At 37.7% G+C, this 72,089-nt stretch overlaps 1 protein-coding gene across 1 annotated transcript; it reads left to right on the top strand.

The window, feature by feature from the left end:
- Positions 1-17,491: 17,491 nt before the first annotated feature.
- Positions 17,492-44,286, top strand: LOC139706362 (broad substrate specificity ATP-binding cassette transporter ABCG2-like). Its single transcript, XM_071614013.1, has 9 exons — positions 17,492-17,688; positions 20,538-20,543; positions 20,681-20,740; positions 21,287-21,400; positions 22,416-22,569; positions 25,444-25,580; positions 31,266-31,417; positions 43,183-43,291; positions 44,034-44,286. Exons 1-9 carry the CDS (start codon positions 17,492-17,494, stop codon positions 44,284-44,286), a joined length of 1,182 nt encoding a protein of 393 aa, XP_071470114.1.
- Positions 44,287-72,089: the final 27,803 nt, after the last annotated feature.

The raw sequence follows: 72,089 nt of genomic DNA, 5'->3' as shown, positions 1-72,089 counted from the left end.
ACAATACTAGGCCTCCTACTGGTCCTACAGTGTATGATATGTTAACTTTCACCAGTCCAATCCAACACAGACACCTACAGACCCAGAGATCCCCTCAGCATTCACTCTTGGGAGGTTCCAGTTGTCATGGGTCTTGGTTTTCCCTGGATGGAAGGGCACCATGCCAGAGTTAGCTGTGAGGTTTCAAGCTCAAGCTTCCCATAACCCACCAAGCAGCCCTGCATGCTCCTCCATGCTCAGCTATCAAGAGCTGTCCCCACTCCTCACTGGTGGAGTTCTGGGCTGGTTTCTGAACTGGGCAAAATATCAGTGAGTGGGGACCTGGAGGAGTGAGGTGGGAGGGAGCTTCACCTGGGACTGTTGTCCAAAGTGGGTGCTCCGGGGCCCCTTCCACTGCCCATGGGCTTTCCTGGGTCCACTGGACTGCAGTAATCACAGTGCAGGCTGCTGGGTGGGGTTGTGGCAGTGTTCATCTCTCCTGGTGGGACAACTCCTGGAATTGCATCCTCCTGAACCCAGTAGGTGGTGCTGCCCGGTAGGCTGCAGTGGGAATCAGAGCCCTGGAAGCAATGGGATCACCAGATATCTAGTGCAGCCACAGAATTCCAGTGGATGACAAAGTTGGGGTCGGGTTGCCAAGAACATGGTCCTGGGGCTCAGTGTCTAGGTCCTTCTTCATGTCACACAGCTGAACTGGAACTTATCTTGAACCTTCCTCTGGAGTGGCCAAGACCAGAAACTCCTCCACTTCCCGAGTGTCTTGAAATCATAGTGCTTTTGAGAAAATGACTGGAAGATGGGTTTATGTCCCCCACTATAAGCCTCCCCACACTTTCAGGCTGGGAAAATTTCAGGACGATTTCAGGCTGGGAAATTCTCACTGTGCTCTTTCAGTCACTATTTCCTCCTGCATAGGGAGGAAAAATGAACACCCTCCTAGATCATGCCTGCCTCTGGAGTCAGGGTATTGACTGCCTGGATGGAGGGGGTGACAGAACGTGGGCCACACCTGAGTGGTCGTGGAGCCTGAGGTTGGCCAAGCTCTTCATTTTCTAATAACCAAGGTAAACACAGTCTTTATTGCTTGTTTTATTTCTTATTAAATCAGCAATTCATGCTTGGGGGTAGATCAGATAAAAAGTACAGATCATCAGGATTCCTTGGAATGTGGCCTGTGTTTGAGTCTGGATAGTGTTGTGTACAAGTGCTGTTCAGTCATTTAAAAGGAATATACATGGTGGTGGTCACAAGCATACACCTGTAGGATGAACTTGCAAATACATTAAGCCACATGAAGGCCTCCCTGTGGTTTGTCAAGATCATCCTGATTCACAAGGACCTGTCTTTCCCTCTCCTTAGAGGGAACAGAACCTGAGTCCTTGAAACTGTATTTAAGACTCCAAATTTGTTTCAGAGAGGGAAAAAAAAAAAAAAAAACACCAAAGTTGGAGAGGATTAAGATGAATTTTAGTTAAAAATTGATTTCTAAATGTGGAAGCAGAATGAAGTAATACATGTATAATATAAACATAAAGCAAGTTAAATTTCATAAATATGTATTACATCTCCTTAAACGTTGATATCATCAAGACAAACCCCCATTTTTATCCTCTTGCTGGGAAATATTTTTTATTCCCACACTGAAATGTTTTCTTAAACCTGGTTTCAGATTTTATTTTGACACTTGTGTTTTTTATATTCAGTTTTTTTTTTTTTTGTTTGTTTGTTTTTTAGATCTAGGGTCACTTGCACGAATCATCTAATCACCTGTTTTTAATTCAATGTAATCATACACACATAAACACACACACACACACACACACACACACACACACACACATGCACATTGATCAGGTGTTATTACTGTCCTTTTTCTGTATGAGGCAGCAGAAGCACAGAGAAGATACAGAATATGCCCAGGACCCCACAGTGGCATTCCCTACTGAATGTTTGTGTTTCCTCCAAATTTATATGTTGAAGCCCTAATGCCAGTGTGATGGCATGAGAAGCAGGGCCATTGGGAGGTAATTAGAGTTATATAGGCCAGGGGGGCGTGGCTCCCAAGATGAGATTAGTGTTCTCAGAAGATGAAAAAGAGACCAGAGCTCACTGGCTCTCTGCCAAGTGAGGACACAGTGAGAAGGCAGCCAGCTATGAGCAAAAAGAGGGCTCTTTCCAAGAACTCAACCTATCAGTACCTTGACTGTGAACTTCCCACCCTCCCAAATGGGGAGAAATAAATGTTTTTAAGCTTAGAGTATTTTGTTGTAGAAGCTGGAACTGACTAGAACAGTCAGTGAAAGGACTTTGTGAATATTCAATGAAATAATGTATGCAAAGTGGTCTATGAGTATTTGCTATTGCATTATCACCTTCATCATCATTACCATTTTTCATAACCAAGTGGCACAGGAGCTATTTTTCACACCTACTTCAATTCCAAAAGAAGCCACTGATATTGCTCCAGCAGAAAGAGACTATGGACTGCTCCAGATGAGGAAGTACCCAGATTTGCAGGTGGCTTGTGGCCATTTTATGGATCTACATAGACCTTTGGCTGCTCTGTAAATGAGTTTTCTGGTCCATCATGAGATTTATACCCCTGTGACATCAATACCATCCCCTTTTAGGGTGTCCAAGTCAATCATGACCAGTCATTTACATCTTGACCCATTTCTGAAATCCATGTGGATATTCTCTTCCTCAGAGTTCTGTAAAAACATGAATGACAGGTGGTGTCACTGAATAACTGACATGGGAATTGAGAGCTTGAAGAGCCTGGAAAGGAGCCAGGTAATCAGAGAAAAAATAACACTAACGATGGAGGAGGCCAACCTCTGTCCAGCTCTGGGAAGAGTCAGCCCCATTTCCTTCTGGGACCTGCTCAGTATGGATTATGGGTAAGATATGGGTAATACAAGGTCAGCCATGAACTCTGAAGAAGTAGGATGCATTGCGGGTGCTGATGGAACTAGATTTGTATTTCAGGTTTACAGATTTCACTAAGAAACTCTGAAGAATTAGGTTAAATTCCCTAAGATTCAGTTTTCACATCCAAAAAATGGGCCTAGTAAATGCACCTTCTTCACGATGATAAGGTGAAGATGTCATGAGGTTACATTTGCAAAGCAATTACAAATTCTGGAACCAAACTAGATGCTGTTCAAGAGATGAATTAATAAAGATAATGTGGTACATATACATAATGGAATATTACTCATCCTTGAAGAATGAAATTATGACATTTATCAGTAAATGGATGAAGCTAGAGAATATTATGCTAAGCAAAATAAGCCAATCCCAAAGAACAAAATGACTAATGTTTTCTCTGATATGTGGAGGATAATTCACAATAAGGAAGTGGGGTAGGGAATAATAGAGATACTTTGGATTAGACAAAGGGAAGTGAAAGGGGAGAGGGTATGGGGGGAGGAAGGAGAGTAGAATGAATTGGACATTATTACCCTATATGTATATATTGTAAAGGAGAAAAAAAAATCAAATTTTGGCTTCCTCATGATTCTACTTCAGATAAGCCAACTCTTCAGTCAGGTTCTCAGTCTGCATCTCCAGGTCAGCTCTGGCTAGGGTCAGCTCATCTGACACCTTTTGCAGGCCATTGATGTCAGCTTACACAGTCTGGCATAGAGCCAGGTCATTCTCCTACTTGAAAATAGTTTAGGATTGCAACACACTAATTTGGACAAGGTCACTGTCATCTTCAGGGCTATCTGATGCACAAATCTATGCAACTGTTTTAAAGTAGCAGTACTGGAGTGTGTGATGTTGTTCTGGCTTTTGTAACTCCCTTCTTTCTCTCCTGCCTTTCTTTTTTCCGTATCATGATTATTTTTTCAGTTGGAAGGAAGGAAAGGGAAAAATCATGAGGTGGTGCTTTTCTACCAGCAATGAACCCCACCAGCACTGTGCATCCCCGGAAGGGATTCCCCTTTGCCTAGGTGTTGCGGCTATAAAAAAAAAAATAGCAGCCCCTATCTTTTTATGAAGTTTCTAATGGCGTCCTAAGAGCAACAGAAAATTAAATAATAGTTATTATTTTGCTCAATTTTCTTCAAGATTTATTCAAACATTGGTACTTCTTCATTATATTTTGCCAAGATTTTATAGGTTCAGGACCATCACCCTTGCAACTTCCTATGTGAAAATTTTGTAATCCAAAAAGTTTGTATTCCTTATGTCAGGAAGTATGGGATATGAAGAAGGAGATGAAGATATAAAAACAAGTGGATGGATAATGTTTCAGTTGCATGTGCATCAGGAAAACAATTGTTTAACCCCTTGTCAAATACATTATTAGTTCATTTAATGCTTTGAAAATTCAAGTTTAGGACATAGTAGAGTTATGTTGAATTATAAGTCATTAAAACTATGGTGATCCATAGCCTTAAGAGAAACCAATTTATTTTAACAATGTGTAATGTGAATTGTGTTTGATTCTAAATACTTTTTGGGATGAGCATCCTATTTTCATTTGCCTAAGCACCAAATATGTGGAGAATGTGAACTTCAGAAGATTCAAAATATCTGCTATCAATGGAGGCAGGAAAACAGGGAATAAGAGGACATGGTGGGAAAGGTCACTTATCATCCGTCTATTCCACTCACTTCATTCTGAAGACCCAGGCAGCCTATTTTACATTGCCAATCTGCAAGATGAGCTAGGCATTGCCAATCTTGGCAGAAATGATCTGGCAAAATAAAGGAAAATGTAAAGCAGACAAAAACTAATGCATAGATGTCAGCACAGTGGTAACCTCCATAAAGGATAATGGCTAGGATGGAGTGTAAGAGAAGCTTCTGAGGTGTTGTTAAGGCCCTTTTTGAAAATTGGCATAGCAGATATACAGATATACACATTGAAAATATACATTAAGCTGTCTACTGAGATTTTCTGTACTTTATTTTATAGGCACACTTTACTTGCATAAAACTATACTTAAATATTGAAATTTTAGTATGTTGAACTCTCAACATTTAACATTTCAGCCTATGAAGTAGAGACTATTGTTATATCTGCTGCTGTATTATCTGACTCTCCAAGTTAATTACTAACATCAGTATTTGTTTTTCTCAATATATTCACAGGATGTAGCTATCTGTTAACCTTATAACAAAATGAATTATTATTATTTTTTATTTAGCACTGCTAGGGATTGAATCCAGGTCCTGGCACATACTAGGAAACCATTTTATTACTGAGTTACAGCCCATTTCATTTTATTTCATATTTTCATGTAGGATCTCCTAACTTCTCCTGGCTCACCTCATATTTGAAAGGCAAATTTGAAAGCCTCCTCTGTAGCTGGGATTACTGGCCTGCACCACCACGTCAAGCTCAAATGAGTTATTTCTTAGTTGTTCACTAAGAAATAAAAAGCATATTATATGAACCAAGGTGGCCCTAGCCTGGCATCCTTGGGTGTGTGTATTACAATTTCCTCCATTACAACATAGACACACTTTGTGTCCATCTCTATTTTAATCATATACCCATTTTCTGTTTGTACAAAGGAGGAGAAGGAGGAGGGGGCAGGAGGAGGGGGAGGAGGAGGGGGAGGGGGAGGGGAGAAGGGAAAGGGGGGGGAGTGGGGAAAGGGGAGGAGGAAAGAAAAGAAAAAGAAAACCGAGTTTTGGGTTGGGCACTCTTTTTGAATCTGGCTGTCAGGTCCCTGGATGTTTATTGCTGTCTGGCAGGGGGTGCTGTGCCTTCCTCCTTCTGTCCCTTGGCCAAGCAGAGAGAGGCCACCCACGCCCTGGCCTGGGACCCATGCCCCATGTGGCAAAGCCGCATCCACGCCTGTCCAGCGGCCTCCTTGCAGCCTCCACGCCACTACCTAGCCCCTTGCAGTCCTGAATGGGGAAGCTTCTCATCTTCCCAGGTGGCCGCTGGAGGTGAGTGTCTGGCCCCCAGGCCAGGACCCTGGTGGAGTCATCTGGTCCTTGATCTGGAAGGGTCTCTGCTGCAGCTGCAGGCTGTATTCCTGGGTCGACAGACTGCATGGTGTTCCCAGAACTCAGGAAGGAAGGGCAGCCCCCCCGAAGGCCACCACTAAGGGATTGTGAGACAGGAATTTCTGTCTTTTGTTGGCAAAAAGTGCATCTAGTGATACACGGGAAGCTCTATTGGACTTCTTCTGTAGCCAGAAGGGAGGCCCAGCTCTGACCCTGTTAGGCTGGCTGGTTGCTTGAAAAAGAAAGGGACTGGTTCTTTTTCACATGTACATGTTGTAGGCATGGGCTAGAGTGCAGGAATTTTCATCTGTTGGGTGTACATTTTCAAAGCATGAGTGCTGTTTTTGTATGCAAACACTTCTGCCTGGACTAGTAGACTGTCAGTTTGGAGCCCAGGAGCATGTTAGCTCCTTGTATTGGTGCTACCTTGTAAGAAATCCTTGCCTTGTGATAGGAGGAGTCCTGGCAGTTGTTAAGAAAACACAAAGATGGGGAAAGTACAAATCATGTACAGTAACAAGTTAAAGGGCCTGGGAATTTGCCTTTACCCTTTGCAGAGATCCCCCAACAGTTTCATTCTTTATCTAGTTTATCCTCAGAGATATTATGGAGAAGGCATCCAGGCTTTAATGATGTATCTGGGTTTTGAGGTCCATAAGATTGCTTGAGAGGGTGAGCAGCAGGGAGGAACACACACCATACTTTTAATGGCAGACGGGCTATAAGTTAAGGTCCTGGGAGTGCCTTTCCTCTAGCTGGGGTGGAGGGCTGGGGTTGGGTCTGACTGTTTCATTTCCCCTCTCATAGTTCCTACTCTCTTAGTCTTAAGGGGGTGTGTTTTTCATGGGGATTTCCAACTGTCTCTGGGACACACTGGAAGGGAGCAGGCCTGGAAGGGAGCCAATGGTATTTGGGGAAAGCCCTTCAGGAATTGCACAACACAGATGCTTGACATCATTGCTGACAGGAAACTACTTCTTTGGGTCTGTTTGGAAGGTCCAGCTTGCTCCTTTGAAAGTTTATTTAAAGACTGTTGATGCTCTGCTTCTGAGCACACCCATCCTGAGACCTAAGCTCTTGGTTACTTGAACCACTATTAAGTCAAGAGAGCAAATTTGTGTGGCAGGAAAGGAAGATGGGTATTATGTGCCCTTTTGTGAGAAAATAGCACACAGCTAGAATGAGATGACTGAGTTCGTATTACTAGAGTCCTAGAGCAGAGTTTCAACTCTGGGAGTCCCAACAAATGAGGTGTGATCACTTGCCCCCAAAATCAAATGGACAAGTTAATGATTAAAAGCAGGAAAGGAACTTTAATCAGTGCAGCTACATGAGAAAGACAAAGGGGACCAGTGTCTCCAGCATTGTCTTCGGGATATTGACAGGAACTTCTAGGATCTACAAACAAGTGGATCAGAAAAAAGCATAGTCCATCTGTCTTGATCCAAATGTGGCCTGAATGATCATTAGGTCAGGACTGATTGGGTGGAGTCTTGTTGGAGATAGTAAAGTTGCTGTTGCCTGGGTGGCAGTTCTTATTCTCCACAAGATGTTTATCCATCAGACATGTTGGTCCTAGAATCCAAGTTGACTCAGAACAAAGGAGAAAGATGAAAAAAGGAGGCAGAGAATCCATTTTAAAAAAAATCCCATGTTTAGTTACCCATTGGGTATTTTTAGGGTCCAGTGAAGTCTGGGTCCTTGTTACATTTGTAACCCCTACCAGTTTCAGTTGAAAGTGAGCATGAAGTACAAACTGACAATTAAAGAAGGTTTGTGGGATGCCTTTTCAGAAAATGATGTGGTGGTGCGACTGACTCTGGGTCTTGTCGTGTGTTAGTTGTGTCTTGATTCAGGTAAAACCTTACCTGTGTCCAAACATAGGGTTGATATTGGATGGACAAAACCTTACTGAGCATGGGTGTTACTATGGATGGAAGAGAAATTTGTTAACATTATTTGAAAAGTATTGACAAATGTATTCTGTCTTTTACTTATTCCCAAGACACAAAGTTTGTCCACAAGTTTGGATGTTTTGCTCCTGTTTGTAATTTTTCTGTGAATAGTTGTGAATAGTTGAGTTTTAATAACTAACTTTAAAAATTAACCAGCTTATTACAATGCACATTTAAAGTAGTACTAAAAAACACAAATAATACAGAAAAATATAAGACCAAAACTTCAGATTCCAAATTTCTAAAAGTATAAATAAGCATCCCCAATTTTCTAATCTGACAAAAGACTTCCCCCTGATAAATTCTGACATAATGATCCCCCAGACCGCAGCTTTCCCAGGACTCCTGGTCCCCCTTTGTATACTTGTTATCTGAAAGCTCATAGTTAATACACCCAAAGACAATGCTAAAATGTGGTCTCCTTTGTTTCCTGGTATAGCTATACTGATTGAGGTATAACTTTAATCAGTGTAGTCCAGTTGAGGTCCAAGATCTTCATGTCCTGAGCAAAGAACTGAGCAACACACACAGGAGTAGCAGGCAAAGCACAGATTTGTTAAGGTGAAGGTGGAAATGGCACTCTGTAAGGTAGAGTGGAGTGGGCACAGCAAAAGAGGGAAGCTCAAGACTCGACTGAGTAAAAATTAGTGTCTTACATACTGAGCTGTGGGGCATTATTTTCCTTTCCCCATTTGCTTCTATTGGTTATTTTATAACCCCTGATTAGAATAGTGTTCAATATTACTTTAGAAAACCTAATTAGAACACTGTCCACCTTACTCCCATTGGTTGTTGTAGAAGACCAATCCTGTGACAGAAGTTTTCATGGCCATAAGACCTCCGTGGTGGGAGATGGCACGATAATTGGACTTATAAATAGGGACAAGATGCCTCATATCCCTGTATTGTCCTCCAGTGGCATTTTTCTTATACTCTGCCTCCATAATCTTGGTGTCCCTGAATTCCTGCCTAATAGCTGCTATTCACCATTACTTTTTCTGTTTGGTTTTTGAGGCAAGCGCCCAGACCTGATTGATTGGGACACAAAGTCAGTCAGTTGTCAGACTTAGGATTCTGGTAACAACACTTAGGGCAAGAAAAATTGCAACTACAATAAACCATCTTAAGAAGCTCACTTAGATCATTCACTGTTTTATGCATTATAGGATAGCACCAAGGATGTTCCCATTATAGTTACTCAGTCTCCTCTATGTTCCCATGTGACACACACAAGATGTTTTCAAAAGTTAATGCCAGAAGTGTCTATAAAGTTAATAAGGCTTTGAATCTCCCTCTGGGTCCATTGGAAGTGAGTGGCTTACAAAGAAAGAGAAAGGACTACCCAGGCCTGGTGGTGCATACTGGTAATCCTAGCTACTCAAGATAGAAGCAACCAGATTTCAAGTTCAAGGACAGCCTGAGCAATTTAGTAAGACTCTGTCTCAAAATAAAAACAAATCGCGGAAGAGCCTAGTATTTGTGAGTCCTTGGTTTCAATTTCCAGTAGAAAAAAATGAGGAAATATAGGAAGACAGTCTGAGAGGTACCCAAACTTATCATATCTTCAGCTAGAGGTCAATTCCTTCTGCTTCCCTTTTCCAACAGCACTACCTCAATCATGCCCACTTTGCTTGTACTTTAGGGTGGGGAGAAGGGACAGCAGAATACTGAGAAGGAAGAAGAAAACATTATACTTTACTTCACCCTTTCCATGAGATTGAGATGGCTTAAGATCTTTAGATCTTATATTAGCCAAATAATATTGTTATATTGTTTTCATGTATGGATACCTAACAAAACCCCACCATTATGTATTAGTATAATGTACAATAAAAATGTGGAAAATTTTTCAAAAACATTCTTTAAGTCTTTTGAATAATAGAAGGAAGTGGCCATTAATGAGCAACAGAATGCTACTGTGAGCATTTGTTTTTCATAATCATTCCCATGTTCACTCTTGGCTTCCAGGTATGAATTTTAGTCATCACATATGTATAGGAGGAATGTGAGAATCCCTAGGGTCACTCAAAGCTGGGACAAGTTAGGAGATAAAGGCAGAGCTCATTGGTAGAACACATGCTCAGTATATACGATGCCCTGGTTCTGCCCTGGTTCTGTCCCTACCTTGCGTGTGTTCATGTGTGTGTGTGTGTGTACCCCCCCACCACACACACACACATAGAGCTTGGGCAAAGCTTTTCCAGGTAGGTGTTATGGTGCAGTATTAATAGATAAGGAAGGTGAGAGTTCATTGGTAACAAAATACTACTGAACTTTGTTAATGTGCACCATGTCTGTCTGTCCATCTCTCCATCTTTTATTCCTCCATGTCTCACTTTGTTCCTATCACCCTCTTTTATTTTCTTCCTTCCTTCTCTTCTTTCCTTGCCCTAACCTGGTAGTGAGTTTATATCTCTCCTAGTTGTTCATAGAGCAGCTCATGTTGAAGGCCAACAAGGAGGAGGAAACTATAAGCTTCCTGCTCTGTGTCTTTTCTCAGTGTGCCAGAGACATCTCCACAAGCCTGATTTCTAGAGGAGTCTCATTGTTCATGTCATTTGAATATCAGTTAATTACAAATATGCCATATTAACCAGGATAGGAGATTTTTGCTATGTCATTCTTCACAAAGCAATACTTCATAGAATAAGCTTTGACTGGGCTGTATAGATTTTGATAAGAAAAACTTCAGGAACAATGATGGTAAATTAAGTCCAGCACTACACTTCTAATACAAATATTGAAAAATGTTGCTTGTTTTATATTTAATTTTATTTTATTAAGGAGGTGGTACCAGAGATTGAACCCAGGAAAGCTAATCACTGAGCCACATCCCAGCCCATTTTATTTACTTTAAAAAAAATTATATATGACAGCAGAATGCATTACAATTCTTATTACACATATAGAGCACAATTTTTCACATCTCTGGTTGTATACACAGTATATTCACACCAATTTGTGTCTTCATACCTGTACTTTGGATAATAATGATTATCACATTCCACCATCATTAATAACTCCATGCCCCATCCCTTCCCCTCCAACTCCTCTACCCTATCTAGAGTTCCTCTATTCCTCCCATGCTTCTTCTCCCTATCCCACTATAAATCAGCTCCTATACCAAAGAAAACATTCAGCATTTGTTTTTTTGTTTGTTTGTTTGTGTTTTTTTTTTAATTGGCTTACTTCACTTAGCATTACTTCTCTAACTCTATCCATTTACCTGCAAAAACCATGATTTTATTCTTTTTTATTGCTGAGTAATATTCCATTGTGTATATAAGCCACATATTTTTATCCACTCATCTGTTGAAGGGCATCTAAGTTGGTTCCATAGTTTAGCTATTGTGAATTGTGCTGCTATAAACATTGATGTAACTGTGTCCCTATAGCATGCTGTTTTTAAAGACTTTGGGGGTATAGATCAAGGAGAGGGATAGCTTGGTCAGCCATTTTATTTACTTTTTTAAAAACAGAGTCTCACTAAGTTATTCAGAGCCTCACTATGTGGCCAAATTTATTTAATTTTGAAATAATTTTTGACTTAATGAAAAGTTTAAAAAAGTGGAAAATCTGCATAACATCTTGCATAATTAGATTACAATCATCAAAACTAATAAATATCCATTGCAGACTACTATAGTATTATTAATTAGATTCATATTACTAATTAAATTATTTGTAATACATTAGTTACATACTTTATTCCAAGATTTATTGTCCCTCTACTACCCTTTTTCTCTTCAGGATCCAATCCAGTTTTTCACATTATAGTTCACTGCTATAGATCTAGTTTTCTCCTCCCTATAATAATTTTCCAGCCTTTTGTTCCCCTAAGATCTTGATGCTATTGAAGATACCAATTAGTTTATGGGTAGAATTCACCACATTTTATTTGTTTGATGTTTTCTCATGATCACCTTGAGGTCCTGCCTTCTGAGAAAAACACCGCAGCAGTACCGGGCCTTCACAGGCATCATATCAGGGGTGTGTGATGTTGGTGCCTCTCATTGCTAATGATGTCAGCCTTGGTGGAGGTGATGCTTGCCAGGAGTGATCATCTTCCCCTTGTAATGAAGACATATCTTGGGAGAAACACTTGTGATGTGTCAATATCCTGTTTGTTCTTAAACTTCCACTGATGAATTTTGGCATCTAGTTTTGGAACATGTTGTAAATGATATTATGTCAATCTCAGGATGGGTTTTTAAAAAATGGTTCATTTCTTCTACACTTTTATATTTTCCTGTAAGGAAGAATTTCCCCTTTCCTTCTTTTATTCAAATTTATATTAGTATTGACTCATGGGTGTTTATTTTGTTATATGGGTTGCAATGTATTATTACCTTTATTTGATTTGCTGTTCACATTGCATCAGCTTTTGCCACCAATACCTCTTCTTTCAGACTTGCCCTGTGACATTTGTGTGTAATAGATTTGTGACTACTAAGTACATCACCCTTCTCTGCTGTTGGTCATCTTGTTACAGTGCCAGATTGGTGAGGCCAACCTTGGGAAAGGAAAAGAGAAAGGGTGATGATGATGTATAACAGATGTGAGTGGTAGAAACATGGGGTTCAGGGGGCAATTCTATAAACTGTGCTGACCCCCACATGCTTTTGTTTTAAAAGCAATTTACATGAAGCTCTGGCTGGTATTACCTTAAATTTTACACACTACTTATGTCCTGATTGTAGTTGGCAATTTGGATTCAGCCTTTTAAGGGTAAGGAGATCAATTTTCTAGCTCTTAGGAATTTTTAAAATTTCCCAGCTTATCTCAAATGATGACTTGTAAGAACAATCAGTGTACACATGAGCTGTTTATTTGTCACTGGTAAGAAGCCCAGAACATTTTAGTAGCTTATTAGCTTGATTAAACTTCATCCTGACTAATAATTGACTGTATGTGAAGGGAAGATATAAAAAAACATCCTGTTCTTGAGATGTTTAAAATATTCTCAAATGAATTATGATATCTACTCCCTCTCTGACATGTTGGGGCAAGTCTGTGAGTCTGCATCCTCATTCCAGAAATAAAGGTTTTAGGCAATAGTTTTTGGCTTTCACGCTTTTCTTGCATGCTCAAAATACCCCTTAATATCCAAAACATTTGGGATACTACCTCTATTTTAGTTTTAATTTCAGTATCTGCTGACTGAATACACACTGATAAATGAACTCAGTTAAAATTTAAATCCATATTTATTTTAGTCCTAAGAGCAGTGATGTTTTTGATACTAGCAATTCTAGTCCTGCATACATAATGATACACACATAATCCTTGCAGATCAGATTAGGCTGCTTACTCTTTTATAAAAGGCAAGTGATGTAAAAAGAAAAAAATGTATTTTATGCACTTTGATCAAACTGTGAAGAAGTAGCTATATTGCTTTTCTGCTGGTGCCAAAAAGAGGTTAACAGTTATAGAAAAGATAGGTAAACAATATAAGTATAACTAGGCTGTGTTTAACCAGAGAATATGTCAGTTTTAATTTTCTTGACATCTATCTTCAGCCTGTGTGACTTTTTATTCTCATGTGAAACCAGGAGCTCTCTATTTCAGAAAGACTGGGTTTTAGATCCAGTGATGTAAAGCTTCTGGTAAATTCTAATTCAAGTATTCAGCTTGATCTTAGCCTATTCCTCTTGTTTTCCCCTTGGATCTCCTGATTCTACAAATTTCTAATCACCAATCACCCCTCTCTGCTGTTGGTCATCTTGTTACAGTGCCAGATTGGTGAGGCCAACCTTGGGAAAGGAAAAGAGAAAGGGTGATGATGACGGATAACAGATATGAGTGGTGGAAACATGGGTTTCAGGGGGCAAGTCTATAAACTGTGCTGACCCCCACGTGCTTTCTTTTTAAAAGCATTTTATCTGAAGCTCTGTCTGGCCTAAGATTCATCAGTAAACAACATTTTATCTGCTGGAGAAATGCAGGGCCAAAGACTCCTTCCTGCTAATAAAAAGAACACAAGTTCTCTGAAGGAGGGATGTTGTGACTTTTATACAGGGCAGATTCCAGGACTCAATGAGACAGAATAATGGAATATTACACAGCCATAAAGCAGAATGAAATTTTGGCATTTGCAGGTAAGTGGATGGAACTGGAGAATATCATACTAAGTTAAATAAGCCAATCTCCCCAAACCCAAGGCCAAATGTTTTCTCTGATATGTGGATGCTAATCCACAACAAGGGAGAATGGGGAAGGGAAGAATTGAAATCCATTGATTAGACAATGGAGAATGAAGGGAAGGGAGTAGGGAGGGAAATATCAAGGACAGTAGAATTAATGAGACCTAGTTTCTTAGCCTTTTATTTGAATACACGACGAGGGTAACTCCACATCATGTTCAACCTCAAGCATAGGATCCTAATTAGAATAAGTTATAGTCCCTGGATGTATAATATGCCAAAGTACATTCTTTGCTATGTTTATATAAAAAGAATAAATAAATTAAAAAAAAAATAAAATGTGATCTTAAATGACACTTCTTAAAGAAAAAGAAAGAGAGAGAGACAGAGAAATTAAAAGCAAAGCACACTATCAATAAAATTTGTAAGAACAAGTTCTAATTAAAACTGGTCAGCATGGGCCAAAGTAACTCAGAGTTGCTTTGAATTTTTAACATATTGTTATAATATTAAAATGTCCCCTCATGGCAAAAGACCATTTGCAGTGGTGACTTGATAGTCTAATGCAATCCTTCTATCAGTAAGAAGTCAAGAGGTGGACCTGGTGTAACTCTGGAAACTTCCCTGGATCCCCAATAAAACTAGAGGTCAGGAGGGCTGCACCTTCCCTCTCTTCTTTGAGAAGATCCATTGTCTCCTTTTTTCCTGTCTCTTCTAATAAACTCATGCCTGAGCTACTCTGAGCAACTCCTCTGAAATCTTTCCAGCATGATCACAAAGAACAAGTAACCAAAGACATCTAGAGGAATTTTGGCTCCACAGATGGCCTTGATCTCTAACAATGACTTTCCCTGGGGGTTTCATAAAAAGAGTGAAAAGAGGTGGGATTTGAGTTTGTTGAAGATCTTTCCTATTCCCAGAAAATATATGGATATTCCTCGTTTTTAGTAACCTGTCCCCCTTCCTCATTATTTTTATCCTATATTTGTAACCTCTAGAGTCGAGAAACTGTTTTGTGAGTAAATATTCCCCTTCTTCATTTTTTGAACTCTGAATAAAACCATCTCTTAAACATTGATTTTCCATGGGATGAGCTTCCATACCTAGGAAGAAAAACACTACAATAATCTATCATCCCTAGAGAAGTTCATCTAATTCTTAAGGAGATTGCTCCTGACTTCTTGCTAGTGACTCTAGTAGTTGTGGTTCATTGTGTTCATAGTAGTTGTGGTTCATTAGACTTTTATTCTATATGGATCTTTGAGGATTAGGGTGTGAGGAGATCCAAAGGGCTGAAATAACTAGATATTATGATATTAAGTGAAAATTCAATTTTCAAATGCAGTTAATTTTCAAATACAAACATAATTTTTAGAAATTGTGGTTTTGCAATAAAAAGCTAAAGGAGATATTTCTGTTAATATTATTCTTTTATTTACTTTAAACAGAGGAGACAGGCAAGAGCAAAGAGAAAGATAGGGCAAAAGTTCGTACTCTATGACTGAACTTGAAGACCATTTTAATGCTAAATGGAATCATAATCTAAATACTGGCATACATGCTTAGGAATCTTTGGGACTTTTCTAGGAAAGGCCTAAGGGTGGGAATTCCTGGAAAGGTTATAGGTATTGAAATTGTTCTTGTTTTGTCTTCTTTTTTTCTTTATCTACCATTGCTATTGGAAATTTGGAATACAAAAAAATGAAACTCACTTCAGGAATGAAGATGTTATGTTTTGATTAAAAATAATGTTAATTATCTTTAGAGATCAGATTTAATCCTTTGGATGAATGTCTTTTGTTTTGCTTCAAGAAATGGATTAATTTAGCTAATAGAAAGCATTAGGAGCATTTTCTTTTAGATTTTTCCCACACTTTCTAATTTTGCACATTTAATATTTTCAAACTGAAGTACACACCATTTTTGTTACCAGTACTGCAGGTTCCTGTGTTCCCCCAAAGTAAAATCAGGCAGGAATACTATTTGGCAGGAACAAGGCTTTGATTCTTAAGCTCTAATATGGGGAAGGCAGCAGGAGGGAATGGGATTAACAGTCATTCAATAAGAAAGAGAAATACACAGTTTGTTGTTGTTGTTGTTGTTGTTTGTGTGTGTGTGTGTGTGTTTAATTGCATATACAGGCAGGCAGAAACTCAGTGATGTCATTTCATATAGAGATGCAGTCTTAGAGCCCACCTGGGCTCTTTTCATCATAGAAGAAGTAGTCTTCATGGGCTACCTGTCTCATTATCATATTAGGTCTCTGTTCTGTGATATAATTTTAATATGCTAGTAAAGAAAGGGTTATTGTGGTTTATTCCAGTGACTAGTTTCCACATGCCTTTCTCCTCTATAATTTGGGAAAGCCCTTAGCACTGTGTTAGAGGAAAGTACAATATTGATATGTATGCCTGTGCATCACTGATAGTTAGCTTTATAACTTTGCTTTTCTCAGTCTTCTGTTTCCTGATGTTTGCTGACCCCATAGTCTTAAGGACTGAGTGTGCTAACTCACTTTCCTACTCATTTCTTTTTTAGAATTTTGTTATTTTTGAAAAAATTAGGGGCAGAGAGAAATTTCTTCATGGATGACATTGGCTTTTCAAAAACAAAGCTAGGTTTGTTGCAGGTAACATTTCAAAACTCTTGCACAAGACCAGTTCACATTAATGTCTTACTCTAATTAAATATTTTAATGGGCCTTTGCAAGTTATTTAGTGAAATGTTTTAAATCTACTTTATGAATGTAATATTCAGTTTTTGCTTTAAAGTATGGAGCTTCTTAACTATTGGCTTGGTTTACTTAATAATTTTCATAGTTAATTTAAAATTTTGCGAGAATTTAAATGACCATTAAGGAAATGATTTGCCATTGTGAAAAATTATGATGAAGTTTACTTTCTCAGATGATTGAAGTTGCATAACAACCAGATATATATAAAGTCTAGAATTATAAATTCAGAGAGGTTTCTCCTGTGCTTGACTGCTTGACTAAGCTTTTATTAATAATAACAATGTTATAAGTTAAAAAAAATGTGGCACATGATGATGGTGTAGGCTATCCCTCAATGTACGTTGTGTCATACTATGTTTTCAAGTACTATGCCAGGCACATAAAATGCTCACCTGTCTTTTCCCTCCATTATGAGTTTTGGGTACTCTTTAATTATCTGGAAATTATTTGGCATCTAATTTTGAGTGTTTCATCTAATTGAGGATTCAAAGTTGTTTTTCCTCCCATTATGGATTCAAAGATTGTTCTCATCATAGTGATGTGGGCTGACTATTAGAAAGTAATCTAGTGCAGCACACTTTAAAACAGAATTGATTTAAATATATTAGCAAGGGTTTAAAATCACATTTATATGGACTATCAACTTCCATTGTTTCCCCCTCTACAGAAAGGCAGAATATGTCAAGATGTCTTCCAGTAATGACCAGGATTATATCCCATTTTTACAAAGAAACAACAATGACCTCCCTGAGATGACCTCCAGTGACCTGAAGACATTTTCTGAAGGGGCTGTGTTAAGTTTCCATAACATCTGCTATTGGGAAAAAGTGAAGAGTGGCTTTCTATTTTGTAGGAAATCAGTTGAGAAAAAAATTATTATAAAATATCAATTATGTATAAGTACTTTTTAAAAGACCACTTTAATGACATATCACAGGCTTCACAGGCTTTGCCTAATACCAATAAGTTACTGTGAGCATTTGTGTTTCAGTCTTTGTGCTGGTGTATAGACACATGCTTTCATCCCTTTTGACTAAACTTGGAGTAAAATGATTCCATTTAATGAATTAAAATTGACTCATGAAAATTGACTCATTAAAATTGACTTGTGAAATGCTGACAAGATTTTTTGTAGAAAGTAATGTGATTGACCACATGCAATTTGAATAGATGTTCAAACATACTGTGGGAATGTATATTTACCTTGCCCTTCACTTTAGCCCTCCCACCCTTTTTTTTTTTTATTTGTTGGAGCATGGAGGAGTGTGGATTACAGACTTTACCCAGGGCTTTGTGCTCCCTGGGTCATCATTCTTCCCCTGAGCTACACTCCCAATTCATCTTGCTTATCTTTTTTTTTTACCTGGTAGACTACTGACTCAATATACTAAGGGTCTCCTCTATTCAAGAGTTCACACTGAGTTTATGGCTTAGTGGTGTGCATCTCTACAAAGGAGGAGGCCTTTGTTTTGTGCTTTGTTAGGCTTATAAAATGTAGTAAGTCTTGAAGTTTTTATTTTTTTTTTTACTGTTACAAACATAGCAAACATTGGTTTTCATGCTTATTCACATTTCTGGTTTTTTATTCATGAGAAGGTCATATTTTTCTGGCTGCAGTGTTTCCAAACTTTCTCTTATCTGCTGGACTCAAATAGTCTCTGGTGTGTGAAGGGTCACTCTCATTATCTTATTTTTTGTTTGTTTGTGTTGGATAGCACTATCATTATTGAAAATGATGACAATATTTCAAGAAAAGTCATGAGAATCTTGGTTTTTCTTTGCATTTTTGCTTTTCTGTTCATTGTTTAAGAAGGCAATAAGGCAAAAATTGATCATGAGAATTCCTTAATTTTCCCTACTTTCTTAGAATTTTATTTTGCTTAGTTTTTATCCATATCTAGCATTTGAGCTTTCTCTTTCCAATGCTAAAATTATTTTTAAAAAGGGCTGAGTATATAGCTCAATGTTAGAGTGCTTGCCTTGCATGCATGAGGCACTGGGATCAATTCTCAGCACTAAATATAAATCAGTAAAGAATAAAGGTCCATTGACAACTAAAAATATTATGAAAAAAATTCTCCATTCCAGCAGATGTGTGGATATCCTATAATTGTGAGGAAAATTCTTCACCCTGTTTGGTAGATTGGTCTGGTTATCTATTTTGAGATAATTTGAGACGTAAAGCTGCATGTGCATAACCCTTTCACCAGATTTCTTAACTGTCCACACTGCACTGTTTGCTTGCATCACTGTGTCTCATTTGTGTCCATAGTTACTACAGGTTTTTGTGAATCACTTGAGAGCACACTATCCACATGATACACCTTTATCACTACTAAAAGAAGTAGTTCTTTTAGTACTACTTTTAGAAAGATGATTCCTGTCCTGTATAATCACTCAATTGTTTTCTGGAAGCTACCAAGAAATGATATATCCTCAGAGTGAAGGCAGGAGAGGTCCTGAGGATCACTCTTCACTGTGTTCCTCACATAATTGACTAACTACCATATCCTGTCTTGTCCAACCTGGTACTTTCTAGTCCCATCCCACTCCAGGTGATGTTAAAACTGAACACCTGGTTATGTTACTGTCCATCAAACTTCACCATCAGATCACCATTTTCCTCTTTGTACTTGATTAATATGAATGGTGATACTCTGATATTACTCCAGAATCTTGTTCTTCATTAAACTTGAGTTTCATTCCTCTGTGGTGACTCCTGTGTGGATCAGCAACCACTATGATAGTTGATAAAGGGTGAGTTTCTATTTTCATTGTCTCATAATTTGCATTCCAGTAATAGAAAAATCTTCATTCATCATTTCTCCTTTCAGTTACTGTATAGACTCATGGATTGTATTTTTTTAAATTTCCTTTACTGGGGACTGAACTAAGAGTTACTATACCAATAAGCTACTTCCCCAGTCCTTTTATATTTTGATTTGAGACAGTATCTTGCTAAGTTTTCAAGGCTGGCTTCAAACTTGCAATCCTCCTGCATCTGCATAAGGAGTCTTTAGATTACAGGAGTGCATCACAGTGTCTAGTATGGATTTGTACTCTATACAATAACACTTAATTGTAATGCTTCATTAGTATTATTTATCTTCATACTCCTATTGCTGCTGATTTAGTCAGTAGGAAATTTTTCAAGACAGGTTCCTTTTTTTTATTTTTTAACTCATCCCACCACTCTTAATTCTTTGGAAAAGCAAGAAGTTCCAAATTTATTGTATACTTGCCTTCCCAGTCCTGGAATCCTCCAGTGTTTATTTTTGTGAAGAATGGTATAGAGAAAACACCATCTGGGTGATTTGAATACTCATTGCTATTCTTGTGTCATTGCTCTGTGCCTTCTAAATGGACAGACCTAGGGAATATATGTATGCAGGTACCTACACATATTGAATATGTCTATTGCATTTGGTAGTATAGCCATTTGGACAATATTAATTCTGCCTATCCAAGAATATGGGATGTCTTTCTATTTTGTAAGTTCTTCAGTTTCTTTATTCAACATTCTGTAGTTATCATTGTAGAGGTCTTTCCCCTCCTTGGTTAATTTAATTCCAAGTACTTTATTTTATTTTTGAGGTTATTGTAAATGGAATAGTTATCCAAAAATGATCATGGCTTAAAGAATAATTGAAAGGAATTTAGAGGGACCTGATCCATCTTTCTTATAAATATTGACTAATAATAACATCCTTCGTAGACTAGACTTCTGTTAACCATTAAGTTTAGTTTCTTTGATTTGGTGCTTGTTTTCTGTCTGCAATTTTTTCAGTCTTCCTTGAGTGTATCATTGCAGAGTCTAAGTAAATAGTACTGCATCTAAAGTAGAACAATAAATCTTCATGCTTTTGTGTTTACAGTGGAATCATGAAACCTGGTCTCAATGCTATTCTGGCACACCAAAGTCGAGGGAAATCTTTGTGAGTATAACAGAAAATATGTCTCAACCACTCCTGTGTAGTTGTTATGTGATTTTTAAAGATGACTTTTTAAAGCTTTACTAGGGCATAACTAAATAATTGATATGGTGATGTTGGCCATATTAGAAGTGAATGGAGAGGGGAGAAAGGGAATAATGATAAAAGTGGGAAGATGGAGCTGAAGGAATAATTGAAGACAAGAATTTTTTTTTTTTTTTTTTTTTTTTTTTTTTTTTTTTTTTTTTTGGTAAAGAAGCACGTTGCCTGAGCTGGATCCACCAAATTCAGACAGCTAGAAGGTCATTTGGGAAGATTGTGCTGGATCAGCCAATATGGCTTTGCTTATATAGTTTTGGGTTTTCTTGTAACAACGACAACAGTAACAACAAAAAATATGATGAGAATTTAAACATACACATGCACATATAAATAATTTTAGTTAAACCTCAGATTTCTGGAGTAGTAAATTTTCTAACTTTAGCAGAATATGAGAGATATGGCCTATAATGGAGGAGAGAAATCTGTAACATACATGTCCTTTTATAGGTTGCTAAATATCTTAGCTGCAAGGAAAGATGCATCTGGATTATCTGGAGATGTTTTGATCAATGGAGCACCTCAATCTGATAATTTCAAATGTAATTTGGGTTATGTAGTTCAGGTAAGAATTCGTATATTTGCCTTTTTTGTTTCATCTGTATGAGAATACTCTTTACTTACAGCTTATTGTGCTTCTAGTTGTTTATGTGACATGCTCACATAACCAATATTCATTCCACCAGCTTTCATAATCTTCCATCTCAGAGTTAAATGGAAAAGCAATGAGGACTTGGAAAATGACCCTGTTGGACAATGGTATCAATTCTGGCTTGTGTATAATTTACAAAAGGGTCCACAGTTATCCTTTTTACCCTTCTAGCATTTTTTCCTTCCCCTAGAAGATGTGTTTGCAAATCCTTGTACAAAGCAACCTGGCTATATCTGGCTCTAGTGGGCATGATTACCTGGGCTCAAACCCGGTGTGCAGATTGAGAATGAAAATGACTTCCTTGGACTCTGCAGCTATCTTTATGTGGGTCACTGCAATTGGTATAGTTGAAAGTTTACTATTAGCTTGAACTTTACCTTGGTTATGTTATTTTTATAGATAATGGATTAAGTTACATATACTGAAATATAACTGAGGAGATTAAAATGAGACAGAAGAAGACACATGTACAGGGAAAATTACACTCAACTTAGAAGATTAGTGAAACAAAGTCCCAGAGAGGAGTCAGTCCAGCCTGGAGCAGATTTATGATTAAGCATTTAAAATCATTACAGAGTAAAGAAACAAGTATGAAATAGGGAAAACTGAATGGAAATCAAATGATATTAAATATTATCACTAACAAATTTTAGGTATGATAATCATATTGTGGTTACATTTTATATACATATAGAACTATGAACTATGATGTCTGGAATTTGCTTCAAATTATAGATGAGACAACACTGATCATGAGTTTATAATTACTGAAATTGAATTTTGAAGATGTGGAGTTTATTATATTATTCTGTCTATTTTTGAATATGTTTGGCAATTTCCTAATGGAAAGTGAAAATAAAACATTTTTTGGTAAAAGGAAAATGTTGATTTCTAACTTCAAAAAATAACAAAAAAAAATTGTGTTTTGGATGATATTGTGATGGCCACCCTGACAGTGAAAGAAAACTTACAGTTCTCAGTGGCTCCTCGGCTTCTAACAGCTATGACAAATCATGAAAAAAATGATAAGATCAACAAAGTCATTGAAGATTTAAACCTGGATAAAGTAGCAGATTCCAAGGTAGTGTGAAAAAAACCTGATAGTATCATAACCATGAAAGATGACCTCCTGTGTAGATGCTGTGACCTAAATGTGTGTTCCCCAAAATGTGTGGGGTCAAAAGTGGCTGCTTTCTCTAATGATGAGAACAATGACTACTTACATACTATGACGGTGGAAATTAAGTGAAAAAATACTCTTAATAATGGTTGTATCCTAGGAATGGAGTGTGGTCTGGTGTGGGGACTGTTCCTCACAGGACCCTTTCCACCCTCATTGTTAAGTCATGGCTCATTTGATGTCTTTGAACTAACCCTTCTTCTTCCTGTTTCTCTTCCTGCTATTAACTTCTGTTTTTCTCTTCCTCCTGGGGCCTTTGTTCCATGACTTTTTTGAGGTATATTTCTGGAATCGATAAATGACAAGAATCCAAGGATTATTGCTTTGTATGTTTAACTTTCCTATAATTTGTCTTTCAAAATTGTATTTTGTCAAATTACAATTTACTTTTTTTAAGAGAGAGAGAGAGAGAGAGAGAGAGAGAGAGAGAGAGAGAGAGAGAGTTTTTTAATATTTATTTTTCAGTTTTCAGCGGACACAACATCTTTGTTTTGTATGTGGTGCTGAGGATCGAACACGGGCCACACGCATGCCAGGTGAGCGCGCTACCGCTTGAGCCACATCCCCAACCCTATAATTTACTTTTAATTCATATAGTCACCAAGATATCTTGGAGCCTTTCTTTGTCAGTTTTCTTATCCCCACCTCACTCTCTCCTTTCTTTCCTTTCCTTTGCCAGTCCTTATTTCCTGATCTATATTCCAGGCTTCTTTAGGTTTGAGAGGTACAGTTGTGAACAAGTGTGACAAAGAGTGAAGTGTGACAAAGAGTTAATGCCTACTTAGGGATCAGAGAAAAAAATTGAGTGGAATGCATCAACTTAACACTCACTATTGAACAGTTGAACAGTCTGTAGGCAGGGATTGCTGAGCAGACATTTCAAGCTGTGTGTGATAATGAACTACTTAGACTGTAAATGGTTCACCTCCTTAAGAACTCCCAGACTTAGAAGCAATGAAAGTTGGGGTTCTACTGGCTGATGTTTCCTATAGTACTTGTGGATATTCTTGCATGTGAAATATATTTGTTATGGAAGAGTAACCCTAGGATGCCACTATTTATCTTTTATTTTTTGTGTACGGTGTGATAGAGTTGTCTTTGCTTTTTGTATGTTTATTGATTTGACTTTGAGTTTCTTCTGTGGGATTCTATTCTATTCTTTAACAATAAGCAATCACTACCCTAAATTTCTTGCTTATATTTGCTGGAAAAATATACAGAGGCAGTCACTGACTGCCTATATTCAAATAATCTAATTGAATTCAATAATTCATTTTTTTTTTTACTTTTGGCATTTTCAGGTAAATAGATGGAGTTAGAGAAGATAATGCTATGTGAAGTTAGTCAATCCCCAAAAACCAAAAGCCAAATGTTTTATCTGATATAAGGAGGCTGATTCATAGTGGGGTAGGGAGGGGAAGCATGGGAGGAATAGAAAAACTCTAGATAGGGCAGAGGGGTGCGAGGGGAAGGGAGGGGGCATGAGGTTTGAAATGATGGTGGAATGTGATGGACATTATTATCTAAAGTACATTATGAAGACACAAATTGGTGTGAATATACTTTGTATATAACCAGAGATATGAAAAATTGTGCTCTATATGTGTAATAAGAATTGTAATGCATTCTGGTATCATATATAAATTTAAAAAGTTAATTAAGAAAAGAAAAGATAGTTTGATTACTATAATGTGATTGTTGAGTCATTAATAGAAGAGTAAATTCATAATTCTATTAGATTTCTCAGTTGTTAATATCTTCTTCCTTACTATAGCGATCTCTTACTGAAGTATTTTATAGAAATATACATATATATATATATATATATATATATATATATATATATATATATATATATTTTACCTATGAATACTTGTTATGCACCTAGAACAAACAACAACATTGCCTTCCTTTTTTAATACCATTATCGACTAACACAATGAGTAATGTATTTACACCATCATCTATATAGAGTTCATATTAATTTGGACTCATTTTCCAATTTGTGTCCAAATGTCTTTTATATTTCAATTGTCAATAGGACCTTTGTTTGAATCCTGTTAAGGGAGTCTTTGGGAACTCTGAATTTCATAATTGCTTCTAAATTTCTGCCTACCTAAAACCTTCTTTCTCTTCTCACACACAGAATGACATTGACTCATTCAAATGAATGAGTCCATTGCCCTGTTGAGTAACCTGTCTTCTTTTAAGTCTGAAAAGGTAAAGTAGAAATTCTGTATTCAGTTAGGGCATGGTAAATGTCAGTCTGGAAAACCTTATAGAAACTGAAAAGGTGTAACTGTTGTATGGTAGATAGTGAACTTTTCCTGGCTCTAAATGTTCCTATTTTTGGTAAGTCCACTTGGGGACTTTTGGTGAAAACAGTGAGGGAGGTTGTTAGAAGTCTAATAAATCACCATAAAGTTTTCCCCTTTTCCTCTCCTATCTTTCTCTCCCATTTTAGGCTATAATTTCACTATGTCAGGGCAATGACTCTTCATGTTCTAATGGACTATCTTAAACCTAAATATACTTAAAAACATGCAGGACTGTTCAAAGCATGGGCTTCACAGCCAGTCTCGGCACTTACTTAGCAGCTCTGCTCTGACCCTCAGTTTATTCACTTTTAAGAGAAACTTCTTTCTTCTCCCCCGTGTTCATCTATTTGTTGCTCACAATAATTAGGACAATGAGATAAAGTTTTTCTGTCAGGACTGTTCAACAATCATAGTGACTGTGCCATTCTTGTTGATAATGTAATAATCTGTGTTTTAGGTTTTATCTAGGGGAGAAAGAAAAAGGACCAGGATAGCAATGGAGCTGATCACAGATCCTCCCATCTTGTTCTTGGATAAACCAACAATTGGTTTAGAGTTGATCACTACAAATGCTGTTATTTTGCTCCGGAAAAGGTAAAGGCTATGGGAACATAGTTCTTTCATTTGTTCAATATATGATTACTTCTGTTTACCAGATATTCTTGGTTCAGGGAATTCAGAATACATCAGCAGGCGTTCTCACTTCTTTGTTTCAGGGAAATTATAAACAAACAAAGAAATGTTATCGAGATTGATGAAACAAGTGTGTAGGGAAGGAAAGTAGTAATGGGGTTGGGAAGCTGTTTTAAATAGCAGGAGGGTCAGGGAAGATCACAAGCATATGATGGGTGAGATGGAGTGAGACCTGATGTATCTGCAGAAAAGAGTTCTGGGTGGAAGGAGCAGCCAGTAGCCCTGAGCAAGAGCATTCCTGGTGTGTGTGGAACATCAGAGAGACCACAGAGACAGAACCTAGTAGAGAAGAGGAGAGGAAACTGGGTGATTTTGGTGTTAAAAACAAAATACAACAGACTGGAGGCAAACAACAGAAATTAATTTTCTTCTAGCTCTGGAGGCTGAAAGTTGATATCAAGATATTCCACAAGGTTGTTTCTTCCAAGGCCTCTCTTATTGGCTTGTAGATGACCATCTTCTCCCTCTGTGCCTGTTTCTAATCTCCTCTTAACTGGACACCAATGAGATGAGGACGTTCAAGGTTCTCATGCAATCGTAATGACCAATTTGAAGACTCTTATCTCTAAAAGTAGCCACATTCTGAGATACAGGGGGTTAGGATTATAGTATGAGAGTTTTGGAAAAGCCAGAATTCAGCCACTCACAGTTAGAAATGATGTGAGATGAAATTGGGCTGGCCTAGCTCTCCTAGGCCAGTGTTAAATATATGGATTTCTATTTTTTTTTTGCTAGGGACATGGGGTCATTTTTTTGTCTTATTAAAGATACAATAAGCTTTCATTTGCCATTCTAGAATTGGGAACAATGAATGCTCAATGAACTGAGCAAAGGGGGTTGGCTTTATAGGAAGAAAAGGGCAGAAGAAAGAAGAGAGCATATAGCAGATAGATTATTAGAAAGTTACTTTCATTAAGGGGTTAAACAGAGGGGCCTTCCTTGTAATGCAACTCGGGTAATATAGAGCTCTTATGATTGGTTACTGAGAATCTGATTTTGGAAAACAGACACATTTAAATCTAGTTTGATTACCTTGCACTTAACACAGAAGACTCATGGAAGCATTTTGAGCATATCAGAGCAGGGCAATGGCAATAGGGAAGGCTGTGAGGTTAGGATAGGATGAGTGAAGGACTCTAAGTAGGAATTGTTGAGGTAGGATGGGGTCTGGACTAAGGTGCTCATGCTGCAGTGGTGAGAGGAGCACAGGTTCTGAATCTGTTTGAGGCTGGAAAAAAACAATCAGTTTGGGAAGTGGACCTGGGCTTTGAGAATTGAGAGAATGATGCCTGAGATTTGGGGCCTGATTAAGAGGAAGAATGAAGCAGAAGAAATGACACTAGTTTTTCTTAAGAAGTGAAAACTGTGGAGCTGGGCATGGTGGCATATGTCTGTAATCCCAATAGCTTGGATGCTGAAGCAGGAGGGTCATGAGTTCAAAGCCAGCCTCAGCAATTTAGTGAGGCTCTAAGCAACTTAGCGAGACCTGTCTCTAAATAAAATATAAAGAGGGAGTAGGAATGTGGCTCATTGGTTAAGTGCCCTTGAATTCAATTCCCAAAACAAAAAGAAAAAAAATGCAAGACTCTGACAGGAAAGCTTATAGGAAACAACATTTCAAAAGTTAACTTTTAAACTTATTTGAAAGTATAAAAAATAATTTCAAAATTATAAGATGGCTCTAAGTATATTACAAATAAAATCCACTCTTCTCTCCTAGACTCTCCAATTGTTACATTTTATGGCATTTTCTTGTCCTCCATGTCTCTGATCACTATTACATAGATTTTTGTTTTACTTTACATCATCCTCCATTACAACTGAATACTCCTTAGTTTAAACTCCAAGATATAAAGATGCTGCACCATGTCAACTTTCCAGTGAGGAACATAACAATAACAGCTTCACAATCATTGAGTCCTTCAACTCCAGTCAGATGTCACAAGCTCACCCTGATTTCTTTCTCTCTCAGGATTCTGAAGAAACACATATTTCCTGGATGTTTCATTTTTTATCCTCTAATCTGGAAAAGATGCTCAGTCTTTCTCTGGCTCTCATGTGGTTGAGTTAGGACATTTCATGAGTGACCTTCAGATGGTCTATCACAGTTGCTTAGGCTGACTCAGGCATGAAACCATGCTGAGTTTCCAGTATAACACACCTGAGCTTCACCCACCACAGCTGGTGTACACCTCCATCATCTGATCACATTGGTGTCTGCTGGACTTCTCTTCTGATAAATTACTATTTTCCCCACACTTGAATAGATTAGTATATTATTGGGAAATAAAATAGGCTATTATGCCAAATTCTGTTCCTCATCAAATGTCCCCCACCAATTTTAGATGCACCCAAATCTCCTGCTCTTGTGGTAGCTGCCTAACATGTAATTGTTTACAGTGTATCTAAGAAAAAGACGTTTCTTTTTCCCTATTCATTTCCCATATGATTTAGTGAGTTGGAATCTCTATTACTCCTTGTTTTATTGATCAAGTTGATCCTGATTGGGTCTCTTAGAGTTCATTCAATGTGGCTTTTGAGTTCCTTTGACTTCTCCCTAATCATTTGTCCAACATTTATTTTCTTTGTGGTCATTATGATGTTCCATGCTCATGTTGTACTATACCAGCCATTTGTAGAAGGAGCCCTTGGTTAGAAACCAAGATCTAGTTGCTTAGTGCACTTACTATTATTGGAGTGGCTTAGCTTCTAGTGGCATTGGCTTTAGTAGACAAATCTAGGAAATATACATGTGTAAGTGTGTGTGTGTGCACACATATAATGTAGAAATCTGATTCTATATTTTATTTGTTCAGATAATAATTATAAATATACTTACATGTGCATTTATGAGTGTCTGTGTGATTTGCACATTGTATGTACCCAAACTACCACTGAGCAACATTACCAACACCTACATGTAAATTTCTGATAGTCACAAATAAACATACATCTGCAAATGTTGACATTTCTTTTAGCAATTAATGTTATCATTAAAATCCCATGAATTCATAATAATATTCCTAATTCCAATCTAACAATTCAGTGTATTTTAAAATATTTTTTTAGTTGTAGATGGACAGCTATACTTTATTTTATTTGTTTATTTTTATGTGGTGCTAAGGATCAAACCCAGTGCCTCACTCATGCTGGGCACGTGCTCTGCCACAGAGCTACAGCCCTAGCCCCCTTCAGTGTTATTTTAAATTTTGTCCTTTCAATCTTTGCAAGTCACTTTAGACAGTGAGAGATATGGCCCGTTATCTCAATATATTTGCTTATTTTCTCAGTTAAGTAATTTAATTGTTTAATGCAATCAGTCTCCCAGTTGCTTTGGTCTACTACCTCTGGAACCCCTCTGCCTCATATATTAAGCTGCCAGACACACCACCTTCATGGCTCACCCTCTCTATCACTATGTCACTTCCTTTGGTGCCCATGCCCCCATAAGCAAGGTTGTGTGCTAGCAGAGAAGAAACAGGAAGGTGCAAAGATGGATAATTAAACATCTTAATTTTGAAATATAAAGTCCACATAAAAGTGTAGATGCCAAGTTATGGGTCTAGCCTTCTGGTAGCATTTCAGAATATACCCAAGATATTTTTATTATTTATAAATATGTTAATGATGTTTATTAGCAAATGATGGATTGATACAAAATATATAACTGCTTTCTTTATGCTTTGCACTACATAGCATGCAAGCATGCTGCCTACTGCAGGGAGCTATAATTGGTCATTCAAAATGACTTATGTGTATTCTTATCATCAATGATCTAGTTATAATGCATATTCTATTTCTTTAGTCTGAGATAGAGCCTAAAATTCTCCAAAGGAGAATCAAACAGGGGATTCTGATAACGTTGCCACTGGTCCTCAGACAAAATTTTGGGAAGCAGGGCTGTCATGCAATTATGCTTCCTGCTTCTAGTCTAGCTCCCTAATACCTGTTGGCTACAGTTGTGTTTTTTGAGTGAAGATTTAATCGTCCCTTTTTTTGTGATCTCTTTAGTTATTTTCTTCATCCAACATCTAATATCTCAGTCTCAAACACACACGCGCACACACACGCACACACACAAGTCCTGCTTTGAAAAAAACAGCTTCTTTTAGTTTCCAAAATAAACATTTTTTTTAATTTCATGCTTTGTTTATTTTGTTCTTCAAGAATGAGTTGTCTTCTCTTTTTAGCTCACTCCTGTTGGAACTTTTGATGTTTTACTAGTATTATCTTCATAATGGGTTGCAAGTCTCCTATTTTGCTTAAATAGAACCCTTATCTAATTCTATTTCCCATTGTACTGAAATTATTGGTCTACTGGACTGATTATCTTTGAGGCAAAGCATCTTTCCACACACAGTTAGCATATACTAGGGGCTTCTTAAGTATGCATATTCAAGCTGTCTTGTCTTATATTTTTTTTTTCAGTACTAAAGTTTGAAACTTGGGGTGCTCTACCACTGAACTATATCTCCAGTTCTTTTAATTTTTGTTTTCTTTTTTCTTTTTTAAGACAGGATCTCACTCAATTTCCCAGGTTTGACTCAAATTTGCAATCCTCCATCCTTACCCTCCTGCATACCTAGGATTAAAAGCATGTACCTCCATGCCCAGTCCCTAAAGTATTTTAAATATAGTTTTTTAACAGTGATTTTGTCATTGTGTCTTCTACCCATAAGCTATAACTTCTTTGAAAAGGAAGTTTAGCACTGCTTATACTGTAGAATTAAACTAGAAATCAAATTCAAAATTTTCTCCCTAGTATTTGATGACCCTTTGATCATCTACTTGAACTTTAAGCCTGAAATGTAAAAAGAAGAAAATAATTATATTGGAACTGCCTTTTAACTATATTGTGAACATCAAAGCATGGCTATTTCTAAAGCATTTAGCAAACACATAGTATGTACTTAGTAATGTTAATTGTTTTATCAGGTTAGAAGAATGAAAATTAATCCTAAAAGATATAAATGATCAAGGAGAATTTACCATATGACAATTTTTAAAATATTTACTCTATAACTAGTTCTCAAACTCAAGTGTACTTCCAGATTACCTGGGATGCTTCTTAAAAATATGGACTCCTGCCAGGTGTAGTGGCCCATGCCTGTAATCCCAGCATCTCAGGTGGCTGAAGCAGGAGGATAACAAGTTCAAAATCAGCCTCAGCAACTTAGCAAGGCCCAAAACAACTTAATAAGTCCCTGTCTCTAAATACAAAATAAAAGAAGGGTAAGTGGTTAATCACCCTGGATTCAATCCCTGGTACAAAAAAAAAAAAAAAAATTACTCCTTGTAGCCACCCCTAGAACTTAATTCAAAGTCTGGGAAGACTATCCAGGAATCTTCATAGTAGATTCCAGACTGTTCATTCACAATCCTTTAAGACATACTAGTGTTTTTAATAAAAATATTGAATTTCATTTCCCCAGTAATCATGTAGATAATATAAAATGAGATGAGAACTCCGTAAGAGAAAATCAAATTGAAATGGGAACAAATGGTCTAATACCAAGAATAAAATATTTTACCAAGAAGTTCATGGTTCAGATGTTTAATGATTCATTGTTTTCCCTTTTAACTTAGGATTTCTCAGCAGGGACGAATGGTTATCTTCTCTATTCATAGACCTCACTATTTCATCTTCAAGCTGTTTGACAGCCTCGCCATCTTGGCTTCAGGAAAATTAATGTACCATGGTCCTGCACAGAAGGCTTTGGAATACTTCTCATCAGCAGGTGTAGTAGACATTTTGCATGTACTTGATCCTTCATTAATCCTATGTTGGGAGAGAGCAGAGGAGTCCATAGGAGTGCTGTTTGATAATATAGAGGTACCTGGGATTCCACCATCCTAAAACATCTTTGGTTACTTTGGTGCCAGAATTTTTCTTCATTTTGGCAGTGTTTGTTTGTTTTTTAGTCTCTTTCTTTTTCCTCTCCTATCTGAGTATGCATGTGTGTGTGCATCTGAGTATTTTTACTGGACCTGTCTGTTATGATTCTCAGTTATCATTGATTGGTAGTCATATTTCCATCATTGTAACAAAACACCTGAGAAAAACAACTTATAAAAAGATAATTTATTTTGGCTCACAGTTTCAGAGATTTCTGTCCATGGCCAGCTGGCTGCATTGCTTTGGACCTGAGCTGAGACTAGGAAGAATCTCATGAGGAAGAATATGGTAGAGGAAAGTTGCTCAGTTCATGGCTGCTAGGAAGCAGAAAGGGAGAGAGAAAGAGGGAGAGGGAGAGGGAGAGGGAAAGGGAGAGAGAAGAGGAGGAGGAGGAGGAGGAGGAGGAGGAGGAGGAGGAGGAGGAGGAGGAGGAGGAGGAGGAGGAGGAAGGGACAACAATGATGGGGAGAGGAGGGGAGTGGAGGAGAAAGGAATGGAATTTCAGATCCTCCCATAGCATGCTCCCAGTGACCTATTTCCTCCAACTAGGTCCCACTAGTTTCCAGTAGGAATATTTGGAATTATTAATACACCAAATGGACTAATCCACATGAAGTTAGAACCTTTATATCCAATTGTTTCTTTTTTTTTTTTAATTTTTTATTGTGGGTTGTTCAAAACATTACAAATTTCTTGACATATCATATTCCACACTTTGATTCAAGTGGGTTATGAACTCCCACCTTCACCCCATACCCAGATTGCAGAATCACATCAGTTACACATCCATTGATTTACAAATTACCATACTAGTGTCTGTTGTGCTCCGCTGCCTTTCCCATCCTCCACCCTCCCCCCTCCCCACCGCTCCCCTCCCCTCCCCACCTCTCTCTCTCTACCTCCTCCACTGTATAACCCTGAGGGTCTCCTTCCATTACCATGCAATTTCCCTTCTCTCTCCCTTTCCCTCCCACCTCTCATCACTGTTTAATGTTAATCTTCTTCTCCTGCTCTTCGTCCCTACTCTGTTCTTAGGTACTCTCCTTATATCAAAGAAGACATTTGGCATTTGTTTTTTAGGGATTGGCTAGCTTCACTTAGCATAATCTGCTCTAATGCCATCCATTTCCATGTAAATTCTATGATTTTGTCATTTTTTAATGCAGAGTAATACTCCATTGTGTATAAATGCCACATTTGTTTTATCCATTCGTCTATTGAAGGGCATCTAGGTTGGTTCCACAGTCTTGCTATTGTGAACTGTGCTGCTATGAACATCGATGTAGCAGTGTCCCTGTAGCATGCCCTTTTTAGGTCTTTAGGAAATAGACCAAGAAGGGGAATAGCTGGGTCAAATGGTGGCTCCATTCCCAACTTTCCAAGAAATCTCCATACTGCTTTCCAAATTGGCTGCACCAATCTGCAGTCCCACCAGCAATGTACAAGTGTACCCTTTTCCCCACATCCTCGCCAGCACTTGTTGTTGTTTGACTTCTTAATGGCTGCCAATCTTACTGGAGTGAGATGGTATCTTAGGGTGGTTTTGATTTGCATTTCTCTGACAGCTAGAGATGTTGAGCATTTTTTCATGTACTTTTTGATTGACTGTATGTCCTCCTCTGAGAAGTGTCTGTTCAGGTCCTTGGCCCATTTGTTGATTGGATTGTTTGTTCTCTTATTGTCTAATTTTTTGAGATCTTTGTATACTCTGGATATTAGGGCTCTATCTGAAGTGTGAGGAGTAAAGATTTGTTCCCAGGGTGTAGGCTCCCTATTTACCTCTCTTATTGTTTCTTTTCCTGAGAAAAAACTTTTTAGTTTGATTAAGTCCCATTTGTTGACTCTAGTTATTAACTTTTGTGCTATGGGTGTCCTATTGAGGAATTTGGAGCCCGACCCCAACGACTGTAGATCGTAGCCAACTTTTTCTTCTATCAGACGGCGCGTCTCTGATTTGATATCAAGCTCCTTGATCAATTTTGAATTAACTTTTGTGCATGGCGAGAGAAAGGGATTCAGTTTCATTTTGTTGCATATGGATTTCCAGTTTTCCCAGCACCATTTGTTGAAGATGCTATCCTTCCTCCATTGCATGTTTTTAGCCCCTTTATCAAATATAAGAAAGTTGTATTTTTGTGGATTGGTTTCTGTGTCCTCTATTCTGTACCATTGGTCCACCCGTCTGTTTTGGTACCAGTACCATGCTGTTTTTGTTACTATTGCTCTGTAGTATAGTTTGAAGTCTGGTATCGCTATACCGCCTGATTCACACTTCCTGCTTAGCATTGTTTTTGCTATTCTGGGACTTTTATTTTTCCATATGAATTTCCTGATTGCTTTCTCTATTTCTACAAGAAATGCCGTTGGGATTTTGATTGGGATTGCATTAAACCTATAGAGAACTTTTGGTAATATCGCCATTTTGATGATGTTAGTTCTGCCTATCCATGAACAGGATATATTTTTCCATCTTCTAAGATCTTCTTCTATTTCTCTCTTTAGGGTTCTGTAGTTTTCATTGTATAAGTCTTTCACCTCTTTTGTTAGGTTGATTCCCAAGTATTTTATTTTTTTTGAAGATATTTTGAATGGAGTGGTTGTCCTCATTTCCATTTCAGAGGATTTGTCGCTGATATACAGGAATGCCTTTGATTTATGCGTGTTGATCTTATATCCTGCCACTTTGCTGAATTCATTTATTAGCTCTAATAGTTTCTTTGTAGACCCTTTTGGGTCTGCTAGGTATAGAATCATATCATCTGCAAATAGTGATAATTTAAGTTCTTCTTTTCCTATTTTTATGCCTTTAATTTCTTTCGTCTGTCTAATTGCTCTGGCCAATGTTTCGAGAACTATGTTGAACAGAAGTGGAGAGAGAGGGCATCCCTGTCTTGTTCCAGATTTTAGAGGGAATGCCTTCAGTTTTTCTCCATTCAGAATGATGCTAGCCTGAGGCTTAGCATAGATTGCTTTTACAATATTGAGGTATGTTCCTGTTATCCCTAGTTTTTCTAGCGCTTTGAACATAAAGGGATGCTGTACTTTGTCGAATGCTTTTTCCGCATCTATCGAGATGATCATATGGTTCTTATTTTTAAGTCTATTGATGTGGTGAATAACATTTATTGATTTCCGTATATTGAACCAGCCTTGCATCCCAGGGATGAATCCTACTTGATCATGGTGTACAATTTTTTTGATGTTTTTGTATCCGATTCGCCAGAATTTTATTGAGGATTTTTGCATCTAGGTTCATTAGAGATATTGGTCTGTAGTTTTCTTTCTTTGAAGTGTCTTTGTCTGGTTTAGGTATCACGGTGATGTTGGCCTCATAGAATGAATTTGGAAGTTCTCCCTCCTTTTCTATTTCCTGAAGTAGCTTGAAAAGTATTGGTATTAGTTCATCTTTAAAGGTTTTGTAAAATTCTGCTGTATACCCATCTGGACCTGGGCTTTTCTTAGTTGGTAGTCTTTTGATGGTTTCTTCTATTTCCTCAATTGATATTGGTCTGTTTAGGTTTTCTATATCCTCCTGACTCAATCTGGGCAGATCATATGACTTAAGAAATTTATCTATACCTTCACTATCTTCTAATTTGTTGGAGTATAAGGATTCAAAATAGTTTTTGATTATCTTCTGTATTTCTGAAGTGTCTGTTGTGATATTGCCTTTTTCATCCCGTATGCTAGTAATTTGAGTTCTCTCTCTTCTTCTCTTCGCTAGCATGGCTAAGGGTCTGTCGATTTTGTTTATTTTTTCAAAGAACCAACTTTTAGTTTTGTCAATTTTTTCAATTGTTTCTTTTGTTTCAATTTCATTAATTTCAGCTCTGATTTTAATTATTTCTTGCCTTCTACTTCTTTTGCTGTTGTTTTGCTCTTCTTTTTCAAGGATTTTGAGATGAAGTATGAGATCATTTATTTCTTGGTTTTTTTCTTTTTTTAAGGAATGAACTCCAAGCAATGAATTTTCCTCTTAGAACTGCTTTCAATGTGTCCCATAGATTCCGATATGTTGTGTCTGTGTTTTCATTAATCTCTAAGAATTTTTTAATTTCCTCCTTGATGTCTTCTATAACCCATTGATCATTCAGTAACCTATTGTTCATTCTCCAAGTGATGTATGCTTTTTCCTTCCTTCTTTTATCATTGATTTTCAGTTTCATTCCATTATGATCAGATAAGATGCATGGTATTATCTCTACTCCTTTATATTGTCTAAGAGTTGCCCTGTGACATAATATATGATCTATTTTTGAGAAGGATCCATGTGCTGCTGAGAAAAAAGTGTAACTGCTTGATGTTGGGTGGTATACTCTATATATGTCAATTAGGTCTAGGTTATTAATAGTGTTATTGAGTTCTATAGTTTCCTTATTCAACTTTTGTTTGGAAGATCTGTCCAGTGGCGAGAGAGGTGTGTTGAAGTCTCCCATGATTATGGTATGGTGGTCTATTAGACTCTTGAACTTGAGAAGAGTTTGTTTGACGAACATAGCTGCACCATTGTTTGGGGCATAAATATTTATGATTGTTATGTCTTGTTGTTGTATGGTTCCCTTAAGCAGTATGTAGTGTCCCTCTTTATCTCTTTTGATTAACTTTGGCTTGAAATCTATTTTATTTGATATGAGTATGGACACTCCTGCTTGTTTCTGAAGTCCATATGAGTGATATGATTTTTCCCAACCTTTCACCTTCAGCCTATGTATGTCTTTTCCTATCAAATGCGTCTCCTGTAGGCAGCATATTGTTGGGTCTTGTTTTGTGATCCATTCTACTAGCCTGTGTCTCTTAATTGGTGCGTTTAAGCCATTAACATTTAGGGTTATTATTGAGATATGGGTTGTTCTTCCAGCCATATTTGTTTATTTCTGTTACTAAACATGGTTTGTTTTCCTCTTTGATTATCCCCCCCCCCTTTACTGTCCTACCTCCCACTGTTGGTTTTCATTGTTATTTTCCATTTCCTCTTCCTGTAATGCTTTGGCGAGGATGTTTTGAAGAGATGGTTTTCTAGCTGTGAATACTTTAAACTTTTGTTTATCGTGGAAGGTTTTAATTTCATCTTCCATCCTGAAGCTTAATTTCGCTTGGTACACAATTCTTGGTTGGAACCCATTTTCTTTCAGTGTTTGAAATATGTTATTCCAGGATCTTCTAGCTTTCAGAGTCTGTGTTGAAAGATCAGCTGTTATCCTAATTGGCTTATCCCTAAATGTAATCTGCTTCCTTTCTCTTGTAGCTTTTAAAATTCTCTCCTTATTCTGTATGTTGGGCATCTTCATTATAATGTGTCTAGGTGTGGATCTCTTATGATTTTGCACATTCGGCGTCCTGTAGGCTTTTAGGATTTGGGATTCTGTCTCATTCTTCAAGTCTGGGAAGTTTTCTTGTATTATTTCATTGAATAGACTTCTCATTCCTTTGGTTTGGAGCTCTGTACCTTCCTGTATCCCAATGACTCTTAAGTTTGGTCTCTTATTGTTATCCCACATTTCTTGGATGTTCTGCTCATGGTTCCTTAACAGTCTTGCTGAGCTGTCCATGTTCTTTTCCAGTTGAAATACTTTGTCTTCATTGTCTGATGTTCTCTCTTCTAAGTGTTCTACTCTGCTGGTAGTATTCTCCATTGAGTTTTTAAGTTGATTTATTGCTTCCTGCATTTCTAGGATTTCTGTTTGTTTGTTTTTTATAACCACTATCTCCCTGTATAGTTGATCCTTTGCTTCCTGGATTTGTTTGCGTAATTCGTTGTCGAAGTGATCTTTCATTGTCTGATTTTGCTGTTTAATGTCTTCCTTGATACTCCAGATCATTTGAAGCATGTATATCCTGAATTCTTTATCTGACATTCCATCTGCTGCAGCTGTTACCTCTTCTAAAGTTGCGTTGACCTGCATTGCTTGTGGTCCTTTCTTTCCTTGTCTTTTCATACTGCTTGCGTATCTTTCCTGCAGGTGCGGGCGGCGGCTATGCTCTCTCCTTATTCCAATTGGGGTTTCGTGGCTACCACGCCGGCAGGTCACTGGGCCTGTTCTGGGAGCTGGCGGCGGCTCTGTTCTGCCCCTGCTCCGATTGGGGTGACGAGTGTACCACGCCGGCAGGCCACCGGGCCTGATCCGCCGGTCGGTTGCAGGTTTGCCTACCCTGCAGGCGCGGGAGGCGGCTCTACTCTGCCCCTACTCCAAATGGGGTGACGTGTCTGTCGTACTGGCAGGCCACTGGGCCTGTCCCGCTGGTCGGTCGCAGATCTGCCCACCTTTCGGGCACGGGTGGAGGCTCTGCTCTGCCCCTACTCCAATTGGGGTGTCGTGACTACCCCGCCTGCAGGACGCTGGGCCTGTTCCTGGCACGGGCGGCGACTCTGCTCTGCCACTACTCCAATTAGGGTGGTGTTTGTACCACGCCGGCAGGCTCCTGGGCCTGATCCGCCGGTCTGTTGTAGGTCTGCCTACCTTGGAGGCGCGGGCGGCGGATCTGCCCTGCCCCTCCTACCATGCCTGCGGACCCCTGGGCCTGATCTGCAGGTTGATCACTGGTCTGCTCACCCTGAGGGCACGGGTGGCGGTTCCGCTCCGCCCCCACTCCAATTGGGGTCACGTGACCACCACACCGGCAGGGCCTGATCCGGGCGTGGCAGAAGGATCTGCTCTGCCCCTACTCCAGTTGGGGTGACGTGTGTACCACACTGGCAGGCCACTGGGCCTGACCCGCCAGGCTGTCACAGGTCTGTTTACCTTGCCAGCGCGAACGGCGGCTCTGCCCTGCCCCTCCTACCACGCCCATGTACCACTGGGTCACGGGTCTGCCCACCTTGCGGGTGTGGGTGGCGGCTCCGCTCCGCCCCCTCTCCAATTGGGGTCACGCGGTCACCATGTTGGCGAGCCGCTGGGCCTGCTCTGGGCGCTGGCGGCGGCCCGGCTCCTCCCCTCTGGCTCGACGACAAATTGAGGAGACTCGGGTGACTGTGCCTCACCCCCCCTACCAGGAGACCAACTGCTTATGTCACCGCTGGTATTGATGAAGTTCTCTCCTCCGCCGCTTTCTGCTGACATCAGATCTCTGCCATGTTGGTATCCTATGTGAATGGCAGCATTTCGTTCCCCTTGCCAGGCAACCAAAGCAACGGATGAGTCCTGACCGGCCCTCAGCAGGACCCGGACCGAGAAGCAGTTTCCGCGGGCTCCTAGCCCCGGGCCAGGGAAGTTCCGGGAGCCGGAACTCGGCCGCTCCGTGCTCTGTGTAAGCTCCTATAAGTGTAAACTCCAAGAAGCAGTCCCGCAGGCTCAGTTCCGGGAGCTGGAATTCGGCTGCTTAGTGCTTGGTGTATGCTCTGATAGGCGCAGGGTCCAAGAAGCAGCCTCCGCAGGCTCCGCAGCCCTGGGCCAGGGCGGTTCCGGGACGGTTCCGGGAGCCGGAACTCGGCCGCCCCGCGCTCGGTGTTCGCTCCGATAGGATCAGGTTCTAAGAAGCACCCAGGCGCTGAACCCTAGCAATCTGTCTGCAAGCCGCAGGCGAATTGCAGCCTGAAATTACCTGATCTATTGCTGAATGAGCTGCGGTCAGTCGAAAACAGGGGTGGTGACGTCAGTTTACCAACATGGTGGCTGCTGGCCTCCTCTGTGGTCTGACCGGTGTGGAGAACCGAGATGGACCGCTTCCTTCCCCCGTCTCGAACCCAGAATTCAGCCCTGAGTACGGTGCTTGCGCGGCTGGCAGAAACTGCAGCGCTGTAACCCTGCGTCTCTATCCCAGCGCGCTCTGCAGACTTTAGCCGCGGGGCGATTTGCTGAATAAGCAGTGTTACCCTCCGTGCAACAAACCTCTCGCGTTTGAGTCCCCGTAGCCGATCCTCGTGCGATGGAAATCCTTCCTCCAGGTTCCGGAGCACCCCACTATTGCTGGAAATTCCTAACAAAATATCCTTTAGCCGTCCTGACTTGTCATACTCCCACACAGTGAAGCAGCACACGGGGACAATGCACTCCCCTCGCCGCCATCTTCCTTCTCCTTTTCCCAATTGTTTCTTAAAAGCCCCGCCTCTGGACATCTTTCCACTGAGGACCAAGCCTTGTACACATGAATCTTTGTGGGACACTTCATATGCCAACCATAAATTTCTACCCTGGTCCCAAGAAACTCATGCCTATCTCATAATGCAAAGTGCATTCAGTCCCAAGAATCCCCATAGCTTTAACAGTTGTACCATGTCTCAAAAGTCTAATTTCAATGTCTCCTCTGAGATTCAAGACAAAACCTTAGCTGTAAACTCTTATAAAAATAAAAAAGTTCTATGCTTCCAACATATAATGACAGAGTAAACCTTCCCATTCCAAAAGGGAGAAATCGGGACATAGAATGAAGGGACTGGACCAAAGCAGGGAAAACATTAAATTCTATAGGTCCACATTTAGCTTCTGAGACAATGGTAGCGAGATCTGGGCTCTTAGGGCTGCGGAAGCCCCTCCGTCTCTGTCCTTACTGGTTGTAACCCCTATGGCTCCTTCTTCTGGTTCTGCTCCTAGTCTGCAGCTTTCCTTGCGAGACATTCTACATTCTAGGGATCTTTTAATTCCTGGAATTCCATTGCATCATTTGCTTCACTCTCAAAGTTTCACACTTTGCCTTCTCAGGGTTCACCTTCAGGGATTCCAACTCTGAAACACACTATATGGCTCTCAGGCCTTCATTTGAACTCTCTGTTGAAGTCTGAGAGACTCCCCTAACTCTAGCATCCTGTATTCCTGCAAAACAACCATCATGTGGATGATAGCAAACTGTACAGCCAGCCACAGCTCTATTTTGGACCTCTTGAACTATGGCTGCAGCAGTTCTGAATGCGTACACAGCTAGTTGCATACTGCAACTAAAAGACCTAACTAGCACAATTGTAGAGGAGGGAAAGTTTATTTTGGGCTCACAGTTTCAGAGGTCTCAATGGATAGACAGCAGGCTCCATTCCTTGGGGCTTAAGATGAGGTAGAACATCAGAGCTGAAGAGTGTAGCAGAGGGAAGCAGTTCACCATATGATCAGAAAGCAGAAAGAGGTCTTCATGTGCCAGATAGAAAAGGCACACCTCTGATTCCCACCTCTTTCAGCATCTCCCTACCACTTCACTTACCTCTCAGTTAATCCCTATCAGGGGATTAATCACTGATTGAGTTAACACTCTCACAACCCAACATTTCTCCTCTGAACCTTCTTGCATTATCTCACATGTGAGATTTTGGGGGACACCTCACATCCAAACCATAACACAGGGTGAAAGGAATCCTAGGGAAGAACTTCTTAGGCACCTCTGTGCTAGTAGGGTGCCACAGGACTCTTCTTAAAGTCTTTCAACATGTTTTCATTTTTACACACTTGAGCCTGTTATGCAGGTTGGTCAATTACTCAATGCCCTCAAGGCATCTCTCCTATTGTCACTATGAGAAGTACTTGTTTTGCATTTAGTCATACTAAATTCTGGCCAAACTACAAAATTTTCAAAAGCTTTCTGCTCTGATATTTAGTCCTGATTTTTATTATAAAGATGGTCAAACAGATCAAAATGCTGTGCTGCACTGAAATTGCCTCCATCAGATTAATTAGTCCATCACATTTAAATTCAACTTCATACAAAGTCTAAGGACATGGAAAAGTGTACACATGTTCTTTGCCAGGATATAATACAAACGGACTCCAGTCCCGTTCCCCAAACAGTCCTCACTTCCATCTGAAACTCATGAATGTAGTCTTTATTGTCTGCACTCCTATGGGCATTCTGGTCTTCTGACCTCCCACCAGAATTGTTCAATAAGCTCTGTTTAAAACATCTTAAGGCTTCTGTGGCTGTCATCACCAAACCTTTCCAGATTTCTCCTCCAAATAATTTCCAAAGGCTTCTTAACCACATGGGTAGGCACAGTAACAGCAATGACTCCTCTTCTTGGTACATATTTTCTGATAGTCGACTTTTCATCACTGTGATAAATACATGAGAAAAGCAACTTTGATGAGGAAAGATTTACTTTGACTAATGATTATAGAGGTTTCAGTTCACCTTCAGTTGGCTCCATTATTTGGGACTGTAATAAGGCAGAACCTCATGGTAGAAGGACATGGCACAGGAAAGCTGCTTAGCTCAAGACATCCAGAAAGTAGAATGAGAGAGAATGAGGGGGGGGGGGCAAGGGAAACATAAAACCTTTAAGGAGATGGCCCCACTCACCAACTTCCTCCATCTAGGTCCCATTTCCCAGTAATTTATTCATATTTTTAATTAACCACATGTATTAATTTACTAAGGAGATTATAGTCATCATGAACCAATCATTTTCTAAAAGTCCCACCTCCCAACATTGCTCCATTGGGGACCAAGTGCTAAATATATGAATCTGGGGAAGGAAATTCTTCAAATCCAAACCATTACAGTGCTCTTTTCCTGAAAGTTCATTATTTAACTGGTTGTACTGTCATCTAGTTATTCTGTCATTTCAATATTTTTGGAAAGTACCAGTATTACTTTCTTCTTGATCATAGAACCAATTGTGGTTTTTCTATGTTGACTTGGCAGTGATCTTGCTCTGCCTTGATGAGGGCTCATGAAGATGCTACATCACCTTCTAGAAACATTATATTTAAGATTTATGACTTGAATGGGTGTGAATAATAGTCAATAGAATGTGTGGTTCTAAATTAATCTTTAATGAACCAATGTTTCTGAGCTGCCTGGTTCTATTTTATATTGAATTATCTGCTTTTTAAAAATGGCTCCAAAAATCTACTTAAAGACATTTGGAGATGATCATATGTGTTTCTTCATGACTCCAAATGCAGTAGTGAATACTCACTAGCTGTTTTTTTTTTATTTGTTTATTTTAATCTCTGTCATTTAATTATAACCTGGGCTTAGGTTGTGGCTCAGTGGTAGAATGCTTGCCTAGCAAGTGTGAGGCATGGAGTTCAATTCTCAGCATCATAAGTAAATAAATAAATAAAATAAAAGTCCCCCACAACTAACAATCTATTTTAAAAATAAAATAAATCTAACCAAGCATGTATGAGTCTGGAGAGTCCAGTGGAGATGAATTTGAGAGTCAGACTTCAGGCTCTCTTCAGATGATTGTGCCAAAAGAAGCTGAGGTGGCAGTTCAGGTATAACCTACTGGTCATATTCTCAAGAATGCTGCTCCATATTCGGAATATGGCAGCATGTGAGATGATCATTTGCACCTCCAAATTCAGTAGGCAGAGAAGCAGTATTACTGACATGCATAGGGAAGTTTCAGCAGTCCCTAAGTGAACTCAAAGATCACACTGTACCCAGGCCTTTAATACTTTTTTTCTGAACCTAGTTTTAGTAGAAGTACTGGTAAATACCAGAGCATATTGATAGCTGTTAGAGTTTCATGATTTATGAAACGCACACATGTATTGCTGGCAGAAAGAATATTGTTGAAAGTCTGCATGAATGAATAGGATGAAAGAAATTACAAACATGTGAGGTGAGAAGACAGCAGATTCTGTCTTCCCTAGACTCATTTCCATCACCCTCTGGAAATGAGCCCTCTTTACATTACAAGACCATTAGGCTGAGTTCTTGGGGTGTTTTCTTTTATAGGTTATTCCTGTGAGCCCCACAATAACCCTGCTGACTTATTCCTGGACATCATTTACGGAAATTCCTCTGCTGTGGTATTAAACAGAGAGGAAGAAGACCATGAAGATATGTGAATCTTTTAGATTCACAGATATTTGCCTAATCGGTTTGACCAAAGCTTAGTAATGTGGTGGCTCATTAAAACTTAGCTTTGTGAATTCACGTGAATGCCATGTTCTGATGCCAGCCAATAGATAGACTTTATTGTCAATGAGTGCTGTGTTTTATATTCTATTTATGAATGAGCATTTATATGATGATGTTATTGTAAGAGGAAAATTCACTAAAAATAAATTTACACATTATTTATTGTATTTTTTTTGAGAGAGAGAGAGTATTTTTAATATTTATTTTTTTAGCTTTCAGTGGACACAACATCTTTGTTTGTATGTGGTGCTGAGAATCGAACCCGGGCTGTATGCATGCCAGGCGAGTGTGCTACCGCTTGAGCCACATCCCCAGCCCTATTTATTGTATTTTTAAAATAAAAAAAAATTTGGTACTTTATGTATTTTCTCCTAGTAGAAAGCAAGGACAAGGTTTTATACTAAGAAATATAACTCTTTGTGGTAAGAAGTCTATTTCAAGAACAAATTGTTAGGGAAAGGTCAAGTGAGTTTTCTCTCTCCATATGATCATGGCAGAAGTCTGGCCAATTAGCTCTGTTTACTAATGTTTACATCAGTGACAACACTTGTGACAGCTTTAGAATAAAACTGTTATCTCATAAATGAGTCACAGAAAATAGGGTTAAGTCAGTTCTTGTCTGCTAGTAATATTTGCTTTCTTTATCTATTTTTTTCTAAAGTCAGCCACAATGAAGAACTTCCTAAGAGAGAAAAAACAGTCACAAAAACATTAGCTGAGTTTTATTCTAACTCCTCCTTGTACAAAGACACAAAAGCTGAATTAGAAGAACCCTCACGTGGTCTTAAGGAGAGGAGACCAGCCTTCATGGAAACCACCTATGTCACCTCCTTCTGTCACCAACTCAGATGGATTTCCTGGCATTCATTCAAAAACTTGCTGCCTAATTACAGGACCTCTATAGAGAGGGTAATCTGAAAGATTCTTTTCATTTTGCTGTGAGATTCTTATGTGGGAGCAATTGGGTTCTGATATAGTCTACTTAATAATTATGAGTATTTTCTTTTCTTTTTCTTATTTCTAATGTAAGCATTTTCACTTGAAGCTTCTTAAAGTATAAAACAGTTGCCTAATATGTTGGTACATGCCTGTATTCCCAGCTTCTCAGGAGGCTAAGGTAGGAGGATCACAAGTTAGAGACAAACCTGGGCAATGTAGCAAGACCCTATGCAAAACAAAAAGTGCTGGGGATGTGGCTCAGTATGAGCATATTTGCCTTGCATATGTAAGATCCTGGTTGCACTCCTGATTATGGGAAATGGGCAGGTAGAAAATGTGCATGTTTCCTGGCAGAAGAGTTGAGAGCTCAGTTGAAGTCATCCCTCTTAGCTGCGTGGACTTTAATTTGTTCCCAGATCAACTTTGCCAGGTGCCTGCATTGCTTTGCTACTATGTTGTAGGACATTCATAGGTCCCGCTCCTGAACTGGGCCCTGAACTGGGAATACTTGGTAGACACTGAGAGGAGTATTGGCCATTCCAATCATCTTCTCTGTTATTCTCTCAATTCAACAAAAACAGGTTAGTGTTCAACTTAATTTAGAAAGTAGTGTAATAGTGTGCACTGTATTTTGATGCTCTCAGACTTTGGCCAAGCCATTTAAATTATTTATCTCAGCGGTGAAATCTAATAATGAAGCTGTATATTTTATCATAAATGGTGTACATTTTTCACCTCCAACTTAAACTATTTCCATTATCTTTTTCATTTTCCTTTTTAAAAAGATCATTACCACAATCATAGGTTGACTGGTTACGAGTGCTCTTCTCCTTCACTTAAAAAATGATTGCACCGAAATCCAGATTACATTAGTAAATGTGAATCAATGCTATTATTTTTTTCAAGCTTGGAAAAATCCATTTCATTTTTTTAGTATAAATATTGGGTAAACATTATATTCATTGTGGGTAGGATGTGTTCATGCTTTGAAAAATGAATGGAAAAATTAATTTTATTTTTCATATATACTTGTATATATTTATTGTTGAACTGTATTGTATATATCATAAATTTTACCCTTTTAACCCTTTTTGAATGTACAGTTACTGTTCACTGCATCAAGTACCTGCTCATTGTGCAACTATAGCCAACATCCAACCCAGAATGTTTTTTTTGTTTTTTTTTTTTTTTTTAATTTTTTGTCTTCCCACACAGAATCTCTATACCCTACACAGGGAGGACCTCATGGGGTCATTCTTCCTCTCTCTTTTAACCAGAATAGTAATTCTTTCCCTTCTTTCATTTTTATGAAAAAACAACAACTATGGTTCTTTTGTTTCTGTTCTGTCCTGGCAGGACCTGGACACTCTGTCAGCTAATTTCAGTGTTTACCCAACCTGTCAGCAAAGGAGACCTTTGCACTTGAGAAGAAGCTCTTTATGTGAGTAGATCTCTATTTTAGGAAGGAGCTTGATGTCTGTTGACTAAATTGGTGATATCCATAATTGGACCAAGGATCTGATTGGGAGAATATCAGTATTTTTCTTTTCTTTCATATGTTGATTTGTTTAAAGGACCAATACAAATCATATATACCTATCATGTACAATATGAGCTTTCAAAGTATGTGCAGAGATAACCAGTATTAACTGAAAAAAAAAATGAACAGGGTAGAAAGTCAAGTGTATGGGGCCTCCTGCCAAAGGAAGAGTGAGTTTTGGGGTGAGGTGTAGTCAGCAAATTCCAGTGCTGCAGAGAAAGCAAGTAATAAAGGAGCTGAAATTATCTTTTTGTTTCTAGCAAATACAAATCAAAATGACTCTGGCAAGAACATTTTGAGGAGCTAGGTAGAATTGTAGTGGTGGGTTAATCAGCAAATTAGCAGTAGTAGATAAAGCTGACAAAGAATTGAAGGTGTGCAGCCTTCAGTGGATTTAAGAATGGAATGAATCAAAGAAAAAGAAGAAAAGGTTCAGTTTTTCTCTTGAGATTTTCAAATATAAAGGAGATTTGCCCGTGCTTACATATGCATCAAGGATAGCAATCATCAGAGAGGGAAGGAATGAAGATACTGGTGGAAGAGTTTGAAAATACAGGAAATCCATGTGAAGAAGAGGAAAGATGAGGATTTAGTATCTGAAAGGGGGTATTGTTGAAAAACATGATCATTGAAGGAAGAAGTCTTTTTTCTTCTTTTTATATCATGAGAGGAGCAAAAATAAAAGGAGAGGGATGGGATTGTAGCTCAGTGCTAGAACACTCTCCTAGCACATGCAAGGCCCTGGCTTTGATCCTCAGCACCACATAAAAATGAATAAATAAAATAAAGGTATTGTGTCCAGCTACAACTAAAAAATTAAAATTAAAAATAAATAAAGTAAAAGGAGTTTAGGAAACTGCACCTGCATGTAGGGCCTTGGAGAATAATAAAGCCACCTTTGTCACAATCATAAGTGGGGAGAAGAAAAGCCTCTGTTATCACTGAGATTAGCCCCTGACATTTTGCGCTTCAATCAGAGCCCAGCTCAGAGGAGAAATATAGCCTCTGAGGAAAGTGAGGAGATGCAGACTCTGTCCCTGGAGGGGTGATGTGGGCCAGAGTGGGCAGCACAGGAGGAATGCTGTCATGAGAGGATCCCGACAAGAGCCTTGGGGGGCTGATGCCCCAGGAAGGCTACACCTGAAGTGGAGAATGACGTGGGGGTGGGGGTCAGCCTACAACCCTTGGATATCTGCAGTGTCAGACCTGGTGGCAGCAGGAGTCTGCACAGCAGAGTCTCCCCTGGGCTGTGCCTTCCTGGAATAATCTGGGATGTATGGTATGTGTTTTTGTTCTGCAGACAAGTGTACATCAGTGGATACTACAGAGTGTCTTCTTACTTCTTTGGAATACTGTTATCTGATTTTCTACCCAGGAGTTTGTTAACAATCATTCTATTTACTTGTACAGTATACTTCATGTTAGGTAAGTAACAAGACAAAGAGGATGTGTTCGTAGTCTTACAAATGAAATGAAACCAATTTCTCTTTGTAAACATATTTATGGTTTCCAAAACGAAAGATCAAGTCATAAGCCAGGAGAGCAAGTATTCATTCCTCACTTTCTAAAATGGTAGTTCAGTTGTCAATACTGTTCTACACAAATTCTTTTATTTTTTTTTGTTTACTTGTGTGTGTGTGTGTGTGTGTACAGTACTGAGGATTGAACCTGGAGCCACTCACATGCTATACAAGTGGTCTACCATTGAGTTACATCTCCAGCCCTTTTTTTATTAGCCTATAACAATTACTACTAGTAGTAATAGTACTTTATTTTTTTTATTGGTTGTTCAAAAAATTACAAAGCTCATGACATATCATCTTCCATACATTTGATTCAAGTGGGTTATGAACTTCCATTTTTTCCCCAAATACAAGTTGCAGAATCACATCGGTTACACATCCACATTTTTACATAATACCATATTAATGACTGTTGTATTCTGCTACCTTTCCTATCCCCTACTATCCCCCCTCCCCTTCCCTCTCATCTTCCCTCTCTACCCCATCTGCTGTTGTTTAATTCTCTCACTTGTTTTTTTTTTTCCCCTTTCCCCTCACAAACTCTTATATGTAATTTTGTGTAACAATGAGGGTCTCCTTCCATTACCATAGTTTCCCTTCTCTCTCCCTTTCTCTCCCCCCACTCTTCTCTGTTTAATGTTAATCTTTTCCTCATGCTCTTCTTCCCTGTTCTGATCTTAGTTGCTCTCTTTATATCAAAGAAGACATTTGGCATTTATTTTTAAGGATTGGCTAGCTTCACTTAGCATAATCTGCTCTAATGCCATCCATTTCCCTGCAAAATCCATGATTTTGTCATTTTTTAGTGCTGCATAATACTCCATTGTGTATAAATGCCACAGTTTTTAAATCCATTCATCTATTGAAGGGCATCTAGGTTGATTCCAAAGTCTAGCTATTGTTAATTGTGCTGCTCTGATCATTGATGTGGCAGTATCCCTATAGTATGCTCTTTTAAGGTCCTCAGGGAATAGACCGAGAAGGGCGATAGCTGGGTCAAATGGTGGTTCCATTCCCAGCTTTCCTAGGAATCTCCATACTGCTTTCCATATTGGCCGCACCAGTTTGCAGTTCCACCAGCAATGTACAAGTGTACCCTTTTCCCCACATCCTCGCCAGCACTTGTTGTTGCTTGACTTCATAATGGCTGCCAATCTTACTGGAGTGAGATGGTATCTTAGGGTGGTTTTGATTTGCATTTCTCTGACTGCTAGAGATGGTGAGAATTTTTTCATATACTTATTGATTGATTGTATGTCCTCTTCTGAGAAGTGTCTGTTCAGGTCCTTGGCCCATTTGTTGATAGGGTTGTTTGTTATCTTATTGTTTAATTTTTTGACTTCTTTGTATATTCTGGATATTAGGGCTCTATCTGAAGTGTGAGGAGTAAAAATTTGTTCCCAGGATGTAGGTTCCCTATTTACCTCTCTTATTGTTTCTCTTGCTGAGAAAAAACTTTTTAGTTTAAGTAAGTCCCATTTGTTTATTCTTGTATTTAACTCTTGGGCTATGGGCGTCCTATTAAGGAATTTGGAGCCCGACCCCACAATGTGTAGATCGAAGCCAACTTTTTCTTCTATCAGGTGCAGAGTCTCTGATTTGATATCTAGCTCCTTGATCCATTTTGAATTAACTTTTGTGCATGGCGAGAGAAAGGGGTTCAGCTTCATTTTGTTGCATATGGATTTCCAGTTTTCCAGCACAATTTGTTGAAGATGCTATCCTTTCTCCATTGCATGCTTTTAGCGCCTTTATCAAATATAAGAAAGTTGTAATTTTGTGGATTGGTCTCTGTGTCCTCTATTCTGTACCATTGGTCCACCTGCCTGTTTTGGTACCAGTACCATGCTGTTTTTGTTACTATTGCTCTGTAGTACAGTTTGAAATCTGGTATCGCTATACCTCCCGATTCACACTTCCTGCTTAGAATTGCTTTTGCTATTCTGGGTCTTTTTTTTTTCCATATGAATTTCATGATAGCTTTATCTATTTCTACCAGAAATGCCATTGGGATTTTGATTGGCATTGCGTTGAACCTGTAGAGAACTTTTGGTAATATCGCCATTTTGATGATGTTAGTTCTGCCTATTCATGAACAGGGTACATTTTTCCATCTTCTAAGATCTTCTTCTATCTCTCTCTTTAGGGTTCTGTAGTTTTCATTGTATAAATCTTTCACCTCTTAGACTTAAAGATAAGAACCATATGATCGTATCGATAGATGCAGAAAAAGCATTCGACAAAGTACAGCATCCTTTTATGTTCAAAACACTAGAAAAACTGGGGATAACAGGAACTTATCTCCAGCCCTTTTTTACACTTCTATTTTGAGATAGGGTTTTGATAATTTGCTCAGGCTTGCCTTAAGCTTGGATTCCTCTTTTCTCGGTCAACCCAGTTCCTGGGATAAGAGGTGTATGGCACTCTACTGGACTCAACTGAACTTTCAAAGCTATAAATACATTTTATGTGAGTAAAATGCTGTGATTTATAAAATAAAAACATGGAAAGAATCCCTTCATATTTGAGACTATGCTGGAGATAATGGAATATTTATTGCTTTTCAGTTTTTCTCTATGTCTCTGTACATATACCTCTACATAAAGATAAAATATAAATGGAAAAACTATAAATAGATATTTGAGATACAAAGAGAGAGCTAAGAAATCAACATACACACACATACACATATGCACACACGCGGGCACACACACACATACATATATTTATTCTCCCTCTCCCTTTTTCCTATTTAAAGAAAGATGATGACTTTTGGGTTCAGGGATTTAACAAGAATACTTGTTTAATGGCCATAGACACATTCATTCGTGCATTATGCTCAGACTTCTTCCCAGGCTCATTCTGTAAGAATGTAAATGTATTTCTTTCTCTCTCTCATGCACTCACATGCACACATACACACATCACAGAAATATCTATTTTTAACAATACACTGCAGAGTAAGAACCACTAAGAAAGTGTAAACCTTCCAGTTTAGAAATAAAAATTTTTTCATAAATAATTAATTATGTAATCTAACCCCTCCCCCACAGTCCTGATTGGTGTTCCTGCAGCAATTGCAACATTGTAAGACTGATGGTGATCATTAACTCATTAGAATTCATAAGGTGGTTGAAGAAACTTCATTTGGCTCCAATCTGAATCAGAGTAATAGGATTTGTCTAGGGGGATTCAGGGTATGGATTCTTTCTCTTTCCTCCCCATATATTAAAACCATTGTGAGAAAACAAAATATATAGAATTATGATCCTAGGTTTTTGTTTCTGACAAATGCAGTTATAACAGACAGTGAGTAATGTAGAGATGTCTGGATGCATGGATGTGCTATTGATGAGTTTCCATTAATAGGAGAAGGCAGTATAATTTGGCTAGTTATGTTGCCTGTGTCCACCTCACCAATTCTAAATTGGTCAAAATTACACATAGGGAAACATCAGTGTTATATGGGAAAATGCTTTGGTAGAAAGTGTAATAAATCTGTATGGTAATGTTATATAGTGGTGAACAATGCAATTAATGTCCCTGGGTATTTCGGTCTTGGATGACAACTTTTCATCTTGATATTATTTTATTTTCAGAGTATTATACTGTCATTTGTGCACGCTCGTATACACACATACACACACACACACACACACACAAAAAGTGTCAAATACATGGGAACCTAGGCAGGTAGACTGACCCTTTCTTTTCTTTCAAAGGATTGAAACCAGGGGTGAAGGCTTTCTTCATAACAATGCTTACCATTTTGATGGTGGCCTATTCAACTGGTTCCCTGATCCTTGCTATTGGAGTTCACAGTATTTTTTTCACAGCAGCAATTCTGGGACTATACTTTCTATTGATGATGGTGAGTGTGAACTGTGATTGTCTGAGAGGAAATTTTTCCCCTTGTTCCTTCCTGCTCTTTCACCTGTCCTGTAAAACCTGCTTTGAGGATTCTGTGCATAGACCTAAGATGGTTTCAGGAGGCCATGGACTAAGATCCTGTTTATATTAGAGAATGTACCACTTTCCTCCTGGCACTTGTCTTGTTGTTTTTTTTTTTTTTTTTTTCCTGGTGCTTAATGTGAACTATGTTAAACTTAATTAACATGTCCTTACTAGCAGCTTTTAAATGAACATCTTGGTGACATTATAAAACCTTGATATATTAGAAATTCAAACACCAGAAAAAAAAACGATTAGGCACTTCCTTCATAAAAATAAGCTATTTGTCTGCCTTTCATGCTGGTATTGAGAACTGCCAGCTAGATAAGAGCAGAGGTTGTTCAGTTGGGTTCATTACTCTCCAAGGTCAAAGTTAAGTTCCATGAGAAGATAACAGAGTTGTGCCACATGGGGAGTCTAACTTGAATGACTTTTGCATTTTGCAAAGGAGTATTTTAAAAACACTGGAAATCCCAAACTCATAGTACAAGGTCACCCTATTAATGGATCCTTGATGCTTTTTATATCAATATTTTTCTTCTTACTTTTGCTTTTAGTGATTACTTAGTTTTAATCTTTTATGCCTTAAATTTTGCACTCACAATGATGAATCAGCAGATAACTAGTTACCAACCTTTGCCACACAATGGCAACAAATAGGAGTGGTTATCCTATTAATACACACGTCCTTTCTTCTACAGTAGGAGGAGTTGTCTTTCAAAGATACATGCTTAGCATAAGCTCTTGACAAAGTTTAATTCTTTCATGTATAAATTTGGCAAAAACCAATGTATATCACTGAGAAAGCAATGTCTTGTTTATAGTTTCTACATTGTCATAAGATAAAATAAAATATATGATTAATTATTATGTAAGGTTTTCTATGTAGAAATTTAAAAATCAGTCCCAGGATCACATTTTACTCGGAGATGCTGACTTATATACTAAGCAGTTGGTTAGGTCCAGTTTTAACACATGCAAACAAAACCACAACATTGTCATTGTTCCGAATATCCCAGGGTACCTCATGCCAGTTAGGACAAGCATTATGTGCACCTCACAGCTGTCTCTTGTGTGTCTCTGGCAGTCTTTCCTGGCATCTTCATTGCCACACTGCTTCCTGGTAACTTTAAATGGAGGGATTGACCATGGTTCCTGCTGTATTTCACTACACTATGCTGTTCATCAGTTCTAGGGTTTGGGTTATCTAAAGCCTCCTTTCTGAGCTCCAGATGATTCCTAATGTAATGGATATATAGTGTCGACCCTTGTGAATAACAAATTACATGTTGTGTGAAAGTAGAAAGGGTCATGTGATGCTTAGGATTGTTCTTAAACTGTTAGGTTCCTTACTGGAGACATATGATGTAGTATAATTTGAATAGTCAGTAAAATCAGTTCTTCATGTCCATGGGATCCACAAAGATCCAACCAACTGCAGATTAAAACTATGCAAAGCAAAAATTATGTCTACAATGAGTATGTGTGCTTATTTCTTTGTCATTTTGCTCTATTCGTATGAACTATTTGCATAGTATTTATGTTGTATTAGGCATCAAGAAATATTAAAATGATTTTTAAAACACACTATGTTTTCATTTATGCATAAAGAATGTATGTGGGTTACATGAAAATATTATGCCATTTTAAAAATAAGGGACTTGAGCATCTGCAGATTTTTGGTATCTGTGGACTAGATATCCTGGAACCAATACCCTTGGGCTACCAAAGGATAACTGTATTTCTTGGTATTCTTTTATGTGCAGTTACTTAGAAATTAGAGGACTTAGTCTTGATAATTACAAATCTTCCAAATAAGTAGAAAGTATAATATAGATTATATTTCCTGAGTATTCCAAATAAATAAATGTATAATATAGACTATAGGTATATTGTCCTTACCCTTACTTTAATACATAAACTATCTTAGCTGTGAGGAGGTATAGATATGCAAGGGATGAAGGATGAAGTTTACTGTCTAGAATAAGTTGAAGAAATTTTAAGAAAGAGTTGGTCCTAGCAGAAGTGTATAGAAAGTTCTAGAGTTCTTGGAGAGCCTTATCTAGAATTTCTAGTAAAATCACTGGACTTGTTCTGTTTCATGGTTTTGCTTTTTTTTTTTTTTTTTTTTTTTAGATTTTGATAAGTTTTCCACTGGATTTTGGAAACTTTGCCCCTTGGCTGTCATGGATTCAGTACTTAAGTATCCCTCACTATGGTTATATGGTAAGTTGTCCTCATCTGTAATAGGAAATGTATTCCCAAGCTGGATGCAACAAAAACAATGCCTATCCATATTGCTTTGACCATGAGCAGTGAGGGAGTCCTATCCAGGAGTTACCTTTCATGACTGAGAATCTCCTATTAGCCTCAGTTAGTACAAACTCCAGGAGTCACATGGGATTTTCCCCAATCACCTCATTGTTTGAGGAAGATGAAGGTTGTAGAGAAATTAGGGAAAGTAGAAGAGGAAAAAATAAGACCATAATACACTCTTAACTGTATTGGCTTTAGCAAGCCAATCAACTCCAAAGTGACTGTCCATCCATGTATAACCAAATTTCTAACTCACATAATTACAACTAGTTTTGAGGAAAACATAATTATCATAAATCAACATTACCTTTGATCACCACTGTATTATTGCAGTTGTAGTGTTTATGGGACTATAAAATTGGGAAGAGATGAAGGAATGACTTCTCGGCCAATGGGAAGCAACATCCCAAGTTTAGGCCTCTTGATTTCCAGGGAAAATAAGGTATTTTGTGGGAAAAAGACTGTGAATGTGAGGCTTTGGCATGTTGTAAATAAAAAATTAAGATTAGAATTCACATCATTGGGATAATTTCTGGGAAACTCTTGGAATCCAGGTCTGTTTCACTTCTGTTTCCCCTTGTTATAAGCTTTGCAGTATAATGAATTTTTGGGACAAAACTTCTGTCTAGGACTCAATACAACAAAAAGAAGGGGCTGTTCCACCTATGTGATGTAAGTTTGTGTTCAATGTCACAAAGGGTTTGATTACTCCTATGATGTGATTAAGAAAGGCCCCAAGGCTTAAAGCTGATTTGAGTCCTTTTAAGGCTAACAAAACTTCCTGATTCTAAGTTTTATCACTTGTAATATGAGTCCTTGTACAGTAATATATATGAACACCAATACAATTCCTGTATTGAACATAAAATTGTGTTTAAGTTTAATGTGGAGACATATTTGCTTTGAGCCTTTTGAAAGATTGTTTTGATGTTTTAGTTGTGGGATTAGTTCTTATTTTTTCAGAACTATTGATTTTGAACTTAATTGCTTTGACAGTTTAGTGAAGGATCATAGTCTCTGATCACTTGAATTCTGTGCTACCAGTGAGCCCATCTCTTGGATATTAGTAATAGCTCAAAGAGCAGCAGTAGCATAAAAGTGGTTAACGTTGCTTTGCTGAGATCGTGGCCTTTCTCTTTGTTCACACTTATGGGAAATCAAAGCCTATATAGTTGTGTGTGTGTTTGTGTGTGTATATGTCTATACATTGAATCAGTATACTCCTTATCAAAGGCTATATCCTCTAGAGAAGGAAATACATATTTCAGTTAGTTGACAAGAAAATCTATGTTTGCATAATGTCATTAAAACCTAAGTGCATATTTCAATTAATTTAGAAGATCTCATTTTTAATTTTTAGTACTACTTTCGTTTTCTATGATTGCTGTTATCTTTGACTTTAACAGATAAATTATGAAGGGAAAAGAGAATCTGGCATGCTCAATCTCTCCTAGATTTTTCAAATGTATAGAATTAAGTCTTTGTAAAAACACAAACCCTATTGTTAATGATTGATAAAGCCTCGAATAAGAGTTTTCCTTAACCACTCTTTTAGTTTTGATCTGGGCATAGTCTTTGTGACAAAAAGTTAGTGCCAGGCTATTAGTCAGGATGAAATGGACGGGAAACATTAGACCACATAAGGAGAAGCTACCACAGGCTTCATGCTCACAGAAGGCTCCTTCACATAAGAGAAAATAAGAAGCTCTTCTAATTGCACAGAGAGGTCAAGGATATTTTTGAAATGGCTGAATTCCAAGAGATGCACAAGAATGGCAGCAGGCAATAATTGTGACTGCACAAGGTGTTTTTTATTAAGAACCACTTTTCTACCTTGTGGCAGGAATGCTCCATCTTGCTTTGTTCCAGCTGCTACCTAAGTCTTATTCCTGGGTGTCTTTCTGTGGTGGAGTGTCTGTGATGATTATTACCATCATGGTGCAAGAGCTGACAGATCCTGACTGCCTAGAAGCATTTGTTTTCTCTATTTGTACTTGTAGAATTCTTGCTTGTGTTTTTTGGATAACTATTCTCTGGGTGAGCCAAACCAGAAGGAACTTTTGATGCTCTCAGTAAGGTCTATAGGTGTCATCAGTTAAAACTGAGCTTTTACCCACTAGGAGTGGTGAAAAGTTCCTCCATCAATACTTACTTTGAGAAGAGTAGCATTATAAATATGAAATGGAATGAATCTGAGGAGACTAGAACTTTGTTCATTGTGTGACTCTGTAAACTTGGCCAACTTCCTTAATCCTTATTAATTAATCCTCCTCTTTGAAATGTGTGTAATACCTATACCCCCTTGGGTTATTTTAGGAATTCCCTAACTTACTAGGTGCAAGGTGCTTAGCACAGTATCTAGAAAAAATTTAAGCACTCCATGAAAGGTATTATATATGAAGTGATGATTTCATATGATTTGGTTACTTATTGGCTTCTAAGAAAGAAATAGTGAATATATTGAGTAAACCTTGACAGATGCTACAAATGTAATCAAAAATTTTGTGTTGAATTTTAGATGTACTGGTGAAGAATACTTGACAGTCCAAGGCATTGATCCATCTCCGTGGAGCTTGTGGAAGAATCACCTGGCTTTGGCTTGTATAACTACTATCCTTCTCGCAATTACCTACCAAAAATTGTTACTTCTTAAAAATAGATTCCTAAACTCCCTTTAATTTACCATGAATTACCCTAATATTAAAAAGGAACACTGTAATTTATTTCACCAATGCAGATATTTTTGCCTTTGCTCAGTTGCCTGCATACTGTTTTTCAGAAAAAAATATTTTTAATAGAAACTATTCACAAAAATCACAACAAATTGAATTACACATGAAAGAACCCAAGCCAAAACAACTGACCTGTTATATTAGCTCATCTCATCAAACAGTAAAGAAGTCCAGTCTAATTTATTGATCTGAAAAGGAGAATTAAATTAAATTAGAAAGTTAATAATGTCTCTAGTATGAGTTTTCTCACCTTCAAAATGCATGGGAGGTGAGTAGACCTCTAGTTTTAATAAATGATGAGTCCATGATCTGCCATTCTGTAATAAATAACAGATATATATTAATGCTCTATTAAACTATGAAATCTAAAATGTGTTGTAATAACCTGTGTTATTTCTAGGGGACAAAAATCTATGATGATATAAAAAAACATTTTGATGAGGTTATTGATGTTGTTGGAACTTAGTTATACTTCTCTAGTGAAATTGTAAAATCTCAGGAGTCTCAGCTGGGGGCTTTGGGTCATAGTTTGAATACAGAGCCAAAGATATGGGGATGTAACTCCTGTGCCATTTCTGAGACACTCTACTCAGAAGTCACTTTACTTCCCTGGTTGAGTCAGCGGTATATGCATCAGATTCTCCTGAGAGCTCTGTTAAGACACAGATGCCTGACCCTGCTTGTCCCACAACAGCAATACATGAAGAGCCAACTCCCTGAAACACACCAGGGCTGGATTTGGTCATTTCCAAAGTCCTTTCAGCTCAGAAAACTTTGGAATTATGATTCAATGACTGTTATATCTGGGCCTACACAGGATTCCCCTATATACCTCATTGATTTCCACATACTATCTTCATTCTACCAATAATGTCATATTCTTGTTACTATGTGAACCTCAAGGCCAATGAATTTTGGGGGTTTTGACTACAATTCCAGCTTTTTATATAACTATGTTTTACTAAGTACAGACATCCTTATTATGCAGAGAAATGCTTATGTATACCTTGTGCTCAAAATATACCTGCCAGAAGAAAGAGAACAGTCAAAATTACTAACATATACATTTTAATGAGAATTTAATAGCATCTACAAATAAATTATTATATTTATCACCCTTTTGCATTGTGATTGACTTTTTGTATAGTGTTTCATTGTGATAAGAAACATATAAAATAAAATTTATTATCTCTATATTTTAATTAAGGTGCATTTTTAAATTATGAATTTATTTTTCTATAAAGTAGAAAGAAAAATGTTAGTTTTAGATATTTAAGAATATGACTATAATCTTTATAAAATGCTTTTTTTTTTTGTTCTTGGATGTCAGAATTAATCTATAATGGACAGGACCAATTAATTTGGTTTAAACTAAAAGGAACCACAGAAATAAATGAATTTCTGTTTCTATTTATACTCCAGTTACTTTTTCAAAAAGTCAACCAAGACTATAAAAAGCCTGTGGCTATGGAAGGCTACTTGGTAAGTTGGGAAGGGAGGAAAAAAGGGGAGAAAAAGTGAGTAGTTTGGAGAGGGATGTTAAAGAAGAATATATTCTTCTTCTCCTGCCTTTGAAGTCATCCTATATATATTTAGATTTGAATTTTATTAACATCCATAGCAAATAGACATTTGAAAAGTGGGATTACTCATTTATGAAATGTTTTTCACTATTCCAGTGCTTGCTCAGTAGGTTTTAGAAGAGAATCTTCAAGGTGGCAGGAATGGAGCTCTCAACTGGTACTACAATAGCTGGGGCTGTCACAAAAGTTGAGGTACTGACAGCACTGCTGGTGCTAGAGTTGTCAGCAGAAGGAGCTGATGCTGGGCTCTTGGTATGTTTATTACATTGTAGGAGACCAGATGAGTCAGCAAATGGGTGTCAAGATGATAGTGTACAATAGTTGAGTGATCGTCCCTAACATGAGTGGGGACCATGTCTTGGGCTTTAGGTCCTAATACAGGCATTAACTTTGCAGAAATATTTTTGTATTATCTGTTTTTGCCCTTTCATGGCAAAGTAGTTATGACAAAGACCATTGGCACCAACAAAGCCTAAGTATTTACTATCTGTTTCAGTAATTTTTTTTTTTTTTTTTTGCTGCTGTGACTAAAGGATTTGACCAGAACAATTGTGGAGGAGAAAAAGTTTATTTGAGGGCTCACACTTTCAGAGCTCTTAGTCCATAGAAGGCTGGCTCCACTCCTCAGGGCTCGACCTAAGCCTGAATATCATGATGGGAAAGGATAGAGAAGGAAGGCAGCTCACATCACAGTGACCAGGAGGTAGAGAAAAAGACTCTACTCACAAGAAACAAATATATACCCCAAATCACACCCCAATTCCCACCTCCTCCAGCCACACTCCTACCACTTCAGTTACCACTCAGTTTATCCCTATCATTGGATTAAATTACCGATTGGCTTAAGACTCTTACAACCCAATCATTTCTCCTCTGAAACTTCTTGCATTGTCTCAAATGTGAGCTTGGTTGGGGGGGGGGGCACCTCTCATACAAAACATAACACTATCTATTTCTTTATATAATTTTGCAAACATCTACATTAAACCAACAGAGCTTGCAGTATGCTTATATTTAACTACAAGACTGACTAGGATTAATAATAAAATTTATATTCATAGCATTAATTCATTCAAATACATCTTTTAGCCAGGCATGGGGTGCAAAACTGTAATCAACCTAACTGAAAAAAAAAAAAAAAAAACAGGCAATGAACAAAACATACTCGTTTCCCATTAAGTCAAAATATAAAATTTTAAAGGTTTGATCGCAAATATACAGAAAGGGAAACTCAATTATGTAACAACTCTAGAGTACATATTCAATGTTACCAGGAATCAGGGAAAAAAGTGGCTCAATCTCAACTCATTCTATCAGGAAGTAGATGGTACCAGAGACGGTGAGGTTATGGCTTAAACTGGAGTCCTAGTGCACATAATTAGATTATCCTGGGCAGTCATTCTGGTGGGCAGCCTGATAGTCCTGGGTAAAATATTTATTCACTTCACTCTTACCACTCCAACCCTTATCATACATCCAGAGAGGAACACATGAAAAGTTAACAAGGGAATTATGTTCATGCAAAGATTTTGAAATGATGGTAATAGAACCAAACATTCACTATAGGAATGCATAAGTAAAATATGGTGGGTTCATACTAGCAAATACTACACAAATATCAGAAAAACTTACTTGATTTACATAATACAGAAGAAATATACTGTAATAATTAAGACATGTATACCACATTAGTAATGTATAAGGAAAGACAAGATCCTGTATTATAGTATAAATTCACTTACTTATACTAGTAAAAACCCATTAATTATAACACATGAACAAAACATTTTTCTACATATCCAAAATCATCAGAAGGGCCCATTTTGGGAGAAATGACAGTAATGGAACAGTATACAATTGGAGAGAAATATATATCTTAGCGGTGCATAAGACAAAATGGCTAAAATATTTATTGGGGTTGATATAAGAAACACATGACACAACATCCAACAAAAATCCAAATCATTAGCCAGGCATGGGGTGCACAACTGTAATCACAGTTACTGGGAAGACAAGCAAGAGGATTACAATTTCCAGGGCCACCTGGGAAACCTATCTTAAACCTGTCTTTAAAAAAGGCTGAGGATGAATTCAATGGTAGAGCACTTTCCTAGACTAAATGAGGGTTCAATATCTAGTAGAGAATTTTTTTTTTTTTTTGTTAATGCACAGGATGCATTTTACTAGAAATCTTAGAGGTAGAAAACAGAGTAACTGAACAAGAAACTGTATAGTATACTTAAAGACTTTGGACAAATTTGCTTGATCATAAGCAAATAAACTATCAAGATAAAATAGGTCATTTACCATGGCTTTACTAAAAATAGTTTTAGTTGGGACTCAAATTGAGACATGGAAATTTGCTTTTCAAATCTTTATAATTGTATACTTTGATCTAGTGGAAAACAAATGTGTTTTCTTCAGGTACAGAAGAGCCATTAGAACATGTTATTTCATATGTATTTCTAAATTATATTTTTCTAAAAAGTCTGAACTCAGATAATAGTCAAAAATAACAACTTTATTTGCAGTTGAACATTCTATTCTGCAGTATGCTTATATTTAACTACAAGACTCACTAGGATTAATAGTAAAATTTATATTCATAGCATTAATTCATTCACTACATCTCTTTAGAGTTGAAGTTCATAGGCATTAGATTTTCTGGGAACACTTACTGCCGCCAATGGTTAATGTACATTGCATTTCTCCAAGCTTTTTAGTTTTCTAAACCACTTAAGAGCTTTTAAGTGTAACTTACAAAGGGTACATAGCTTATTTTTGATAAAAATTCTTAACCATAATCCTTTAACTTTCTGGGTAACTTACTGAGTCGCAATCATTATGGCATTTGTTGGTTCATAGTGAAAAGTGGCATATATTCCCTTTTTTCATCCTTTGAATGCATACAGCACAAGTGGCTAATACCAATATTTCAATGAAATGCCCTTGTCTTTGTAGTGCTAATATTATTTAATAAAATTCTATTAGTCACCTTAATTACATCTTGGGTGTATCTGTGCCCCAATAATATTAATATATCCTTTAGTCAGTACAAGAACCAGCAGTTGAGCTGGGAATGAAGCTTAGTTGTAGAGTATTTACACAGGATGCTCAAGGACCTGGGTTAAATCCCTAGAATCATTTAAAAAATCAGTTCATAAAAGAAAAAACCTATAGATGATTCATATAACAATCCTTTAGGAATTGCAAAATGGATGCCATTTTGACTTATTACACTGGCAAAATACATTCTGTTTTAATCAGAGGATTTGTTTTCCTTCTAGAGACCAATTGAGATGCACCAAGTCCTGTCCAGATTTCTTATTGGCCATATAGGGTAGTTAAAAGGACTGTGGGTTGAGCATAGTTTATTTTAGTCAATTCATGTTTGGTGTCTCTTATCTCTAGATAACAATTTGGAATTCATGTTTGGTGTCCTTTATCTCTCGATAACAATTTTGGAAGCTGGCACTGTTTAGTGGTGACTATACAGAGAAGCTCAGGAAAATCAATGGGAGAGTGTTTAGCATGCCTCCTTAATATTGGCTTTACAGCTCACATGTTTAATCTCTTGATAATAAAATGAAACTCCCTTACTATGTTTTATGGAAATCTTCCCCATTAGATAAGGATATCAATTACATATTAAAAAATGGGAGCTATGAACACCAGGTAGTTGATAGGCAGCAGGTGTCTAAACTGAAGCATAAGTGTTGACAGTTGAACCCTTACTGTTTTTCCCATCACACCCATCAATAGCAGTTAACTTACCCAAGATTTTGTCAGGAATACAATAGATCAATGCATATTCAGCTTCCACATCCACCAATACTGTTAATTTCAATGTTTTTGAAGACCAATGTACTGCTAATTTTATATATGGCCTCCAGTCCAGATACACAATTCAGATGCCTGAACCTTGACCCCCAACTTACTCATCCTTTAAGCAAACAGCCAAAAATTCATCAGGCAAGTTCATGGTGCTTCTATTATACCTCTTTTTTTATTTTATTATTTTTTTAAAGAGAGAAAGAGAATTTTTTAATATTTATTTTTTAGTTTTCTGCAGACACAACATCTTTATCTTTATGTGGTGCTGAGGATCAAACCCAGCGCCCCGTGCATGCCAGGCAAGCGTGCTACCGCTTCAGCCACATCCCCAGCACCTATTATACCTCTTAATAGCAGGAATTTGTCTTTGCCTCTTTGGGGAGCAGGAGTTAATTTATGATTCATGACTATCTCCTCTCTCTTTTCCTTCTTGGAAGATAAGGGTAATTGCTTCCATAATTGTACCAGAGTGGCATTAGGTTGCTTATCTATTTTCTTTTCCTCCACTCTTGTTTGTTAATTCTACCCACATCTGTTCACAGGAGAATTGAAGGGGTCCTTCCCAATTTTAGATGGATTTTATGGGGCTCCATTTTCTGCTACAATCTTTCTATCTCTCCTAGATTAGCTATCATTTGTGTGATAAATATGAGAGACTGCATTCCCACTATGTGACAGATGGATTTCTTCAGACGTTTTATGAGTACATTTCTTTACTATATAATGAAGATTCCCACCTACATATTGGAGAAAAGGGAAATGTCCAGTTTTGGTCCCCTTTACCCAAATAGTCACATTCCTTGAAGCTCTTTATATCTCACCATCATGAACAACAAGCCTTCCTAGGCACTGACCAATAATTACCCCAATGACATGTAACTGTGCCTTATAACTATAGAGTGGTGTATTTAGTGACATTTCTCCACAAGTCCATAGAATCATCATCACAGTGGGGTTATTATCTGCTTTATTTGCCATGGTATCCTCAGCATCTACCACATCTCACACTGTATGATATAAGTATAGTACACATTATATATTATAATACATAGTATACACAATATACAATATTTATGGAAATATAATGGTGGAGTATCTATTTGAACATTAGGGCTATCTTATTCTGAAGGACTAACAAATCTTTATCAATTAAGGGAGAATCTTAATATTCTATAGCAGATATGAGAACAGAACATAGAATACATATAAGTTCCTGGCCAAAGGCTCCATTTTCAGGACTGATAATTTCAGTTGGAATGTTGTCCAACTTCTCTTTCCCAACAGAGGCATCTAACATTCTATATTGGCTTCCAAATTGCTAATTGATGCATACACATGTCTCTACTGAAATGGTTAAATGGTGTGTCATCTGAGCAGACTTTTAATAGCAGACAGGGTCTGAGACAGGCTTTCAAAATGGTAGCAAGGTGAAGCTTACCTACTTACTCCCCATTCAATAATGTAAGTGTCACATAAGTGTCTCTGTACTAGAAGGTCTTTTCCTCTGTGTGTGGTGGTAGTCATTTCTATCTCAGGCATTTCACACCCCTGTGGGTTATTTTTAAATGGAGGATGAAATGAATGCACACCAGGCAGTCAGCACAGAAATATGAGCAACCCTACAGTTTGCTTCTCATTGGCTAAAAAATGATTTTGTATTGAGAGTAGCCTCTATAGCTTATCTATTATCTATCATTCATCTATACATCTATCAATTATATATCTATCATCTATCTTTATGTGAGGACTTCAAGAAAAGCAATTTCTCTTCTTGTGCAGTAGTTTAAAATTATTTAAATATAAAAAACAAGGTGTTAATTTTCATGTTGTGATATTTGATCTGATAAAACAATTGAATAACCTGGAAGGTTCTGCCTATTAAGGCACAACATTCAAATAAGACCTCATTTGAGCAGTTCAAGTCACCACAGTTATGTTCCTCATGTAGGTGACTGATAAACTGAAAACTAGACGGCCAGGGTCAACTGAAGGATCCACTGAAGGACTCTCAGTTCTTGGATTGTGGATCCTTAGGATACATTCTGGTGTTCCCAAGTCCTAATACTACCAATGTAACAGGGTAACAAAGAATTAAACTTCCCCTAGTGTTTCTTTATAAAAGGGAGAGTACATTTCAGAGGGTTAAAAATTAGCTATAGATAGGCTTGTTGGCACATGCATATAATCCCAGTTACTCAGGAAGCTAAGGAAGGAGGATCAAAAGTTTGAGGAAAGCATGAGAAATTTAGCAAGATCCTGTCAAATAAATAAATAAATAAGGTAGGGGTTGTGGCTTGGAGGTAGAATGCCTAAGGGTCCAATCCCCAGTACAGAGAAAATAAACAAAGTTTTATGCTATTGAGTGACTGTGAGGTGCTGACATTAAAGTTAAAAAAAGCATGTGAGAATATTCTATTATTGAGATACAGTACTATTTGGGGTAATTATAAATTTGTACTTTCTCTAATTTTTTCATTTATTAAACACACTTAAATGGATAAATTAAAGACCATAAAGATGATATTTGATTAAGGTCTGCAATGGAAAATAATATGAATTTTCTAAAATCAATTTTGCCTGCTCTTTGCCATGATGGGAAGTAAAGTGTGAGAAAAAAAGATGCTCCTTTATAAACATGGAGCCTATATCACCACACTATAAACAATAGTGTACATACTAAAGAATGAAGTACAAATGTAGTAAAATACAGTGGTTCTGAAACTTTATTAACTTCCTAAACTCTGCCAAGTTGATATACCAAAATGATGCAGATAAATTAAAGACCATAAAGATGATATTTGATTAAGATCTGCAATGGAAAATAACATGAATTTTCTAAAATTAATTTTGTCTGCTCTTTGCCATGATGGGAAGTAAAGTGTGAGAAAAAAAGATTCTAATTTATAAACATGGAGCCTATATTACCACACTATAAACAATAGTGTACATTCTAAAGAATGAAGTACAAAGGTAGTAAAATACAGTGGTTCTGAAACTTTATTAACTTCCTAAACTCTGCCAAGTTGATATACCAAAATGATGCAGAACTGAGAGAAGATATAAAAACAAAGCAAAACATCAGAATCCAATACTGAAGAATACCCAGCTGTTAATGTAACATTTCTTAAAGATGATTTCACATTTCAGGCAGTTGTGGCAGTTCTGGAGAGCTGCCAAATAATAAAAATGTCAATATCATTGAAAAAGTCTTGCTACTTATATCAGCAATTGAAGTCTTCTGGAAGGATAATATGTTTTCATTCTACCTGTTATTTCCCTTCGATTAATATGAACAATAATTATTATTAATTGATGTGGCTCTGTGAATCCATGTACAATCTGGGTAAAACATGATAACTCAACTTTTTACAATGGTTACTCTGGATCTGAAAATTTAAATTTCTTAAAAGAAAAACAAAAAATTTTAAAGAATTACCAGAATTGCATATGTTCAAAAATCTAATATTTTCATTCACTCAAAGTGAGATCAAAGTGGATTTGTATTTCCAGGGTCAGGTTTTCATAAATCATTTCAATTTCTGACTTTTATCAAACAGTAATTAACTACAGATAACTCTGCCCAGATACACAAAAAGTCCTATCAATCAATTATCATAGGAGTCCTCTCCTTTACTAACTACTAACTCCTTCATACATGGGACAGAAATCTGATGCTGGCTAGTTTTCTTTTGCTCTGTTTTGTTTTTTTGCATGTATGGGAACTTAGAAAAAAAGATAAAAGAAGTTCTAAGTTTTGTCTAAAATATTAGAAACATCTTTTTTCTTATTAAATAAGTTTAAGTTCTAAGTATATGAGAACAATTTTCAACAGGAATTAAACTATACAGGGATGTCTTTTCAGAGACTCCAGTCCAAACTAGGTGCTAAAAAGACCTTGGTCTATGGAATAGTGCTGGTTTTCTATAGCTGTTTCATTATATCTCAATGTGCGAGGGCAGGTAGCATAGACATCAGCATTTAATAATGGATTGACTTCTTTGCATTTGTGTGTCCCATTTTGAGTGACAATTTTTAACATTTCATAGTGACCAAGTGGCAACCATGAATATTTCTTCATCCTTGAAAAGGACGTGATCTCACATTAAATATTTTCTTCTTAATTATATAAACACTGAAGTCAACAACCTGAGCATAGAAAGTGTGGAATATTAACTGGGCATATTTTTGCCACATCTAGACAGTCATGGCAGACTCATGGTCATGTTAAAATTGGAATTTGAAGAACTGTAAAGAGGGAAGACATAAAAAAAAAAAAAAAGATTGGAAAAGCCCAGTGGTATATACATATAATGCTATATTTTTCGGCCATAAAAAGGAGTGAAATTTTAATATAAGAATGAGTCTGGAATCATGCCAGAGAGAGATCAAAGATGGTGGATTAGAAGAGGGTTGCACTTTTTAGTTGCTCCATAGCTTGGGATTCAAGAAGCAGGAGTTCTGCTCCTCATAAAGCTCTGTGACAAAAGAAATTCACTGAAATTTGATACTGGAAAGTGAGAGAATCATAAAAATCCAGAAATTTGGTTTCTTGTAACAGAGGACAAGAATGCGTGCATTAGAACCAAAGCAGTGGTGGCAGCAGCACGAGTTCCCCACAGAGTGGAGGGAAAACACAAACAGAAAGACAGAAGTGAGGCACAAAAATTCAGCATGAGAAAACCTGTGGAACACAAAAGCAGTCTGAACTTAGCCAAACTCACAGAGCTGGTGTTTAAAAGTGCTCTGTGTTTCTCAACTGGAAGAGCTGAGGCAGGTAGCCATCTTGAAGATGTCATGTTGTGGCATGCTGCCACAGGAACCCAGGTCATAGCAAATATTGCAATACTGTGCTGGCAAGGACCTACAGTGTGGCCTAGGGTGTGTCCATTAGAGTGGGATTGAAACAGGCCTAGGGAAGATTGTTCCCAAGGGGACTCAGGTTAGGGATATGGAGGGGAATGTGGCTCATTTTCCCTCTGAATCTGGCTGGTTTATGTAACCAGCTGAAGAGAGTTGGGAAGCTAAACAGGCAGGCATGATTACAATATGATCTGAGCCTGGGAAGGCCATGTTCATGGGTGGTGAAGTCTGTAAGAGTTGTAAAAATTTGGTTATCTCATCCTGTGAGTGGAGTTCTCAAGAGGCCTCTGAGATTGAGACACTCAGAAGAGACAGAAATCTGCTTGGTCCTAGGAGACAGCACCTGACAAAATTCCAAAGGTCTGATCAGAGCTTAACCCCAACTGTTGGAAATTCCCACATAGAAATTTGCATCAGCTCCACCCTAGGTGTACATCAATCTAGTCTGTCTGGACTAAACCCCTGTGGACAGTACTTCACATTCTATTCTGATTTATACTGGAGAGAAGGGAAGCTAAGAACTATTTCAAACAGCTTCAGTTCCAGGCTGCTCTAGTTGGCAACCTGGTTATCTGTTTCCTTGTTTTGATTAGCCAAATTAATCAAAACAAGGAAAGAGAATATCTAAATTAATAAAATGAGAGAAGAAAACTGAGATATTACCGCAGATATCTCTGAAATTCAGAGGATTATTAAATAGTATTTTGGAAACACATACTCCACTAAATTGGAGAATCTAGATGATATTGATAAATTCCTAGACACATAGGACCTACCACAATTTTTGTATCCTACTAGGAGGATATAAAAAAACCTAAACAGACCAATCTCAAGCAAAACTATTGAAGTAGTAATAGAAACCTCCAGGAGCAGATGGATTCTTAGCTGAATTCTACCAGTCTTTTAAAGAACTCATGTCAATTGTTCTTGAATGATTCCATAACATAGAAAGATAAAGAAGACCCCCAAATTCACTCTTTGAAGCCATATCACCTGATGCCAAAAACAGGTAAAGATGTTACAAGGAAAGTACAGATTAATATCCCTATTGAACATTGTTACTAAAAATCTTTAATACAATATTAGCAAACTGTTTTCAGAAACATATTCAGAAGATAATACACCATAATCAAGTGGGTTTCACCCTAAGGATGCAAGTATTGTTCAACATGTGAAAATCAATAAATACAATTTATCAAATAAATAGAATAAAGGAAAAAAGTAATATGATCATATCAATAAATGTAGAAAAAGACTTTAACTAAATGTAGTTATGCATTTATGTTAAGAAATGTGAAGAAACTAGGGATAGAAATAGCTTAGTTCAACATCATAAACTTGTGTATGAGAAACCCAAAGCACATATTGAGATGATTATGTGTTTTTGTCCTTAATTATATACATATTTAAAAATGTTTTTATTTATAAATGTTTTTTTCTATCTATTTGTTTATATGCAGTGCTGAGGATCAAACCCAGAGCCTCACATCAGCCAGGCAAGCATTCTACCACTGAAGCACAACACTAGCTGCTTAATTAAATTTTTGTGATGAATTAAATTTATTGATTTACATAAGTTAAACCATCTTTGAATCATTGGAATGAAACCAACTTTGTCTTGATGTAAAATCTTAATGTGCTGTTGAATGCAATTTATATTATTTGATTAGATTTTTCATCAGTTTTCCCCAAGGACATTGGTTTGTAGATTTCCTTCCTGGACATGTCCTGTGGTTTATGAATCAGAGTGATACTAGAATGAATTTGGAAATGTTGTACCCCTTCTACTTCATGGAATAGTTTGAGGAGTATTGGCAGTAGTACTTCCTTAAAATACTGGTAGAATTTTCAGAGATTTCTTGTCATCCTGGCCTTCTCTGTGTTGGAAGTCTTTATATTATTATTTCAATTACATTACTTGCTTTTGTTCTGTCTGCATTTTTCATATCCTCTAAGTGCAGTTTTTTTTTGGGGGGGAGGTATATATCTACAAATATACCTATTTCTTCTACATTTTCCAATTTATTGATTTAAAGATTTTCAAAATATTACTTAATAATCTTCTGGATTTCCAAGATGTCTGAGTGATATCTCTTTTCTTTCATTTTATAAATTTGGGTCTTGTCTTTCTTTTGGTTAGTTTGATTAAGGGTTTATTAGTCTGGTTTATCTTTTCAGAAAATTAACCATTCATTTCATTGATTCTTTGTATCTTCTTTATTCTCTATTATATTAATTTTGACTCTGATCTTAATTATTTTATCAATTCTACTCATTTTGTAATTTGTTTATTCTTGGTTTTGTATATCTTGTGATGCATTATTAGGTTGTTTATTTGGGACATTTATGATTATTTTATGTGGACACACATGGCTATAAACTTTCCTATTAGAATTGTCTTCATAGTGTCCCAGAGATTCTGATATGATCTACTTATTCTTGGGCTATTCACCCCTTAGAGTTGGCAAGTGCTTGGGATATTAAACACTTCCTTCTTTTGTGTTGCTTACCAAGTGGCTGGCAGGAGTGTTGGGAACAGAAATTGACTGAAATGGCTGTCAGTTTCATTGTTTACCAGCATGAGGTAGGATACAATGGGAAGTACTCTCTGGAGTACTGTCTGGACATATTAGATTGATTACATATTAGATTGATTATGGAGTTCTGTCTGGACATATTAGATTGATTACAATTGTAGGGCAGGGTTGATGCAGAGTTAGACCTAAATAGGAAGTTCCAGTGACTGACATCTAGGATCTGTGGTACTTTGTTGGCTGTTTTCTACTCCACAGAAATTAGATCAACACATCTCTAGGGGTGGGCACAGGTTGATTTCTGCTGGTTATCTGAATTTCAGGGGCTTCCCAAAACTTCAGCACATAATATTGGCTAACCAGTTTCCTTGGTTGAAAGAGGAAAGGCAGGTCTTGTACATTTTACCACCCATAAATATCCAAGTCTCCCTGAATGTAGTCCTGTCCACCTGTTCAGTTTCCCAACCCTCTCCAGATGGTTGTGCAAGCACCAGCCATAAAGGGAAAGAGAGTTTCACTTCCCTCTGAATCCCTGACCTGAATTCCCCTGTATGCAATCATCTCTGTTTTAATCACATTCTGGCCACATAGTATGTGCTAGCTGACACACTAAGACAATATTTGCTATGATCTCCCATGTTTCCCACATCATGATCCAGCATGAGCCCCACAAGACTGCTCCCTGCTTCAGCTTTCTGCTCACAAGTTGAGAAACATGGACATCATTTCACATACTGCTCACTGTGCCAACTCTAAATCAGCTAAGCTCAGACTGTCTTTCTGTTCTACAGGTGTTCCCATGCCAATTGGTCCACTGTTGTGTTATCCTTCCCTGCTTTAGTGCCCTGGTGCTACTGTCACAATCTAAAAAGGAACAAGCCTTCTTTATTTTGTTTTATTGATTTTTAAAATTTATATGCGACAGAGGAATGCATTACAATTCTTATTACACATATAGAGCACAATTTTTCACATCTCTGGTTGTATACAAATATATTCACACCAATTCATGTCTTCATACATGAACTTTGGATAATAATTCTTTCTTAATATACTAGACATTGGAGGTATGTTTACCAAAGAGCACACACACACAAAACGCAGAGAAATCCTTCAAATATGCATATGTGTCAATATAAATTTAAAATCACAAATATACATCTGAGAAATAGGGATATTAAACCAGAAAAATATTGTCTCTCCAATTCAAACTTTATATAACTATACTTTATCTGGAGATTCCCTAACAAACTAAAAGTGGAAACACCATATGTGCTAGCAACCTCACTAAAATGTATAGGAAATGAAATCAGCATATTCAAAAGATATCTGCACTCCCATGTTTATTGCAGCACTATTCAAAATAGACAAAATACATTATCAATCATAGTAAATCAACTGATTCATGGAGGGTGAAAACATGATATATAAGTATATAATAAATCAAGCTCTCAATGAGTCTCAAGGTGATCCTCCTGACATTGTTGCCCTTGGTAGGACATGAAAGGGAGAATCACCTTCTAAGCTTTGCTGAAATTATGCTGTCAGGTAACATATATCCCTTTCTTGGTAACCAAGACATCCAAAACCCACATTTGTTAATAGCAATAAATATCTATCTATCTATCTATCTATCTATCTATCTATCACACATGCCACTTGTATAATATATCAGAGGATTAGGAATAATTTTCAGATACCCTAGTAAGATACCCTCACCTGTTATTCTATAAATCAAAGTTGGTAGGACAAGAAGAGTCATCTTCTAGAGCTACATGACCTGCCATACCTAGAACTGTATTGGACTCTAGTTAAGGGTGTAGAATTCTAACATTCATATTCATGGAACAGGTATTGAACATGAAGATTAACAAGAGCCTACTTATCCTTCCAGACAAGGAGCTCATAATGTCCCCAGGGAACAAGCTGTCTGAGCAGTTCCAATATAGAGATGGACACAGATGTGATACAGTCTGCAGAGGACTTCTGTGGATTCTGAGCCAATTGATGGGACAAAGCTGACATGAAAGTATAGGGAGTGAAGTTTCCTAAAACACCTAAACAAGTTAATTGCTTTCAACTAATATGAAAGTAGAAGGTGCTTTGGATAGATTAATATAGAGCATTCTGCTATTTTCTCACCTATGGGTTTGTAGTTTATCTTCAGGAATTTTGAAAAATTACTTAAAATATTTGAATTCTAAATAATGGTATAGTTATGCATAATAAGTAAATATAGGTATCTTAGCTACTAATTTAAAAAAAATGTATCTCCTTTATTTTCCTGTTGTGTTCCAAAACCAATATTTACTTTCACTTTTGAAATTCTTGTAAACTATATTGGTTTTGTTCAGGAAAAGCTAAACAACAGATCTCCTTGGTTGTACACCACCCCCTGCTGGACAGCCAGAGAAACAAAGCCTTTCAGCTTTCATTTTTTTTTATTTTTTTATTTTTTATTGTTGGTTGTTCAAAACATTACAAATTTCTTGACATATCATATTCCACACTTTGATTCAAGTGGGTTATGAACTCCCACCTTCACCCCATACACAGATTGCAGAATCACATCAGTTACACATCCATTGATTTACATATTGCCATACTAGTGTCTGTTGTGCTCCGCTGCCTTTCCCATCCTCCACCCTCCCCCCTCCCCACCTCTCCCCTCCCCTCCCCTCCTCTCTTTCTACCCCCTCCACTGTATAATCCTGAGGGTCTCCTTCCATTTCCATGCAATTTCCCTTCTCTCTCCCTTTCCCTCCCACCTCTCATCCCTGTTAAATGTTAATCTTCTTCTCCTGCTCTTCGTCCCTACTCTGATCTTAGTTACTCTCCTTATATCAAAGAAGACATTTGGCATTTGTTTTTTAGGGATTGGCTAGCTTCACTTAGCATAATCTGCTCTA

The sequence above is a fragment of the Marmota flaviventris genome, chromosome 7 (genome assembly GCF_047511675.1).
Source record: "Marmota flaviventris isolate mMarFla1 chromosome 7, mMarFla1.hap1, whole genome shotgun sequence".
NCBI lineage: Eukaryota > Metazoa > Chordata > Mammalia > Rodentia > Sciuridae > Marmota > Marmota flaviventris.
This window is presented reverse-complemented; position numbering and strand designations above follow the sequence as displayed.

What these genes read in the sequence shown, in the direction of transcription:
- LOC139706362 (XM_071614013.1), top strand. Translation starts at nt 17,492, where the DNA reads ATGTCTTCCAGTAATGACCAGGATTATATCCCATTTTTACAAAGAAAC. An exon ending in GTTATTTTGCTCCGGAAAAG is followed by an intron (nt 25,581 to 31,265) that starts GTAAAGGCTATG and finishes CTTTTAACTTAG; the next exon opens with GATTTCTCAGCAGGGACGAA. An exon ending in GAAGAAGACCATGAAGATAT is followed by an intron (nt 43,292 to 44,033) that starts GTGAATCTTTTA and finishes TTCTAAAGTCAG; the next exon opens with CCACAATGAAGAACTTCCTA.